Consider the following 63,334-nt stretch of genomic DNA (forward strand, 5'->3'; position numbering starts at 1 on the left):
TCAGTTTAGCCAAGAGGGAAAGCATTTCTGCTGCAAAGTGAAACCATTACCTGCAAGCTGTACTTTGCCTGCTTCAACACAGAGCCCTCCCGCTCTGCCAAAGTCACGCTGTCAAGAGCACACCAGAACCAGACCGCCCAGCCACTCACTACCTGACTTGTTTATGCCAATCAGTTTGAGGGTTTTTAACATTGGAGTTAAGTTTAGCTGTGCTGGTTTTTGAGGGCTAATTATAACAGGCGAAGCGGGGTGAGATTGCAGCTATGAAAGTCGCAGCGTAAATAAAAGGCCCTGACGGGCTGGCTGCTATGTTGGCAGAGGACAAACACGTATGTCACGTGGAATCCGAGTGCAGCTGTTGCAGCCCATGCTACAATAAATAGCTATGGGGAAGCCGCACGGCCACGTGGGATTTTCTATTACCACCTACTGTGCTACTTGGCTGACTGTATGCACTTGCAAAAAATGGGCCTACCTGCAGTTTAAGCATATGACAGGATACCGCTGTAGCGTTTTGAAGGCTTGAGTGAGAGCACGGCACAGCTGTCTGCCTCTCCCAGCCATCCTGCTTCCACAGAGCCCTACCTAGATTACCTACACGTTACTCCCTGCTCAGCAAAATCATCAGAACACTTGTTCTCGTGTCTGTGAGCAGCTCGGCACTGAGAGCACGCTATGTGCGAAAACCAGACCACGCCTCCTCCCTCTGCAGCAATGTCAAGCAGAATACACGCAGCACCGCGTCTCGCAGCACTCACGGATGGAGAGGGCCTCAGGTAAGGCTGAGCTCTGGAGAGGATCTCTATTTACAACCTGGCCCCTGGGTGCTAATTTGACAAAGCGTTGGTTTTTAGAGTAACCGAAATGCCTCAACACAAAGTGGAATATGAAACCACTGATGGTGTGTAAATGGTCATTCATGCCATTTGCTGGTAAGAGAAGAAGCGATCCGTACTCAGGATTTGCAGTGCATTGAAAACCAGCTAAACTTATTTGGGTCCATGAAATACTAATCATAAAGCATCTGCATCCTTTCTAAGATTAGGTTTTTACCCTTTCTAGAAAAAAAAAAATGTCCTGCCATGGGGCATATGCAGCTTTAAATTAGCAACTGGCAATGAACTGAGCTTTTGACAAGGCTGTGGAAAATGCCTGGCATCCATAACTCCAGCAAGATGCCTTCTGGGTGTCTATTACACAGATGTGAGCAGCGAATTAACCCTTGTTTCCCCTGCAAGCAAAAGGCATTACAATTACAATCATTATCCTTAGAAAGTAAGGGCCCAGATTCTCGGTATCCTGCTTATTCAAAAGCCCTAACATACAAAATTATACAACATTCAAATGCTACCGATTTAGCACAATTTCATTTGAGCTCCTTCTACTCAGCTCTCAGCGTTTCACATCAAGTGCATCCCTGTGTCCGTTTGTAGCTGCACAAAAGGACAGGGCTATCAAGTTTGATAGCATAGGCACACATTTTTTATGTTATCTGAACCCAGACTTTAAAGCTGTAACACACTCCTGCTTAGAGAGAACAACACTGCTTTCACATGGAAAGCTTTAAAGAGACTTCAGCCATTTCTGAGGAGACCTGAAAAACGTATGGAAGGATTCGAGCACACATACATGTGCACCGAGCAGTGGACTGAGAAAGTTCCTAGAAGGCTTTCCTTGTAGAATTGAAACTGGGAACATGCAATCTTCACATAATTATCTACGTTATCAAATCTGTGGAAACCAAACCACGTGCAACAACACAGCTGTTCCAGCCAGCGGCATTTAATCTCCCACTATCATCTCAAAATATACACGCTCCTGCTCTTGGTATTGACAGAGCAAGCAAAGACTAGGACAAAAAAAAAAAAAAAGCAAGCGTCAGGGGAAACTTCCTTCAGTGATCTCCGTGTCCCTGTTTAAGTTCACGGATCGGAAAATTATCCTTCCTTACTTTCCTCTAAAAGGGTAGCTGAATTTCCTACAACAGACCAAACAGGAGAAAGTGTAGCAAGGTTAGAAATGCTCCCTGCAGGTGATCCCAGATGTCACGTCTTCAAGAGGCCGGCGAATGTGAGGTTGCTTGGTTTTGTTTTTAATTAAGGGCAGAGCCAAGAGACTTAAAAATCTGAATTACTAACAGAACATCTCTGGGATTGCCTACATGAGCGTATTTGCAGATGGAATGGCAACCCACCTTGCCCAACCCACCTTGGAGGGAACTCTGCAGAGATGTGGGAGGACATGGCTGTTGGCACCATTTGCTGTACCTGGGTGGATGTGGTTCTCACTCTATTCTGGAGAATGAGCCCTGATCCTGACAAAGCTACAGTGATCTCTGAATTCTTCTCAATCTCATTTTTCCTAAGAACCTTAGCAACTTCTCATCCTTTTTCTCCCCTCTATTCTGCCTTTCCTGTCTGAACATATCACAGACAATGTCGGGTTAGTTGGCATCATCTGTGAATGTGTTGAAATTGGGAATGTATTAAATAAATATAACTCAGGCATCTCGAACTCTGTGAAGGAAACTCATTACTACGTTGATACTTAGTACATCAAGTGTCTTCTAGCAAAGCAAACAGTACGACTTGTTTTCAATAAGCATTCCAAATCAAGAACAACCAGGTTAATTGCAGAAGGTATTGGTGTGCATACTGTGTGTGAACACACTGGAAGGATTTCCACATAGTTCCTGTAATGGATTTTCCTTTGGCATTTTTTTGGGCAGTTCAAAGCTGTCTGCTCAGATTATTACTAGGCGAGGTGAAAGAGTAGATGGAAAATAATTAGAATTTTCTTTTTTTTTTCCTGCCAAGTTCTGTAAAGTATCTGGAGTTATTTAATTGCACTTCTGCGGCACTCATACCTCTTAATCGACTTTATTATTTGCACAGCTCTCTTAGCCAAATACTTTTTTATTACATTAATATGTTTCGGAGCCCAAGCACAGAATTACACTTATCTGAATAGATGATGATGGTTTACTAACCTAAATTCTGAATAAATTGATATTATTTAGGCAGTTGCTCTGCAAAAACTTGAAAACCTGGAAGAACCACTGAAATGCCAGGATCTGATGGCCTGCAGGACCCAGGTGATTCAATCTCACCCAGAGATCCAACAATTTCTGCCCAAACACAGGCACGTCTTTCCAAAACGCACTGTCCTAACAGTAAGCACCTGGCAGTCTGTCAGACCTGGCAGCTGCAATGGGAAGTGTCAGTGGAGTTTGAAGTCTGCCTGTAATGATGGAATTCTGTAATAGTCTAGAGAGACACAGAAGACAAGGATTTAATACATAGATAGCAATTTCATTATTGGCTATCATTATAGGCTGTCATTATTGCTGGCCATAGTTTTCTTTCTGTTTAATTACAACCTGAAATTAAAATGATAGTTTTTTGTTTTCCCTCTTTCACCTATAAGAATACAGCTGGTTCCAGAAGACTTCAAGGCATTGTTTTTTAATTACATCACACTTTATGTTTTATGATCACTGAAAGGTACGAACAGACTAAAAATAAAACTCTATACTACTTTTCAGACACTTTGTTCTGCTGTTCCTTTCTGGGCTGCACAGCAAGTATTGGAGCACTGCTGCTACCTACAGGTCTGCTCTGCACAATGCTCAAAGCCAACACAAATTCAGTGCATGAAGATTTCGTGCTTGGGAAGCGACCTACACTCTGACACTAGAGCCTGTTGGCTTCTGTGAAACGTGAGCTGGCAATCTGTAGCCTTTCTGCCTTGTGGCTAAAGAATGTAAGGAAAACCAAATCTACATGCATCTGATTAAACAGAAGGCATATCCACGCTGCACGACAGTTTTGTTTCTACTTTCATGTCTTTCTGTAAGCGAAGAGGAAATGTTTCTTTCCCAGATGTAGTGTAAGAGGAAGCATCTGCTCTGAGAGGGGAACCCTCTCCCACCACAGCCACCAATGCACAGAATGTGCAGGAGGACTGGAAAATACATTCTGGTCTGCACTGCTGAAATTTTAAGATAATTTGTGATATAATTAGAACTTGCTAAAATTTAGTTGTGACTCGTCACTGTTGGGAATTTATATAATTTCTTTTTTTGTCTTTTTAATTTTCTTCCTCTCTTAGTAACACAGGCAAACAAGATAACTCGAAGTGGACTCAGCAGAAGCATTGCTGAAAACAAAGCGAGCAGCTTTCAGAACAAGAGAACAAAAACAAATATAAGCAAACCATGGAGATGTCAAAATCTCCTATTTAACTGAAAGTCATAGATTTCAGGATCAAATTACCAGAGAGAATATCAGATCACAGACTTCAATAAGAGATGGAGGAAGGGACAAATGCAGGCAGAGCTAGTAAGGAAAGAAAAAGTTCATTTATGAAGTTGTCTGTAGCTGAATGCTTCACTGACGATATGAACAGTCAAGTAAAGGAGAAGGGCATCCTACAGCCAGGGAAAGCGTGATTAGAAACTCCAACAGCAGGACAGGCTGATCTTAGGTATAGAAAAAACATGGAGCTTCTCCCATTCAGGAGGCTAGAAAAGCTCTTGTAAAACCAATTCACTGAGAGCATCAGGAGCAGGAGGCTTTTATCGAGCCCATTCCCAACTAATTTTAGTTCAAATGACTATTTATGAGAAAATAAGTCACTGTTCTGTCCTCTTTGAATATCAGTTTTACTAGAAACAACTTATAAGCAACTTATTTTCAGTGCTGGATATGCAGTGAAAACTTTAGTGTGTGTGACTGGAAAATAAATAGCACTGGACCTCCCCCTAAACCCCCGAGACCATCTTTTTTTTTTCTTTTTGTCAAAGAAGTTTAATGAAAATAAGAATTTGACAGAGCTACAATAATTACTGCCACGAAGTATTAGGGAACACAGATAACCTCTGGCACGCAGTACATCTTCTTTTAACCCTTCGGAAAGACAGGCAGTAGCTATCACCAAGGCACTTCTCATCCACAGAGCTCAGCCATCATCTAACAATGTTTCATTCCCTGTTAGACGTTATCTTTTTGGCACACTTCCACACAACCTTCCTATTGCTGTTTCTAAGAGATAGTGAGCAGGATCGCTCTAAAATTTATATGGAAAAGAATGACGATCGCGGTAGAAATCAGTTATCACGCAATTACGACTGCGAAAGAGCTCAGGAAACCGAGAGTGAACCATTCCCACCACTGGAGAGCAGCCCGCGCAGAGCCGCCCCACCCCGCGCAGGCTCTCCCTCAGACGGCCGCTGAGGGGCCGGCACCCGCTCGGAGGCACCGCCCGCGCACTTACCAGCGCCCCGCAGAGGGGGCTGCGGGCAGCCGGTGTCCCGTGGCGGGACGATGACCCAGCGGCGGGAGCCGGGCGCCCATCTCGAGGAAGAGCTGCAGGCGCTGGGGTAAGCGGTGGCGGCGCGGGGGTCCGCACGCGAAATGGCGGCTCTCTTCTCCCCGACACGCGCCCGGGGGGCGGCGGAGGGGCGCGGGGGTACCCGCGCAAAATGGCGGTCGCGGGGTGCGGCGCGGGTCAGCTGTAGGTCTGGCTTCATTCGTAACGCCCGGCGGTAAACGGACAGCAGCGTGTTCTAACGAGCGCCCCTCAGGGCAGAGCCAGCGCCCGGTCCTACGTCGGGACGGAGAGGCCGAGGATGCTGGCGCACAGCAGGTGAGCGTGAAGAATAAACAATAATTAGAAAAATCAAGAGCGCAGGCAGGTGCTTCAAACATAACCAGGGGGCTGTAGCTCCTTCAAGATGTGACAGATTCCCCTCCTTCAGGGAGACTGTGTGTTTTGTGATGTTCTCCCCATGTGGGACGAGGGAAGAGAATTTTTGGAGGCATTGGCCATGTATCATCCAGGATCCAAGGAAGCACCAGAGCCAGACCCCTTCTCAGGGTGCCCTCGGCCCTGGCAGACAGCCTGGCTGGGCGCTGGTCACCCAGCACCACACCCCGGGAGGCACTGGGCTGCTCTGGGGCACCCATGCTTCAGCTGCAGGCAGTGTTGGCCCCTTGAAAGATGCCACCCTCACCCCAAAACAAAGTCCAGCAGCAAAAAGGCCACACGTTGCAGCAGATCCTGCTCCCTCCCCACCACTGGCGTGGTGACATGGCACTTGGCAGCTCCAGCTACTTTTGCTTTCCACACCAGGAAGGCTAGCGGGAGTTTTTCCACAGACAGCATTGCCACAGATGGGGAGAAGTGGAGAGTGGGGAGCAGCACTGAAAAAAAAAAAAAATACTGAAGTTGCAGCTGCTATGGAAAACATGATTGCAAATTGCTAAACTTCTGTTCATTTAGACTAGATGGCTTGAGTTGATCTAAACCAGTGACCTATGCATATAGATCGCTTTGCTTCTTTGAAAGTTCATCCTAATAGATGGACCCGTAGAACTGCAGCCCAGTGTGGTACAAGGAAGAAAAGACAACTGAGTGAGAAAGCTACCAAGATGCATTTTTAAAGCTGAAGCTTATTTATTTTATTTCTGCTTTAGGAGAAAATATAAACTTTTCACCCTACTATAAAGTACCAACCATCCGCTTAACACAGTGCATTGAATTAAATGAACTAAAACTGAATAAGCGATGCCAGGCAAGGACTCCCTTCAGATGGTTAAATAATAATTTTTTTTCTAGTATGAAGCTGACTTTTATTTTCTTTTTTTCTTTTCCTTCTTTTTTTTTTTTTCTAAAGAGGAAAAGAAAAATCTCACAAACCAAACATGATCTAAAATATATAAATGTAAGTACTTTTTCACTCCCCAGACATAAACATTCAATTTTTTTTCCCTTAAAATTGGTACCTGATGCTATGACAGTGATGGGCTCCCTTACACCCAACATAATATCTAGCACAACTGAGACCTGGTTCTAGTGAGGAATATTTGTCATTGTCATACAAAGACCAACAGAGAAAGGACTCAATTCAAATGAGGAGCTTTGACGTTCGTATGTTTTTTGGGGCAAACTGGAGTGGGTTATTTTAGACCTTCTTTGCTGTGCAAAATTCAAAGAAGTGGGAGGAGATTTGAATAAGTGTGATATGGGAAGCACTTTAATGGGAAAGAGGTGGGTGACAGAATAACCTCAGTTTACCAGATAAGCTGGTTATCAAAATGGAAAGTTGACAGCCATGCAGATGAGTATACAGTACAAAACCTATCTGACACTCTGCTAGGCTTGGAGGATCTGGTGGACCTGGTGGACCTGGTGGACGAGAAGCTGGACATGAGCCAGCAGTGTGCGCTGGCAGCCCGGAAGACCAACTATGTTCTGGGCTGCATTAAAAGAGGAGTGGTCAGCAGGGAGAGGGAGGTGGTGGTCCCCCTCTACTCGGCTCTTGTGAGGCCCCATCTGGAGTACTGTGTCCAGGCCTGGGGCCCCCAGCACAAGAAGGATGTGGAGCTCTTGGAAAGAGTTCAGAGGAGGGCGACCAAGATGATCAGAGGGCTGGAGCACCTCTCCTATGAGGAAAGGTTGAGGGAACTGGGCTTGTTTAGTTTGGAGAAGAGAAGGCTCCGGGGAGACCTCATTGTGGCCTTCCAATACTTGAAGGGAGCGTATAAACAGGAGGGGGATTGATTGATTGTGAGGGTAGATAGTGATAGGACAAGGGGGAATGGTTTTAAGCTGAGACAGGGGAGATTTAGGTTAGATGTTAGGAAGAAGTTTTTCACACAGAGGGTGGTGACGCACTGGAACAGGTTGCCCAGGGAGGTTGTGGATGCCCCGTCCCTGGAGGCATTCAAGGCCAGACTGGACGTGGCTCTGGGCAGCCTGGTCTAGTGCTTGGCGACCCTGCACTTGGCAGGGGGGTTGAGACTCGATGATCTTCGGGGTCCTTTTCAACCCAGGCCATTCTGTGATTCTATGATTCTATGATCTGGTATTTGCTGGGCTTGTCTAGATTAAAGCTGCTGTAATTACACTGTAATTACTACATTGTTGAGAGCAAGGCAGGAGGGAGAAGATAAAGTCAATATACTCAAACCCCCATCTTAATCTCCCCTGCTAGGGGTGTACCATCTGTCACAAAAAAAACTAATCAATGAATAAATTTAACAATCCAAGTTATCTGCAGAGATAATCATAATCACTGAGAAATCTAGGCATATCTGCAGCTGTTTATCAAGTTATATCACTGTTCTCAAGAGCCTCAGTATTTATGAAGATGAACTTTTTTGGGCCGTTTCATCACAGCAAAAGAGAGTGAGTGTGATGGAGTTGGCTTTTTTTTTCTTCTCTGTTTTAAACTGTTTCAGTCAGTCAGTCAGTCTGAGGGAAGATGGTGGCTTGTTTATTTAGAGCCCTCTATGCTATTTGAGAGGTTTAGTGGACAGATAATCAAGCTCAAAGTGGAAATCCAGAATACTGTTAGCACCACTGTCAAGGTGTTTATAGGTGGAACCAACAACTAAAGGAAGATCAAAATTGGAATGTATGTTATTTAAAAACACGTTACCTCATTAACTTGTTCCCTAAGCATACAAACATTATTTAAAAGGGAGTTTTGAAGTTTGTCAAGAGACGTGTATATTGGTTATAAGAAAAAGGAAACTGACATTGTGATTCTCCTTATGAAGTCTCCATGGATATGTCTGGAAGTCAGCCCTTTTTCCAGTTGCATTTATTGCTAAAATATTTTATATTGCAGCATGAACCTCATGTAGCTGGTCACATATAACATGAGTTTGGGGAGTTCCACATTGTGTTTCTTGTATTTGTGCAAGAGATGAGAATGTGGACTGTCTGGTCATCTAAATAATTACAGGCTGGTTTGGTAACATACCTTCAGTCTCTTCATGGCTTTGGCAATGCTAGTGTATTTTCTGTCTTTCAGGAGTGAAAAGAATGGGGGAGGAGGAAAAGTTTTTGTAGCATTCTTCTCTTTGTAATTTCAGTGTTCTTTCTCATCTCTTGTAGCACAGCTTTTATGCTCCAGGTTTGACAATACTGCAACAGATGGTATTTGTATGACTGAACAATACTCTTCATACTTGGCTTTAGTGAGAAAAGAAATTATATCACAGGCCTAAATCAGATTATGATAAAATTTAGTTCTGGGTGGAGGAACTGATATGAGCAGGACAGGGCAAGTGGTCAGAAGGTTTTTTTCTTCATCTGTATCTCTAATATAAACAAGAGCAAAATTAAAACAGTTAGAAAGTTGGCAAAAGAAGTGGGTGAAAATCAGAACAAAGTCAGTTGGGAGAGCGGAGTGAGAAAATAGAAGTGAAAAGCAGAAGCTGAACTAGAAAAAGCCTGCAGATAGAAGACATGAACGTTAAGGTTGGATGCACTGAAGTCACTTCCTCATATTTCTATTTTTTAATTATCGTTCCTATGACATGGCACCCTTTTATTCCGCCAAAGTACTTCACATGGGCGTGTGATTAGGTGTAACACGTTGAAACATTTAAGTTTCAGTGTGACACATGGAAAGGATCTCTAATAAACACCATTTTTGGTTGCCTGCCACCTATAACTCCTCTTGGCATTCTCACCCTTTTGTAGGTGATTTTAAGATGATAGCTAATATTTCTAGGGTTTATGACTAGGGGGGAAAAAAAGAACAAACTTGACACATTCGATCTGGAAGTTACTGAGATTCAGTGTGCAGAGACTAGAGAAGCCAGTGAGGCCATTTTATGGAGTCACTTTCAGAGAAAAGGCACGTGAAGAGCATAATGTACAGCCAAAGAGATAAATCAAGCAGTACAGTGTACTACTCCTTAAACTAAGAATGGGAATACTTCTTTGAGACTGGTATATAATTTTGAAATGTAAGAAAATTCAACTTGCTATGGTAGAGGATACTTTTTATACCTTAAAATGTGCGAAACCTGCCAATATCTATCACCATCAAAAAAAAAAAAAAAAGGTTAAATAGCTGTTCTGAATAATATAGGAATTAAGTCCTATTGAGAGCACTTGAAGATCACCTCCACTTGCTGAAGAGCTTAATGATCTTTGTTCCCTTTTAGAGGTAAATGAGAAGTGACATAGTTTGTTGCGTTTCTGCTTGGCACCTGCAGCCTAGACAACCACAATGCTATCCGCAGGATAACCCAGCTGAACACTGAGAGTCTCCTTCCCGTTTCCAAGAAGGAACTTTGAAATTGCCTGACTTTTACAAGAGTGAGCCAAACATACGGAGTGTCTAACTTCATCCAGGCTATAACTACTTAAGAGCATTATCAGATAAAGATGCAAGAAATAAGTCAAACATCTGCCTACTGTTCTTATCTGACAGCGAAGCATGCGTCAGAGTTAAGCACCACTTCAGACATGAAAAACAAATGGCAGCCAAAACTTCTTGCTGTGCTTACTACTGCTGTTAGATATCTTTAATTCTTACGATGAGGACGAGTGAGAACTTCTACTCAGTTCAGCAGTTTGCATACAGAAATGACAGAGAAGAGGGTTAGCCAAGTCCCTCAACACTTACCCTTAGGTCAACCACAGATGAGTGTGTTTCTTGTGTACTCCAGTATTGTTAAAAAGTTAATCCTCATGATGGTGGCTGTAGCTTCATTCACCAGCCCCTATTTACAAGGGCTGAAAAGAGGTGTTTTAGAAGAAATATTGATACAATTCATAGAATCACCAAGGTTGGAAAAGACCTCCAAAATCATCCGGTCCAACCGTCCACCTATCACCAGTATTTCCCACTAAACCATGTCCCTCAGTACAGCATCTAAACATTTCTTGAACACCTCCAGGGACAGTGACTCCACCACCTCCCTGGGCAGTTGCTTTGCCAACAGCATTACTGGAAAAGGCAGATACCATGCATGAAAACTGATCTGTAGGGGACATAGGAATGAAGTTTTGGTAACATTTTTCTTCAATATATTTTGAGTTATTGAAGAATAAATAAACATTTTGAAGAGGGTGTTCTTATCTGAAGAGGAAGTTCCCCACCCGAAAGACTGCTGCAATGTGCTTCTGATTACCACCATGACGTAGAGAGCTCTAGTCACTGCATTAGCTACACAGATCTTAACAAAAAGAGGTTGTCATGTCAGCACACCCTTTTCTGGGGTTGCAATGAGTGGCATAGCTGCAGTGATACAGACACAGCTTGTGCTGTGGCCACCAGTTTCTCCCTAGTGGGAGTCACACTGGTTCCTAGGTAGGCAAATACTTAGGACCAGGCTGTGCACTGGGATGTTTTTTGATTTGCTGGGGCACTGTTTCTGTTCTTATCCCCCCTCATCTTGACAGTGACAGTGAAGCCCTTCCTACGCTGTCATTGATATGATCTAATCTAAAAAGTAGTCTAATTTCTGGAAATATGATATTTTCCAAAGAGAAGCAAAGATAATCTCAGTAGTGTGGCAAGCCTGCTTTAAGACATGCTGTCCGTAGGTCTGGAAGATGCTTCCACTCTGAAGACCAGTAAGAATAGCACCATTCTTCAGGATCACCCAGTGATCCAAAAAAAAAAAAAAAAAAAAAAAAGCTTTTGAGCATGGGGTAGTGAGCTTAACATAATTTAGGACAAAGTTAAAGGAACAAGAACTGACGCGTGACTCTGGCAGCAGTTGTATACCCAAACTGAAATCACTTGTCAAATTGATGACAAGGAAGCCAAAACGAAGAGTGGAGCGTGGAGGATTTTTGATTAGATAAATGAAGTAATTGGAGAAAAACCTTCCAGATGTACCAGTTTGAGACAGGACATGCAAAGCCAGGGACACCCAGCAGAAGTAGCGTGGAAAAAGATCTCCCTCTTTCCCCTTGTATTTCTTCATAGTGAGGCTTCTGTGTCAGCATCCCCAAACAATTTCTTCACTCCTGGTGATTTTCAGTCTGACAAGTATCAGGGTATGGAACATATTCCTGGAATTTTTGTAGTAGATACTTTTGTAGTAGGTACAAGTTCTGTAAGTTGAATCAAATAGAAATGACTTTTTGAAGGACATTTGGAGAGAGCCTAATGTACCATACATGGACTGTGATTCAAAAAGGAAGAGCTGACAAGACAATTCAGCTTTTGGAAGTGGAGCTTCCTGCTGGTCTCAAACAGCTGGATATTTGCAATACTTTTAAAATTCAACAAATTTCTTGTTTGAAGTAGACAGAGAAGTAGAGTTATAGTGTATTTTCTATCTGGTTTCCTCCACCAAGTATCATTCAGAACAAAACTCAAGCAAGGGTAACTGCACTTTATAATGAGCCATGTCTCCCTGCCTTGATACCTACAAAGACTGAGCTTCAGTCAGCTGCCTTAGAAGTTCTCTTGGTATCGGATGGCTAATCTACCAGGTTAGCATGACTTTTTTTAATAAGAAAAATTGATGGATTTCTCCCCCCGCCCCAGTCTCCCAACAAATACTTAAATTCAGCTGAACCACATCTAGTAGTATCTAACTGCAGGGCTTTAGGGTTAATTTTTAGTGTTACTTACTTTTATTTTTGTCATCCGACAGGCTTGATTAGGAGAACAGAAGGATCTTCTTGTGTTTACTTCCCTGCTAGTTTGTGTGCAAATGATTAATTTTCAATGTGATTTTTAAATTGTACCTGTTCTCGTACGATTGGAACAATTTTTGAATGTCCATTTTCTTAGCAGAATAAAGTAACTTGACAGTTGTTACTGATCAAGCCATCTGTGACAATAGACAAGGAAAAACAATAGCTATGAGGAAGACAGCCACTTTGACACTGGGAGCCATGTTATTGCTTCACGTTCACTTTTTAAAGCTGAAAAAGAGAACCATGCTAATATCTGAGGGATTTTTGTCTGCAATAGCATATTTGTGTAAGAAGAGCGATGCAACTTTTTTCAGCAGATTTAAATATCTACTTTATGCTAAATGTTATTTTCCTAAGTGGGTGGTATGGCTTTCTCCTCCCTTCAGTGGTTGAATGTCATTAAGTCACTCTTGCATGCAAAGAGAGCACGTGTAAACAGTACATTTTATAAACCTGACTTCTAGTTTAAATTCTTCATGGAAGACTTCTTGGAAATAATAGCACACTTACAAATGACCTTCTTTATGAAAATGACCACTCACAGATTTTCTGAATGTTACTTCGTCACAGAAGAGAGAGAAAACACATTATGAGGTTGCACTCAAAACACAATATCATCTTCTCAGCTGTAGATCCTGCCTACCCTGGGTGCCAATATGATCCTCATCGCATCAGAACAGATCTGACCTTTGACTGTTACTTACTTGGGCAGTTAATCCTAAAGCGGATTTTGGCTAACAGGTGTTTCAGAGGATGACAGTTTGATCTTTAAATACTTATTATTTTATGCTGCTGTGTAGATGGTCCACAGAGCACGTTCTAGAGCCAAAGCAGCAATACTCTGCCTGTATTGAGTTTCATGTGGATCTTGTCTTCCACAGGGTGGAAGCAGTCTGAAATCTCTCATAAAGCCATTTATCAACCAGCTGGCCTTTCAGATAGGCAGCCATCTAAATTCAGAGGTAAACATCTGTGGGAGATGCCAAGATTAGTGGCAACTTCTGATGAACAGAAAAGGAGAAAGAGCGTATAGTTACACATCATTTCGATTTGAAGACTGTTGCGATATGAACATCAGAAAGTGCTGTGATCCAACTTCTGCCATCAGCCGATCTATATTTCAAGAGCTGAAATAGTAATGACTTTGCCCCCACAATTACAGGCGCACAGTTTTAAAGGAAGGGGATGGGGAAGCAGCACCAGTCCCATAAGGATGAGGGGAAGGGTATTAAAGGTGCTGCATTCTCTCCTCTACCAGAAGCTCTGGTGTATGTACATGTAGTCATTGTTACTGTTTGCCTACAGCCTCTCTTAGAGGGTTGGGGCTTTAGCTTTCTATAGCCACATCCCTTTTTCTGTGACCAGTCTCAGGAATGGTTCTAATGAGATCTTTTTCTATTGAAAGAAATAAGACATTTCTGTTCTGAGTCGGTCTGGACAGAAACAAGGCTGTAAGAAGCATTTTGTGGTCTTCATCACATTTTTTTTTTCCCCAGAACATTCCATGTGGATTCCTCATTGAATTTTTCATACCTAAAAATGTATGAAGTGAATTTTCATTGAGGTTAAATGAAGTAAGTGTTCAGTGCTTTGTTGCATTGCTCAGATCACACACAGCTGAGTGACAGTGATGGCAATGTTCCTAAATTCTCACTTCAGATTCTGTTGGTTAACCTCCTTCCCCCCTCCATTCCTTCCTCCAGAAAGGTTATGCATCAAATGAAAGTGTCAAGTTTAGGCAAATCTGCTTAATTGCAGATATTAGCAGTGCAGTTGAACTGAGTTGTGGGAAATAGAGCTTGGGAGGAGTTTTTTTTCTGTTTTTATTTCCAAGTGTTCCCTGTTTGCCCCACAAGAGGAAGTGTGCTAAAGTGTGTAGATATATCAGGAAGTAGAGATTCTGAAATTAGACAAAGGGTCCTGCATACCCCCAGAACTGTTTTCACCTTATTAGAGCACATCTGAGTAATTTCTTGGTACTTTCACAGTCAGCTCTTTGTAAAATGCGGAAGAACCTAATTTCATAGTTACAACAAAGATCATTTTGTAAGCTTGTCAAAAGAAGCCTGCTGAAAGGGGCACAGTTCTTTGCAACCTGTGTTTGCCTGTTAGAAGAATAACTCAGTTGTAACAGAGTTAGTTCCAGCGCTGCTTCTTTCTCTGACTCAGCTCCAAAACTCAGCAGAAACTGTCAGCTAAGAACAGAGTGAATGATGCTTTACACCCCTTGTGTCTTCCCAGGTGGTATCATTATAACCTTACTCGACATGCAGCAGAAGCCCTGCTTCTTTCTAATGGGAAGGATGGAAGCTATCTCTTAAGGAAGAGTAACGAAAGGGAAGATTTGTATTCCCTCTCTGTAAGGTAGGGTATGGACAGAGGCATCTATCTTATGGTACCTGACTTTAGATTCTTCTCTTACTCCCGTGTGTGTTTGCATCTCACGTACTGATATGATCTTTGGATTTCTTTCTAGGGCCCAAACTATTTGAATATATGTTCCTAATGATGTAGTCCTGTTGAATGACATTAGAATAAAAAACTCCGAACGTGCACTAGATTTGGAAAGGGCTCTCATTTTTTTTCCAAAATATGAACTGATCTTACTGGGAAAAGTATGTCGTGAATTGGTTTAGATATTCTGTCTGCATGATAAAAATCTGCATGACAGTAATGAGAGCTTAAAAAGACACCTGATAGATGTCAGAAACTTTTACAGTGAAGAAAGAGTCATAAATAGAGAGTAAACTTAACAGTTTATTGATTACAACTTTACAGTTTCTGGATCACTGAAACTGTCATCCAGGTAATCCGGTGATTTACTGGATGGTTTTACTCCTCCAGTCTGGGCTAAGACTTGATTTTTACCAGTAGTGTACAACTGATTCAGGTAGTATTAGTATTTCCCCAGTTACAGAAATAAGGCTGTTGAATTGGTCAGAATTTCAGCAGTTTACGTCAGTTCAGGACACAACCAGTACAAAGCACACTTAGCCTATCGTGAGTAATTCACTACTGAGTCATATTGAAGGAATCCTTAAAAAGCCAAGAAGCAGAGAAGCCACAATGTATTAGGCAGGCAACATGAGAGACAGGTGCATTAGACACAAAGTAGTTGCTGCCTGTCAGCTGCATCGAGGTAACCAGACTTAAATCCTTCATAACCTTTGCCAACTGTATGATATATTAAGTCTCTAGTGAATGTTTAAGCTATTGCATTCATGCTCATTTCTGCCTCATATTGAGCCTCTGAACTACAGCTCTGGGGAATCACAGTAACGTTTTAAACTAAGATCATTTGGATATGTACAGTGATGCTGGTTATTCACAACCCTTGTAGCTGGGAACACAGTAGAAGTTGTTTTAGTAGGAGATGAAAGCTGAAGCGTTAGTAAAAATATACTTGCCATTTTAACAAATTGTAGGCTTATGATACCTAGAGAAGTCTACTGTAGGCCAATTCCAATCTGCTGTTCAGCTCTTGTAGTGAGGATCAAGAGCTGCTCACTGCATCGCTGTATGCAGAGTGTTCCAGACCTGAGTCTGGAGGTTGGTCTTTTACTCTGTTACACTACTTTCGTGGTGGTACAGCTCCATAGAAATACTTATTTCTTTATTTTCTGCTGCATCATTGTTTTTTTAAATTTTTAATATTAAAACTTCATTTTGGAATAAGCAATTCAGTTTCATTTTGATGTCGTGCAGGAAGAGCCATTTTAGAAATTACAGCTTTCATTTTCTTATCTCCTAAAATTCCTTTACTTCCCTTTCTGCCTCTCAAGAAACTTCACCAGTCATCATTGTCATTTGTAAGAGACATCCCTTGGGGTTTTAACTGACAGCTGTAAGAAGAGGACAAGGAGAGAGATCACATAGTGCCTGAAACCCTATCTCCCAGCTAAATTAGCCAACTTTAGAAAGGAACTAGAGTAGAATGAAATAGAGTAGAAATTGCTCTAATTGCAACACTGCTTTTCCTGTGAAATTAGATGAAGGTGAAGACCCTGTAATTGCAACAAACCATTGCAGCAGTTATCTGTTAGCTAGAGCATCAGCACTTTTCTTGCAGGCATTGTGTCTGAGCTGATGGTAAGACAAAGCACAGAAGAGATTATTAGGCATATTCTACAGTGACACGTTCTAACTATTGTTTAAGTATAAATACCAGTTTGAAATTACAATCTCCTGTAGAAGTGTCAGTAAACATTAGAAAAGACATTATAAGCCCCCTTTCTCCACAAAATTCATCAGTATATTTGCTACATGCATTTTCCTGAGCCAGACTTCTCTCTGGACTGCTTTGGATGCTAGTAATGTTAACAGAAGTCACTTTTTCTCACAGAAAAGATGCTTGCTTTAAGCGCTTCACTGACTTGTAGAGTTAAAATAAGTACCCTTCCAGGAAGTGAAGCCTTGCACACTTCTCTAAATATCACCAGCTTGCATAAACAATGTTACTTCTCTGACAGTAAAAGAACCCTGATTCACGTTTGACAGTGCCCGGCACAGTGCAACCCTGAGGACAGAGACAGAGCAGCCAAATTGTAAAGCCTTCGTTGTTCAACCAAAGCAGAGAGTGAGATTGGAATGACACCTGAAAAATAAAGCAAGTACTTAATAGTAGAGGCAAACCATCAGGACTGTGATTTTGTGCTAGATTTCTGTAGTAGAAGCTACTGTTGAAGGCTTTTACATGCCAAGCGTCCTTTACAAGTCCTGTACAAGTTTTCCTTTTCTGTTGTAGGGGAAAAGATTCTGTGAAACATTTTCATGTTGAATATACAGGAACCTCACTCAAATTTGGATTTAATGAATTTTCCAGCTTGAAGGAATTAGTCATGCATTTTGCAAATCAACCTTTAATTGGAAGTGAAACAGGTAAGCAGAGCTCTGCGTTTTCACAAACATGCTTGTAGTCATGCTTCACACAGATCTGAGTAAAAGGAGTTTTTGATGTGTTATAAGGTAGAACTGTTGCTGAATTGTTCCTCTTCAGAAATTCAAATCTCTGTTAACCTGAGGTATCTAAGATATCCCTCTTCAAAAACTCTTTCAAGTATGCTGAAAATGAACTACATGCAACCATACAGGGTTTTTGCTGGCTAGAGACACACTGCTTTCTCTCTGAGAAACCAACAAAGCTCATGAAAACATACACGTAATAGGTGGAGCAGAACCTTCTTATAAAGGACAAGACCAAAGAAGAATGTTTAGCTAGTGAGAAAATAGCTGTTCGCATATAAAGTTAAAATCTTCCAAAAAGAATAGGTAGAAAAAGGACCTGAAATTGTTTTGCTCCACTGTTCTTCAATCAAGCGATATGCTCCACTTTCCACTTTCAAACAGACGCATGTTAGCACAAAAGTGCCAGTTTTACATTGAGCTTCAAAGGTGAGAGCTGACAGTAAGTCAGTACAAGTTAGTGCCAAAAATTTTAGTATGCCGTGGAAACAGAGTATGCAAGTAATTCATACATAATTAGTACTCCTCTGAAAGTGACCAGCTAAATGCTAGCTGTCACATGCAATAGGTGGAATACATCACAAAGTAAATAAGCTCCAGTGCTCATCTAACACAAGTGGATCACAAGCACTAAATTTGAAGGTTGCTTTATGAAATATTTTACAAACATAATGCAGTGCTACATTCAGTATTGCACTTGTGTCTTTCAGAGCATTCTCTTGTTTCTAAGTGTGCTTAGAACAGTTTGTATTTTTACTTTTTGTACCAATAAGAAATGCTTCCTGCAAAATCAGGCATACACCTGTAGGCCTAACTCTGTAGAGATTCCAGATGACATGGCTTGTACCTCCCCATTCCGTCACTGCGTGTATTACAGGCACTAGTAAGTGAGGCTTGGGTGTTACGTGATCTCTGTGGTCAGAATCAACACTTCCGAATGATGGGCTCACTTGCCACCATAAAGCTCCTAACCAGGTTCTTCTAGCTCTGTGAAACCTCTAATGTATTTAAAGTTGGACATACTACGGAGCAGGAAAAGGGCGTTTGAAGATCGCATCAAGAAATCCTCTACCTTCACTTAGTATGGATAACAGTAGAGAGGAAGAGAATGCCAGCACTCTGTGTGGTGATAACTGATGTGTACTAAGAAGAGGGCAGGGGCTCATCAGAGCCCATTCTCAGCCAAGTGTCATCATGGCAGACTGACCAGTACAAGAGGGGCATACAGCAGGCTTGCCAAAGAGCCAGAAGTTCTGAGGACACACCTCCTTTCAGTGAAAGGAAGGTTTCACTGTGCAAGTCAGGCATGAGCAGAAGGTAGTTAGACCAGTTTTTCTTACCCATTGTTATTCTTACAAGCATTTTTATAGAGAAAGATTGAGGTCAGGAATGAGAGCAAAGCAAGATAGCGTGAGTACTTCTCATCTCCACCTTTCTTATGGGCGGGGTTTGATAAGACAGCAACAGTGAGGTAAAATATGTAAGGATTTCCACTATCTTCCATCCACCTTTTGTTTCACTGCAGCTAGTTCTGTATGTGAAGAGATACACCATGCCAGTACTTAAACTTTAAACTCTTCCATGGAGCACAGTGGTTCTTTTGTTCTTTTCTGCATGCACTTCTTCCTGAAGGGCAGATACTTACAAGGAAATTGAGACTACTGTATTCTGTTTCTGGGACTGACAAGCTGAAGCTATTCACTAACAATGTGAAAACAATTTGGTGTCGTATTTCTGTGTTTCAGTCTTTATTCAAAGTGAAAGGTCAGAATGCTGTTGTTACCTGTTTGCTTTGTTTATCCATTTTCCTTAAGTTATTTTGAAAACATACAAAAGCTTTGAATTGCTACCCAGACAAAAAAAAAGTCTTGCAAACCTAACATGTGGTTAATTTTTATTCCTTCTTAGATACCATGCACAAACAGCAAGTAGAATCTGTTACTACTGTTATATGGGCACCAAATGACTCTGTACAAGTATCTTTTGCGGAGAGAAGGCATGGGGAACTTAATAGAAAGCAGATACAATATCAGATGTTAAACTAGTCCGGCCAGTTCAGCAGCAGGGATCTCTGTCTACAATGTACATACAATAACACTGAGTCTATGCAACAGCTGAGGAGTAATTTTCATAGACTGGTGAGGGGGTGTGTCTGTTTCCGTACTGATGGTAAAGCATTTTTTCCCCCTGCAAGACCAGAGAGAATTAAACCAGTTCTGACTTTTGACCTATTGCAAGCTGAACATAGCTGCATATACCCATGTGCCTGCAAACAGGTATCAGTTTGTTACTTGGAAAAAAAAAAAAAAAATCATGCTTCCATTTCCCTTTGTAGCCCTTCATATTACAAAATATAATTTAAACCTTATTTCATATTTAAGTTACTCAAATCACCTGCAAGTTTCAAGTCCAAGTCTTTACCACCTCTAGCACTCTTCCTGCTTAACAGCTAACAGTACCAACATAAAATGCTAATGTAGCAGCATTTAGTATGCTGTGATGTTTTTAAAAATGAGATGAGAAGGTATAGCTGTTCCCGTTTCAGGGAGGTTCTTCACTAGGAGGAGCGGTGTAATAGGTTCACTGTTGTGAATGCAGCCTTTGTACAGGCAGTATTACCAAGATCTTAGGGAAGTTATCAGCTCTTACAACTTTCCAGTTTTTAGGAAAGTAAGCCATTCTACAAGCAGGCAGCTACTTCCAATTACTTTCTAAGACTGTCTTGCCATTTTCCTCACTCCTGCTCTTTTTCTCCCCAGGAACCTTAATTGTATTGAAGCATCCCTATCCACACAAAGTGGAGGAGCCGTCTATTTACGAGTCTGTCCGAGTTCACACAGCAATGCAGACAGGAAGGACAGAAAATGATCTTGTTCCAAATGCTCCCTCAGTAAGTTGCTTTCTGGCATGAAAGGGGTTTGGTGGCCTGAGTTTAGTGTGATTGCTGGAGTGAACTGCAGAGTAACACTGATAATTCATCACCGTATGTGTTCTGAAATACAAGAAGTCTTCGCCAAAGAAGGCAAAGCAGACTTGCTAAAAACAAATAAAGCCTTTCATAGCTGTTCTCTCTGAAACTGTCTGTGCTGTCTGCAGCAGGCCAAGGTGAGTCTGACGTTTAAACAAAGCATATATAAAGGGTTTTATATCTCCTGTGTTATCTTCCCTTTAAAATGCATTCTTACCAGCAACATTATCAAGAATTGAAAAACAAATTCAAAAGACAGAATTGAGAAGTATTATGCTTTTCTGACAGCACTGGTCAGGCTGTATGCAACAATACTGTGTCAGGGTGCGCAGCAAACCCTTGTTTTGGCAAGCCTTCAGCAGTGTCCAGGCTGGAATGAAGGAGATAGCACCTCTGATTCCTTATATCAGTTAAAAAGCAAGCTTTTGAAAATACGTAGATATATACATAGAAATATATATATATATTCAAAAATATTCAGAAACAGGTAGGGACACATTTGGAAAGGGAAACCCCAAACTGAGTGTGGTACAACTGAGTAAATGTATCTGTATTCTGGTAGGTACATTATTTGATTTGTTTGTTTTTAGCATTTTTCTTATTTGGACTTTTTATTACTTTATAATCATCTCATCTTAAAGCAGAAAGATGGCTTGCTATATTCTAACACAGACTTGCACCCAAAATAGAGAGCGAAGAGCCTCTCAGCCCTAGAAAAAAGCTGTGTCATGTTGGAAGTTATGGCTTCCTGGTGTGAGAAACAAGAGAACATCTTCATATCCATTAGAGCCATCTGTTCTGATATCCGTGACTCACTTGGACAGTAATTAGAGACTTTAAATCCCTAACTCCTATCTAAGTGGGACAGGTGGTTTGTCCAGAACAGTGTGGCTCAGAACACAGAGGAGAGTATTCTAATAACTTGCTAACTTTTTGAAGTTAAAGAGGAAGAGTTACATTAATACAGGCTAACAAAGTCCATATAAAGAACCTTGACACTTCCCTATACAACCAATAAAAGGCTTTCCCTCCCTCCCCCCTGTAGCAAATAGTAATAAATTTGACAATTATCTAGTTTCCAGAGGTGATCAGTCTCACAGTGAGTTCTCTGCAGAAAGTTAGAGTGAGTATCTGGGAAATCACAGGCTGCCAGAGTCACTCATGATAGCAGTAAAACAGTTCAAAAAGTATTTTTCCAGCAAGCACACTGACTGTAACAGGTCTTCCCTTTAGAAGATGTGGCTGCTTGAAGGAAGAGATAGTCTAAGAGAGCACTCTCTTTCACCCATCTCTTGCATTTCACGAGAGATTTCTACAGGTAATTTGCTGTTGTAAACCCCACATACTTCTGGCTATAACATGCAGAGGCAGACAACTAACTTCACTAAGAATCAACCATAATTGCATATATTTTGCTTCATTTAGTGGACAAGATGCAGGCCAGAAGCTTGAACAGAGAGGCATTGTGGAAAAGTTTGTCTCTGGAGTCAGCAAAAGTCGGTGTTTATCCAAGTGTTGAGGAGCAGGGCAAGAGGAGCAGCAACAAGGACAAGAGCAAGTGGTTACAGGAAGCTTCCTGAGAACAGGCTGCTCTTCCATCTACGTGTATAGGCAGAGGGAGACGTGGAAAATGGAAGCAGAGCTCAGTCTCTAACCCCAGTCCTTTTCCTTGTTACTTCACAGCTTGGAACAAAAGAAGGCTATTTGGTAAAACAAGGCAGAATTGTCAAGGTAAGAAACCCTCTTATTCCTTACTTCTATTCTGTAGCTGCCCACAGAAGCTAGGGATAATGCAGGGCTTGGCCTGAATTTTGCTATGGGGAGGAACAGCAAAGCACAACTGTAATGCTGAGCAAGTCAACAGGTTTAAAAGTTTTTCTTTCCTAAGAAGTGCTCCGTTCAATTCTCACAAGACAATTACCATCCGTTCTTGATCTTTCAGAACTGGAAGACAAGGTGGTTTACACTGCATAGGAATGAACTTAAATATTTCAAAGACCAGACAGTAAGTAGTAAGCACCAGTTCTACTCTCTAAACCTGTACAGGGTCAGCTGCAAGATCTTTCTACCTCTGGCTTCTTGCATATATATATCACAGCTTACCAAGTTACAGCTTCCCTTACTGTTAGAAGGGTCAGACCTTTCCAAGTCAGAGTTTTGCTGATGACCTTAATGAGCAAGTTAATAAGCATTGCAGCTAAGAAATCGTCTCCTGTGCTCTATCAGTCTTACCTACAAGTGAGAATTGCTCTTGACAGTGCATTTTTTTTGTTTCTTTGCTCAGTGGATTTCAGGGTATCGGCACAGCTCTCATTGGTAGTTTTAACAGACAGAGAAGGGCACTATTGAAGTATTTCTGCAAATACTAGAAGTGTGTTTTGCCTTCCTTGATTTCATCCTTCTAGTTCAAGCAGCTGTGCAGTTTACGTAAACAACTGCAATTAAATAATAAAATAATTCTTAGCAATCTGCCTAGCACAAAGATTGACCTATTGCATCTGGGAAAAAAGTTTGTCCTTGCAGTTGTGTTCCATTTTTAACTTAAACTGAGAAAGAATAAGAAATACCTTTAGAGACCTTCCACACCCTTACAGTACCTCCAGGGCAAGATCCTGTATAAGTGCAGCCAAACTGTTGGCCACTGCCCAGCCCTCTTTCAAGCATCTTACAGATTTTAACACAACAGTATACACCTGCCCTCTCACTCCAAACGTTACCATCTGTAAACAGCTATATAATACTTATAAGATTTGCCATTAGTGCTCATTTCAATTCAAGCCACCTGGAATTAAACTTCCAGTGGAACATTTCTAAGGGCAGCACTCAAGTTCTTGAATTGCCTTTGTGACTTACCAAGCAAGAACGCATCTTGGTCAGAAATGCAGGCTCCTCCCAGCAAATCCTGCAGCTGTCGATGCTTCTGTTGCTGCTGTACAGTTCACTGCTAGCCCTGGGCTGGCACTTATTAGCTCATCTCAGCACACACAGCTTTTTCATAACATAGTGCATAACTACCAGCTATTGAACCAGAGAAAGATGTAAGGAAAGGTGAGAAAACACTCCACGTGCCTGATGAAGGACCACAGGAGCTGGTGAGGGAGCAAGCAGCTCTTTCATTTCAGCCACCTCTTATAAGGTGCTCAACACGGTGAGATTAAGAAAAACATATCGAAATGACTCTCACACCTAGAGAGAATGAAACTCTTAAGTGCATGCATCCCTGCTCCCAAACATTTCTAGGCCTCTCCCTAGAAAGCCACATGCACACACCACTTCAGCTCTCCTTTTGCCTTCCTCTTCACTCAGCTTCAGCCTTATAAAGCTCTTAGGAATTAATTACATCTCCAACAGCTGGTTAGAACTGATAAGATGCGTAACTATCTCCTCGTCTCTGTGAGCTTTAGCTGGATACCAGATTTGTTACTGCACCAGTTATGTTATAATGAATGACCTGAACCGTTAGCAGTCTGTATCTAGCTCTGACTTCCTGCAGTAGTGGTGTCCTCTACCCCTTGTCTAGATGTGAACCTACTGTACTGTTTCTTACATTTAGCTCAATTCCTCCCGCTTTAGCACTGATGTTGGTTAGCTGATTTGGGTGCTTGTACCTTTTATGCCTGTATTCAGAGAAACCCAGAGCACCTATAAAGGTCCATGTGCACTGGAGATGAACAGAACTAGCCTTATATTCCATTTTCATGGGTTCTCATTATAAAATTATTTTATTTTAAAGGCCACAGAACCAATTCGGGCACTCGACTTAACTGAATGCTCAGCAGTGCAGTTTGACTATTCCCAAGAAAGAGTCAACTGTTTCTGGTAAGTAAGTTGCATTCTGCACTGTACTGGGGAGGTCAGAGTAGCCAGGAGTTTCAAATGGAACCACTGGGTGCTTTTGAAAACTTCCTTGATCCTGAAGCCCTGATCTTACGAAATCCGACGGCAGCCTCTGTCAGTTCTGCATGCCAGACTACTGCTGGCAAAAGGTTTTTTTCATGATGGGGAGGAAGAGGGCAGGCCCATATTTGTGGGCACTTCTTTTTCCAATCCTGGAAATGCACATAATCATCACCGAGGCGTATGGAACTTAGTGAGGTGAGGTCCAGCTGGCAGTTGGATCCCCATGGGGTCCCTAGGAGCATGTCCCCAAGCTGTGGGCAGTGAATGCTGCCAGTCAACCTTTCGTTTACAGGAGAAAAGCCTTGCTGCCCTGCTCTGTCTCAGCCAGTGGTGGTGCAGGCCAGCTGGGTTCAGTGTCAGGAGGGACTACTGCTTGCTCTAGCAATTTAAGAAACGGTTCTAATTGTTTATTTACAGCTTAGTGTTCCCACTGAGAACGTACTACCTGTGTGCAAAAACTGGAATAGAAGCAGATGAGTGGATTAAAATACTGCGATGGAAACTGGTAAGATGGCGTGTCTTGTTAAATGGCAGTGTGGCTTGTGCAGCAGTGCTGTGCTACTGCCGTGATAAACTCTCAGTGCTAGAGCACAGTGCACACACCAGTGCTACAGGTCTCAGTATCTGCATGGAGAGAGTGCTGCTCTGGCTTCCAGGCCAACTAGACTGGAATAGGGAGTTTTCATGAAGTGTATGAGCCTGCCAACCTGCGTTAACATTTTTGGGATGCCTTTTTGATACTTATGCTTGTTATGAAGAAGCAATGACTTAACATCTTTAAAGTTGTCACTGTGTAGATAGTGTACAGTATTGAACAGCACAGATCGCACGTGTTGGGTCCTGAAGGAAACAAGAAGACTTAAAAATGTTACTTCCTTAAAGAAGTCAGTATTTAGCTCGGTTTTACTCACCCACATCCACGTGCAGGTAGACAAACAGTAATGGGTTGTTTCTCTGTTCTAGTCACAAATACGGAAGCAAGTGGAGCAGCACAATGCCCGCAGTTCCCAGTTGCACCCCTAATGCTTCCACTCCATGGGTGGGAATTGCCTCTCAACCACAGGGAAGGCATCTGACCCCAGGAAGACAGTTCCACGTCTCCATTACTTGCCGAGGGCACATGCACGTGTGTCCAGTCGCATGCAGACGTTTGCATGCAGCTGTGCACACAGAGGATCCGTACAGCTGACCGACTGCTTTCAGGCTGCTGAGTCGTGTATGGAGGCCACTGCAAAATCACAGCGTCAGTTTGATGTGTGCGGTTTACGTCTGCAACGCGCAATCGTTCAGACGCCCATTAACTAATCACAGAAGTAGTCACTTCAAAACTGCTGTGGTTATCCAGGGCCATCTTGAGAACTTACTGCACGCTCCACCACAACTAACCGTTAGCAGCACAGACTGGAACACTCAGCCTGTTATTTAAAATTAGACCTTTCTGGAAACATTAAATATTACTTTTGTATGGCCTGTCGGGGTCTCAGCCAAAAGAAGGATGCCAGAGCCAATTACATTTTTGTAAATACTACCTATATTACCACCCACAGAATTAAACCTGGGATTTCAAGGCTCTTTTCAAGGTGATGGATGAGTAACACTTCCTTCTGGTCAACTATATTTTTGTACAGTTTAGATTTCTATCACAGTTATGGCTTTGAATGAACATTTGTTTTAAATGGCATGTACAGGAAATGGTAAGCAGTGTCACAAACACGTGCTTGTTTACAAACCCGGACTGTGAAAAACAGGCAGCTAGTTCCCAGCACGTGTGCTGCTACAGGACCCTGAGGGTGGATGACAGCTCAGCAGAAAGCTTTGCTGGTGGCGGCCACCAACATTTTAGCAGCATTGAGTTGGGCCCCCTATGCTCCCTTTTGAAAACAAGCTGGATTTTGTACTTTTTTCCCCCCAGGCAGATAACTTGGTTTGTAAAACAAGAGGTTTTATCCACAACTGCATTCTAGAATTAAGCACTGCTTGTTTTAAATTGAACAAGATGAGCAGCGGTAATGGGAAAACACGATATACACTAAAAAACGTATATATGTGCTTGTGTGTTTAAAAGAATGCATCTTCTACATAAGCAATGAAAATTTCCATACCCGTTTTGGAAGACTCAAGCACACGTAAGCATTGTGGCTCACCAGAATTCAGAAGCAAAAGCCTTATACTTTGGAGCTATAGTGAAAAGAGACATTACATTTTGGCAGCAAGTTTTGACACACTGGAGGGTCTCAAGGCCAGCCTGGTCTGGCCTCCCTTCTGACCTGCTCCTCTGGGAGAGGGGGGAGAGCAGGGAGACCCCCTCTCTCTGTAACGGGCACGTTTCTGATGAAACACTGCTTGCAAACCTCTCCCCTGGACAATGCACAGCAGCAGCTCAGTGTTCAGAAGATGCCTTTACTGTGAGAAAGCTGAAGAGGAAGAGGGGAAAAACATACTGGAAGAACATACCAGAAGGAAAATCCAGCTTTGGTCAGGAATAGCATTTTATTTCAACTTATAAATTCAAAATATTTGTAAATATTTTTATACACTGTTTTCTGAATAAAATGTCATTATAAAACTACCAAAAGCCTTCTGTAATTCTGTACTATATTGTTGAATCTTTGCAAAATACATTAGTCCTTCTTTCTGCCTTAAATGTCAATCAACAACTGGCATCTCCAATTTGGTTAAAGAGCATTGGTGACTTGGCATGCAGTAAAGGCAGTGTCAGCAGGAGAAAGATCTGATGTTCTCCCATACCATTGCTCTCCTGTGCAAACAGCTTGGGAACAAAGCCCCAAGTGCAATCACAGAAGCAACCTTCCTCTTCACACGTGCTGCAAAACATCAGAAACAAGCTCACTACATGATGCCACAGATGGAAGCCGGCAAGTGCCAGCACTCAGTTGGATTAGGAAGCATTCAGGGCAAGGGCACCAGACAAGTTGAGAAGGAAGCAACAGCAAGAGATTGCCCCTGGATGAAACAGGAATGATTTCTGCCACAAGCACCCACACAGATGCCTTGGGGCTCAGTTACCCAGAGGTGTCTCTGTGACGACTGGCAACAGAAAGCTCAAGCTAGGAGCTCAATTTAAATGGGAGAGGGTTGACTGATGATTTTTGCTCAGAAGCTTTCATGGATTAAAGAACTCCCAGCCCTCACTCCTGGCACAGAGGTGGGCAAGGTGTGTGTCTTCTTAGCCAGAGACCTGCTAAGAAAGCTTCCTTACACTAGCAGTTTTAGATTTGAATGTATGCACCAGAGTCACAAGGAGACTAAGAGAGAAAAGGGGGGAGGTGGAGGGCATGGGCTGGAGCCCCTGTGATTCTATAAATAGGAAGCCAGTCAGCTACTAACTTCTCCATCTACGTATGGACACAAGATGTCATATCCACCCAACCCCACTGAGATGCACACTGTCTAGCTCCCAGCCTGTAAGCTCCTGGCTTTTGTAAGCTTATGAGTCATTAAGAGACCCACTGTCTGCACAGAAATGGTGCTACATTGTGGTGCAACAGAAGAGTGGACCAGGCTCTGTCATTTAAAAATACATTTTATTTATATTTATTTACTTAGGAAAACCAAGGGGTAAATGAGCTGAGTGTCACCCATGATGAATCCACACAAAGACTACAAGACGTGAGAACTTCACAACTGTGTTACACAAAAACCCCATGAAGTGAAACATGGTTCATGTGCTTTCCTGTGGGCATTAGGAAACCCCCTAAAGCAACAGCTTTCGTAGAAAAAGCATTCTTCATGAAAGCAGGATGCAGCTAAGACCCAGATTAGTCAAGATTCTTTGACCAAAGCACCACCACCAAGATGGGATACTGATTGATTGTACTGATACATCACTGCTAGCAAACAGGCTCTCGCAATGCCCTTTCAGCCACATCTTTGTTAACACCAGTCTACCTGTTTTCCAGTAAGCTGCGGCAGCCTGGGGATAAACTCCACTGTATGCCTGGTGCCCAGTAAAGCAGAAGGTCTGTGGGTTGCTCATCTGAGCCAACAGCACTGTGCTAACGTGGCTAAGTTGGCTGAGTTAAACTCCATGGGAGCTATCTGGTGGTCTCCAATACTGCACAATACAAGAAGCGTGGTCTGAAGTAACATCCGCCTACAACACACTAGTAGATCATTTCAGATTCAGTACTATGTACAATTTACTTTTACTTAGTGTACTAAGGAGCTGCAATATATCTTGAGACGTGTTACTGGTCTGAGGATTATTGAATCTTTCTGTCCATTGGGCTGCAGATGGACGCCGCACTCTGACTGTACCATCGGGTTAAGAAACTTCAACAACTTGCCTTAGTTCTTCAAACAAGGGCGTGAGCTCCTTCTCTAAACTTACGATCAGTCCTAGGAAGAGACAAGAGATGGAACACCCATCAAACAACATACCAGAGAAGCACTTTTCCAAAACCTGCAGCTTCCAAGTCACGGCAATGGTTTTTCATAGCACAAAATGTTTCCCTTCACTCGCTCGTTCTCACCAGGCAGCACTCCAAGGCACAGAGCATACAGACGCGGGTCCCAGCAGGTACACCCTCTGCAGCACAACTCTCTTCGTGCACAGCCAAGTGGCTGCATGAGAACTAAATCCCTTTGGTTCACAGCGTCCTCCCCCAGAACCCCCATACACCAGCCCAGGTGCCTTGCTGAAGGACTGCCCTGTCCAGCAGAACTGAGGAGATGACACCACATATATTACTGCAGAACGTAACTTGGAGCTGATGGAAAGACTAGGCAGCTCGTTTGTGCTGTGCAGTCATTGCCTGCGCAGTAAATACTCTTCACATAGCAAAGCAAAGATAAGGTTAAATACAAGAGAAATGAGGCGTTTCTAACGGAATCATAACCTCAGCAGGTCACCTAGAATCTACGGGTCTTCCCCCACGCATCTCCCTCCTTCTCTTCACAGTATTCTGACACAGTTCAAAGCAGGAGAAAAGTTACTATACTTTGAAGAAAACTCTGGTAATTTACTTTCAAATATTTAAAGCACCTAGGGCTTAAAATACTGCAAATACTTGAAGCCATTTGAAGTCATACCAGTATTGGCATTGCTGCTAGCAATGAAGCTTACTACCAAAGGTAAACGATTGAACTGCACCACCTGCAAGAGAGAGAACACTGTTTAGCCGGCAGCTGACACACATTGGATGTCACAGATAAACATGCTAACAAAGGTGGTAGCACAGTGCAGAAAGCTGTGATTGGAAAGCCTGGCATCTTCCCTCTTGTGTTCTGTAGCGTTATCCACCTGACATCTAACTCAACTTCAAGAGCTGCAGAGTACTCTGTGGAAGGAAGCTCCTTTCTACAGATAACAAGAGAGCAGGCAGGCTTATTATTTTAAAGCAGTATTTCTTCTTCCTCTAACAGGAAACTTCAGCTTTAAGCACAGTAAACCAGTAATATCAAGAGACTCAAAGCAACCTGCTCCTGTATGCAAACTAATTAATTCACCCATCTATTTTCCAAACAAAACAAGGTACTGCAGGCTAAGCAGCCAAAATGAAAAGCTCTTAAAACCCCTAAAGCTTGAGAAGGAGCAGAGGCTTGGTAGATAACAAAAGATTTCAAAACACAAATACCCAGTTTGTAAGAATTGTGAGTAGTTATTTCAGCGTTTTCTTACCTTGATGTCATTCTTACAGCAAGATTAACTTTGAAGTGAGCTGCATGCGCCTGTTTAAGTGTGTCAGTAATAAACAAATATCCTTTGTAAAAGAACATAAACCCTTCAGAGCAATTCTGAAGACCACATCAACAGCACCACCTGCTGGTGCTTGGTTGCCAGCTGCTCAGAAAACTACCAGCTTCAACCAGTCAATCTTCTCAGTTTTGAGAAACATTTAAGAGAAGTTCAACAAATAGCACAATACTGTAACTTAGCCAGCTTTAATTGAGAAAAAAAGCACAAAGAAGAGCCAAGGGGAAGTCTAGCAGAGTTTACACCATGTTCTCTCTCCCATTATGCTCAGGCTAATGCATGAGGAGCTCTGGCCCCAGGCTGTGGTCACTCACCTGATATGTGTTGTAGTAACAGATTATGCTTTTGTTTTTGGAAAGTCCCAGCTTACTGCCCTGATCCGTTGCAAGGGCAAATGTGGACAGAAAGCCAGGTCGCAGGGCATGTTCTGGAGCATTATCATTGGCAACTGGAAAAGAACAAGAAAGTTTTTGCTTTAACATGGTATCTATGACTGCATCGCAAACCCTTATCTCACTCAGTGCCATGCAAAAAGCAGATGTGGTGTCAGGAACAGGTAAGACATCACCTACACTTTCACAACAAGTACAATCTTCAAAGGCAGCACATTGTTTAATGTCTTGCAAGTGACCTGTGACCATGGCACAGCACGCTCCCAGTTCCCTAATGGCTGGTGCTGGCAGCACTTCAGTTCGTGTCCCACACGTTGCATTGTGGAACCCACTCTTGCAACTGACTGCCGGCAAACAGCCACCCGAAGGAAGGCAGATGGGGATGTGCAAGTTCTGCTAGCTGCTTAAGTACTCTGGGACACTAACAAACCCCAATGAATAGCAACACTGAATCTATGTAATCTTAAACCACTTCACCTGCACTGCAGAAGTATCCTAAATGAGGACTGCCAAGATAGGGTAAAAATTACAGTACTCAAACCCAGAAAGAATTAGATAGTACGTGCGGAAGTTGGATGCAGTCAGTTCTGAGCACAGCCTGGCCAGGGTCTCAGTGTAGGGAGCTGATGCCCTGTGGCAACTGAGGGCACAGGACCCCATGCTCTTCCTACCCCGCTCAGTGATGGTGCGAAAGAGGAAAGCTCCTGCAGCCTGTGGTTGCTGGGGACGCTGCTGAGATCAAGCTTAGCGAGAAACTACCGAAGTGAGAGTCTCCTTTAATCCCTCGGTTGTGGCACTGAGCACAACAGGCCGCTGCACACTCCCCAGTTGCTGCTGGGTCAGGGCTGCGGTGTGGCTGCCATTACCTTTGATGACAGGCACTCCATCTCTATCCGACACCACAATAGCGTGGAGACCTTCGACACTGCAGAAGATAAAGGAACAATATTTACAAACAGAACAGTTGCTAGTAAATATAAATATATATATATATCCTTCTTCCCCTCCAGAAGGAACGCGCAAGGGACAGGCACAGAAGAGGAAGCGGTGAGGCGGCGGTGTTACTGGGGGGGGGGCGGCCTCGGGGCGAGGCGGGAGCACCGCACACAACGCGGAGGGGGAGGCGCGGGGGGAGCTCCTCGTTACCTCGGCAGCTTCTTGTAGAGGAACCTCTTCAGGTCCTGCGGGGACAGACAACGTCGTGACGCGACTCGCGACCCGCCCGCCGGAGCGCCTCACGGCCCCCGCAGCCCCCGCTCCCGCCCAGCTGCCCCACCCCGCCCGGCGGAGCCGCGCTTACGTCGGCCATGGCTGGCGGCCTCGCGGCGCTGCTGCCCCTCGGCGGCCCTGCGGGACAAGAGGGCGCCCGGTCAGCGGCGGCGCCCCGAATAAGGGCAGGGGAGCGGAGGGAGCGCTCCCGCGCTGCGGCCCGGCCGTCTCCGCCCGCCCCGCCGCGGGAAGGGAGCGGGGCCGGGGCGAGACCACCTCCGCGCCTCGAGGGGCGCGCGCCGCAGCCGCAGCCCGTCCTCCCCTACCTGTCCTCGCCCCGCGCTGCGTTCCCGTCCGCGCGGCCCGCACTTCCCCTTTAAGCCTCTGTCAGCTGACAGGAGTCGGAAGCGCCTCCTCACCCGCTGAGCGGCAGATTGGTCCCGGCGGCGGCTGCTGAGCATGCGCGGCTGCAGGGCGTCGGCGGCGGGGCCGGAAGGGCGGCGGGCTGATGCGCAGAACGGCACCGCCCGGGGCCGGAAGAGAGCGCCTCCGGCGGGCGGGAGGTCAGCTGCTTCCCGTAGCACAGCCGCGCTCTGGAGGCTGGCTCGCTGAGGCACGAGGGGAAGGCGCCGCGCGCAGTTACAGCACGCTGCCGGCACAAGGGATGCGGCAGCAGGGCTGTGCCCGCCGGCCGCCGGCAACCGCTGCGCCGAGCGTCCCCGGGCAGCAGTGACTGCACCGGCTGACCGCGCCCGGCTGAGACGGGAGCTATTTCAGTTCCAGTTTGTACACCGGAATGTTTGGCTTTACCATTGCGTTTCCTCGCTGCACTCTTTGACAGAAGAAGGGATAAAAACTGTTTAGGGGGTGACACCAAACGTACAAAGATAACTACCATTTAAAAACATATTCTTGCCCACCTTTTACGGCACTCGCTACAAAATTACATTGAAAACATATATCATTAAAACTGCTGCCTTTAAAATACATCTGTGGCACATTAGTGAAGATAATTTACTACCTTTTCTTGGAAGCTTTTACAAGAATTAAGACTGCTTAAAACAATCAGCACTCCCGATGTAGTTGTTTCAGCCCAACCAGAGAACTTGCAGGGCACCGTCCCTCGGATGGGCACACAGAACTTGCTCGTGCCTCGGGGGCTCCAGAAAGAGAACAGATCCCGATGCTGGATTTCAGCAGCTGCAAATCACCTCCCGTTTACACTGCGGAACATCGAAGTGTCACACCAAAACACTTCTGCTTTTTGTGGGACTTTCCTGCTTGCTCTTTCAAAGGAGAAATCAAGAACTCATGCTTGTGCTGTCTTTAATTCAGGATGAAACACGGGTCAGAACTAAATAAAAAAAAGCAAGGAGTTAACCCTAAGCAGCTGCAGAAGTTGAGGGATTTGTAGTCAGGACACTCAGAACCACAGTTTTATTTTCCCCTTTTCTTTCCAATATCTTATTTTAATGAGAGCTTTACCTTCTGAGAAAAGGTCATCTGAAAGATTCCAGGACTCCACACTCTTGAATTAGCATCCTGCTCTTAGGAAAATGTGTTCTCAACTTTCCAGCAGATTTCATTTAACAAAACCAGGGAAGATAATGACATTTCTGAGGAAAAGAACCTTCAGACTTGAGAAAAAAGGAACAATCAAGAGGAGAGATACACCCACTTGAAATATTAAAGGAATGTCTGCAGACCGTATTTAGAGCAGATTCATCTTTATGCTACTGAAAGTAATAGCATCATTCTGCATATTTCAAAGTGTGCAACTATTTAACCTGTTAAATGCTAAGCAGCGCTTTCCACAAGTATAAACATATTAAGTTTCTTTCTTTTTCCCAAAAAATGGTAATTACAACAGATAATCCGATGAAAGGTAGCGACTTAGGTCTCACTTTTAAAACTAGTGGGACATTGACACTGCCACAGGACACAGACACTGCATTATTCCAGTTTGCTGAGATACCGATAGCAATCTAACCAATGTAACATGCAGCCCAGCCACCATGCATTTCCCTGCTTCTCAGCTGCAGCAGAAGTCGCTGCAGGGCAGATCTATCAGAATATTATAAACAGTTCCGCTAGGAACATCTATTAACTCTGACTTCACTGTTCTAACATTTAACAAATGCACTACACATCCTTTTTCCTCAGTGAACTAAAAGATTGCCTGCGTGCTCAGACTTCTCTTAATCAGAAGGTCCAAGTACTTACTAAAATCCTTGCAACTATTTTCTTCTGTTAAGAAGACACAGGAGTACCAGTGTGTACTTTGATAGGCTTGGTTGTTTTTTTCATTAGTAGAATTACAATACATTCTGAGCAGCTGCAAAATCAGGGAATTTATGTTTTCTCCATAAATTTTTACTACAAACTTCAAAGATTTTGGTGTCCTTCCTTTTCTTCTTCTCCTTTTTCCTGTCATCTTGGTAAGGACATCCAGTACAGTGTTTATTTCTGCTTGGTATCTCAAGCTTTGGTGTCTCCCTTGATTGATGGTTTAACTGCTTAGTTACACGTCTGCAACTAATATGCTGTCTGTTTCACCCAACTAATTCAATAGGAGGCATTTCCATTGGGACAGTTTAGAAAAGGTACACATGCAAACTGACTTTAGGATCGTGAAGAGCAAACGCATGTAGTGTATTTCTGAAGTCAAATACTGCTCTCAAATGACAAGCCTATATCTTAAGGAATTCCAGCAAAGTCAGTCAAGTATTTCAGCTTTCAATTTAGGAGGTGAGTTTGGCTCCACATAAAACAAGCACATTGTTCAAAGATGGCAGTTTTCTTAAGCAAAAAATAATGCCCTTATAGTGAGCCATCCAGCATTCTCAAACACAGGAAAACATTCTCTTGCATAGCACTGTTAAAATGTAAAACAAAAACCACACCAACATTTTCAACCCACTTTTGACAGGCTTTAAGTAGACTGTACATAGCTGCTTCAAAAGACCTCTGTTTGTATTATCAGGTCTGGCTACACACAGCTTCCATGCAGTGGGCACTGAGTTATGTGACAGTGGATGTAGAAGCCGGACAGTACGTTTGCTCATTTCTAGGAAGTTAATCCAGCAACATTCAGGTCCAGAGAAATGCATACCCTACCTCCTCCTCTACTTCCCGGCCTGAACAAGTGATATGGCTCTGACCACAGGAGCATACCACAAGCCAGTAAGCATTTAAACAATTGGCCAAAGAGTTGAAAGGCACAAAGCTTGTCCTTAGCAGTATTTCTCTGCTCCACTTGTGGTGCCCATTGACGAATCACTGTTAGCTTGACCTAGCTTGAAATAAAAAAATAGTAAGAAAATTGAAGTTTCCCAGGAAAAAAAAAAATTAGGTTGCTTTTTTTTTTTTCCTTCATTTTCTACCTTTCCAGTGAAAATTAAGGAAGCTATATGCATGTTAACCATATGTATGGATTTACTAGCACTGGAATACCAAATGATAGAGCTGCTGTAAACTGCTGCAAGTACTAAAAGCAATGCTTACAATGGTCAGTACAGAATTTGCAAATCATAGAATATTTACTCGGAAAAGAAGTCAGTGTAGTTCTTAGTTTTCTCAGCATTGCTTAGAAACACTAGAAAAACTATAACAACTAACTGCTACTCTACACTAGATCAATGCACCCCAACAGATAATTAGGAATATATGTCATTATATTTAAAAATACCAAGTTCCTCTAAGCTGGCAAGCCTAGAAGATTTTACATAGACTTAGAGATAAAATATTAAAAATTCTTCTTTCAACTCCACACACTTGACATCTGAATAGGAGTGATGTAATCATACTATTTATTCCATCAGTGAGACAAAATGTTGTATGGAACTAAATTTCTGAGATTTTAAATAGAAAGTCATTTAACTCGTATATACACAAAATGTTCTTTCCACAGATATTTACATGGCAAATATGTTAGAGGAGAACCACTATGACTAAGTTTCTACAAGTATAGCATCCTTTCTAAGCTATTCTCTCTGCTGAAAGAATTCACAGAAGCTTCGAAGTAAAATCTAGACAATTAAAGTTACCTATATTTCACAGTAGGTAAAGAAGCCATTACATGATATTCAGCTTAAGGTTTCTGGAAACAGCTACACAGTAGAGTTTTACATCCACCCCTCTTTTCCAGCATTCATGTTGAAGCTAAATCTCTTCTTAATTTACAAGAGAGATAATGGCATACGAAAGATGTATATGTATAGTTGTAGTTCATCCTCCTCGATAGAGGCTGGTCAAACGTTCTAGTTCTTTGCAGTTTTCCATGGACATGGAGTCTGCTTTCTTTCGGAGACGATCATCTCGATAAACTTTTGATGCATGAAGTAACTCTGTTTCTTTATGGAAAAAAAAAGAGAAAACATTTTTCACATTTAAAACTGAATGCTTTGCACATGCTTTGCATTCCTTCTCAGAGCAGCCCAAAACAACTCAGGTTTAATCCTCACCCTTTTCTCTTTCTCTCTTTTCTAACTACCCACAGATACCATCCAAACAGCAGCACTACAGGCTTCCTTTCACTGCATCTTCACAAGCATTTCATCTTTTCTAGCGGTCAAGGTAGTAAAAACCTTCCAGCACCCTCATATTTCATACAGCAGTATGTGATTACGAAACAAAAAGCTACCACTTGCATCATTTTGCATGTTATTATTGAAAGCTCTAGCATCTTGTCTGTGCCTCAAAATTCATTCTGAATGTTAAGCCTATTACTTCAATAGATGCTGCTTCAGATTGCCAGCATTCATTGGTATTACTAAGAGCTCTCTGTATTATACTGATGTTCAACAGCCTGACATTGCTGAGCATTTTAATTCATTCTGGAATGTCAATCAACATTGGAAAGAAGATTTTAACTGTCAAAAAAAATCCAAAATACAGTAAGTATTTTAAATCTGTAAAATATGTGTCAGTTGTTTCTATAAATAGAGAAGATCTACTGGGGTTGCTTTCTTATACATCAGTTTGGGTAATTATCACAATCCGATAAATTGCAAATAGCAAACGACATGACAGTCACCGCTTTCAGGTAGTTGTTCTTCTTTACACTAGAGTCAGATGCTTCTCCAGTCATCAAATCTTTTCCATTATGTATTTACATATGGAAAGGCAAGGCTCTTTCCATTGTCAAAGACTTTGCTCATACTCGAAGTAAACAACTCAAGAGCAAATGATGAAAAAGAGGAAAGGTATTTTTCCTCCTCAGGGGTAATGGCATATCAACTAAACATTTAGCTTTTCAAAGATATTTGGACAGTAAATATAGGAGACATAAGACAGGAAACACAGATACCATATAACAGTAAAGTCTTTGTATAATGTCTAGGTCACTAAAAGTAAAATTCTCTTCTTGGTCCACACTTTGCTGACAAAATACACAAAGAATATGTCCTCTTTTTATCGTGCTGGTTTATGTCTGGAGTTTAACTTTTTTGTTAGTAAACACCTCTCATTTTTGAAAAATCTTTCATTATATATGACTACCAACCATTCATCTAGCAACCACTTGTGGATGAAAAATCAGGCGTTCATTTCTTGAAGAGTGAGAATATTCAAACATTTCAAGATGAACAAACGACAATCTAGTTGGAAAAATACAATAATTTTTGATATTTGCTAATTAATTATACTCAAATATAATCTCATTTCCTGTATTTGAAAAATCACAGAAAAATTACTCTGATCAAACCTAGTAGTCAGGGCAATCACACAAAATTCCCTCAAATGACAGGTATCCCTCTTGCACACAGGTGACTGCATGGCATAGTTTCCTGCCCACAGTTCTTTCCTTTGGGTAACTCATAATCTTGTTGAGATTTACTTATGCATAAGCAGTATGTACTCATGAGTAAGAGTGTAATGTGGGCAAAGTTCATGTTTGTATCTATACAGGTCAATTGTAATGAATGCATGGAGCTCTGTCCAGGCACATGACTAGCTGTAGCGTCTGTCTTTTACAACAGGGAGAAGCTAAGGAGCTGCTTGAGCTGACAGGCTAGGCATTTCTGGTTGCAAAACTTAAAGCTACGCAGTAACACACAATTTCACTCAGAGAATGAGTGAAATTTGCTGTCAGTCAGTGACCGACTGTTCATGTATGTCTTTTGCCCCCAGTAAGGTAATACTGAAATAATACATAATAGTTCAAACTATTTGGTCACAGATAATAGAATAACAGGTTAAAATTGCTGATAATTTGGAGATGGCAGATGCTATTCAGTATTCTTATGCTTTAAAACCAAATTCCAGGCTGCCTCTCCTGCAAGAAAATAGCTCCTCGTATAATATTAAACTAGAATGGCACCACAGCCGATAAGCTAAAAGGACTGTTTTCAAAGATTATATAGCTAAGGACCCACTCAGCACTGGCAAAAGATTAAGCACTGATTTTTAGGTTACAATGTTTTACATGACATATTGGGTGTCCTTTGTTGCTTGGAAAAGTGTTTATTTGTACCATTGTCCAAGGCAGATTATCTTCTCCCTCTCTGGAAATATCTATGTGAGCTTTTGTTTTATTTACATTAAAGCACCCAGGGATGATACACAATACTAAAGGTACCACCATGATAAAACAATGCAAAAGAATTCTAACCTTTCATCCTTAACTTAAAACAATTTATTCTCATTATCAATTCACTGCAGTTGTTAGTTTTCTAAGAAATCATCGCAGATAACAGGTTAAAATAACCGATGATTTGTAGATGGGTGTGAGGTCACTGAATAAATGACAGCAAAATTAAGTGACACCTCGAGAGGTGGGAAACAGCAGGGAACCTTACCCTTGTTTTCTTGTCCAGATATATGAATAATACAAGTTCTCCATTCTTGCCTGAGACAATCTTTTTTTTTTTTTTTTTAAGTAATTCATTATTTCATGAATTACCAAACTTACTTTGCTGCCTCTCCTTCCAACAGTTATTACGAATGTTGGACACATAATCCTCTTCCACACTCTTTTCCACTTTCTGTAATGATGCTCCTTTATATTCATTTCGAAAGTCCTTGTTGACATAATAAACAACACCCAAATTTTCTGTCTGCATTTTAATCGTCTGCCTTGTACTTCTGCCAAAAAAAGGAGGTAGGGAGAGAGAGACTAGATATTTGATTTTTTTATACCACAAATTCGCTTTTAAAACATACTGACATTACAGAAGAACACCAGCACATCACTGAATTTGCCATTTCAAGACAAATACTGAAATGAATGGCTGTATAATCTTCCAAATCCTCTAAACTTTTGGTGTTTTCATCCTTGATCTGGAAAAAAACAATTTAGTAATACACTTGTTTCACACCTCTTTAGCCATATTTAAGCTTTGACAATAGAAAATTTCATTCAAACTCAAAAGAAAAAGAAGCCAACAAAAAACAGGTGACAACCCAATATAGGCATCTCCATTCCAGTGTGTATTCTGCAACCCCTGACAAATCCATCTTCCTGCTGGCATTCTGTGGATTAAAAATCAAGGACTGCCCGCAAACATTTTGGCAGACAAGTGTTAATACACTTCACAATAGCTTAGATGCAGAAGAGAGAACATCATATTCTGGAAATAAAGAACTATGAGAAATAACAAAGGAGAAAAGAAGCCTTTTGTTGTGGGGATGAGAGCTCTAGAAGGAAATGAGGACCATTAAAACAGCTGTGAGTGGACTGAGTCTGCTAGCTAGCTGCATACTTGATATTTTAACAAGTCACTTCCTTTAAGAAAAAAACATATGTATTCTTCTGTGCAAAACAGTTAAATTTCACCATCAGAATCCTTTGAGAGAAAACAGAGATATACTATTTTATCATCATCTAGAACAGACAATTTCTCTAGCCCTTAATCTAGTTCAAAACTGGAACAAGAATGAGAAAGTTTTCTTCAAGCACTGTTCTTGCTATAAGCATAGATGACCCCTAAAAGAATAATGAGCCACAGCGGTTTTCAGGATTTGATTAAATACACAGGAAATGCAAACACCTCTGCCTCATACTAAAAGATGTCCTAAACTCAGGCATTGCTGACCTTTTTTCTCTGCTACATTTGCACAGCATGTTCTTAGTACTAACCTTAAAAGTTTTGTTTTGCTTCACTTCAGCTTCATCTACACTTTCCCTCTGTTCCGTTGCCATGGGAAACAGAGGACCAACTAATGGAAGGCTCCCTAAAATGCTTCTAACTGGCAGAGGGTGATTACAACGTCGTTCCCTGTTTAAAATGAAGGTAACTGAACATTACTTACGATCTTGGGTATAAGGCGTAAGGAGGGTTAGATACCATCAGCTGGCTCAACAAGGAGACAAGGATCAGCACAATAACAGGCATCAGCTGAATGAACATAGAGAAACCTCCCTAAGGAAAAAGAACAGATTCAGGTATCTCATAAAACAGTATTAAGTAAACAGGTACATTTGGTAAAATGTAATTCTAAGCATGACTTTCTGCTTTCAGTATCAAAGGCTGTTATAAGACATTAACTACAAAGCTGCAAACAGTTAAGTGCTGTCTTAATTTCCAGTGCATACACAATATTCATGGGGTGCGATGCTGCCAGAGTTCATCGATTAACATGTAGCCACAAGCAAGTGCTAAATTAATATCTGAATTCAGTCACAAGTACTTGATGTTTTGGTCTCATTGACACAGTCGTATATAACTACATAAGTCTATATATAATTCAAAAGCACCATTCTTACTTCAGCCCAAATCAACTTTTAAATGCAGGCAAGGATTAGCGACCGGTCACTAGTATGATAGTGGTATATAACAGATTTAAAAAATATGCTACTATCTTCTCAAATCTGTGTCTATTTGCCGCATCAGTACGACTGCCACTTGCCAACATTTTCAAATATGTAACTGGCACATATAAATTTTCCTCTACAGTACAGAGCTGCTACACAATCACACTACTGAAAGTGAATACAAGCAAATATCACAATCCACAGTTTAGAGTCAATGGTGCTTAAACATACATCACCCCTTTCTTCCTCCCTCTCATGTCCACTCTGGCGGTGCTGATTAGGATGGCTGTAGCCAGCACGACCATTAGAAAATGAATGCACACTACCTACGGAAAGAAATATCCATATTTGAAATGTAAAAGAAACCATTTAAGAGGTCAATATAGGAGCAACAACATAGAGAATTTAACATCACTGCATGATGGTACATAAAATAAACCAGCTTTAAGATATCTTACGATTCCAAAGTAGTTAGTTAAGTATTTTAGACTCTAAAATAAGTGGTTTACTATTTCACTACAGAAATTCTACAGAACTCAACTCACATTTTCGGGATATATCAAGATTTCAGGGAAATGCAAACTGATGAACAACAAACTTAAGAGTTGGACATAGGAGGGGGTTTGGAGTAATTTTACCGCTTTGGAATGTCTGAAACTCTAATGCCACTGAGCAATACCACTGTATCCCCATTACTACGTTGATGAATACCTGTTGGAAATGCCCCTCCAAAAAACATGTTGAACAAATCTTCTGGAGTAATATCAGCCTCACAGCCTCTGTGGAAGTTGAATCTACCATTGCTAGGGTGATTGCATGTTTGCTCTTCATTGCCTGTAAGGTCATACTGCTTTCGTTTTTCTGGATTACTCAGCACAGCATACGCATTTCCTATTTCTGAAGCAAGGAAGAAATACAATTTCAAAGTCAAGAACAGGCAGAGCCTTACGTCCTTTACTGTATGTTACTAATCATCAACAATACAGAAAGATTCAGAGACATCTCTTGCTTTTTGTAGCATAGCTTCTACTAGGTTTCCCACCAACACTATTCAAAACACCTTCTATCCTGTTGAACTAGGCCGAAGGTAGGGCAGTTTTGTTCGTTTTTCTAGAGGAACACCTACTTCTGTGGAAATTTTCTCTCTCGCTGCAATTGAGAAAAAAAAAATCAAGCATTATAAGGAAAGTTTTGAAATTAGGTAATTGCAAAGTTCGAAGCATCATAGACTCAGCAGGTTTCTTTGGTTTCATTTGGTAAGCAGTAATTTGTCAATTTCACATTCATACACTACTAAAGATATTTTATGGAGTACATTAATAACAGAAAATTTTGCATGATGGAATATGAAGAGTACAATATGTATGCATTACAAGAACCTGTATGCTCCTCAGACTGGCCTGAATGTTTGTCTCCAATCATGCTACATTATCACAAATGAACAACTGTCATTTTGGAAGCAGAAAGGGATGAACTCAGGTGGGTACAGGAAGAATCAGCGTGAAAAGACCACAAGGACTGTTGGCCTTCCAAGCTTCGACCCCAGCTGCTGTGCGCAGACATAAAGGTCTTGCAGATTTAAGTCTTTTGTTGACAGTCAATGAATAATCTTCACTCAGATGTGTGTTCACTAAGACCTTTCTGCTTTCCTCGAGGTCTCTCCAAAAAAAGGCTTATTTTGCACCCCATCAACACAAGGCACAGGGATTATGTTTTCCATGTTGAAAAGCCTTCCGTCATTAAAAGTTTGTGAAAGGTGCAGCATAAGAACCTCAACACAGACAAATAAGACTATGGCTTTGAATAATTGATGCTTTCAACATTATCCAATCCAAGACAACATTAATGAGTCTTATCTTTGGGCCTTTTTAGATGCCCTCAGAAATAATCATTAATAATTCCATGAAACGGAGAAGACGACCCGAAGAAATGAAACCTGAGAGCAAGTAAGATAATAATACCAAATACTGCTACAAGGTTATTCTGTTAATCAGTAAAGGATAAAACTGGTAATAAAAAAAACCAAGATTTTTTCAACAGTTAAAAATTTATGAAATATTAATTGGGTGAGAAAGCGAAGACACTGTACTCTCACAGTACAGTCAGCATGCTTTGCTATTTGCTTTTGATTATTTCACGCTAATTCAAAACAGATTTGATTTAAATATAGTTTTCTTTAAATAAAGGACTTAAAGACAAAAGAGATTCAAAGAGATTAAAAGTGATTATTTCCACACAAACTCCTCAATCTAAAATAAGACCTCAAGGAGGATTCCTTAATACAACAGAAGTACTGGAGGATAGCATCACACAAAGTACTTGCTTAGGTCTTAACAATAAATTCTGCTTTCTAATGTGATCTTTCCTTAAAATAAAGTATTTTTTCCTCAAATATTATTATGAAACCTTTTCTTAGGCTGGATGTTAGAAGCTCATCTGGCAGCTTTAAAAGCAAACTAAACGACACATTTACGCAGCCATACAATAAGATGACAATAATATCAATGCAAGAAAAGTAATCTTTAATCAGTGAAATTTTCTGCTCAGGCATTCATCCAGTTAAGAACCGAAAAGCAAAACTGAGGCCAAGAGAACAAATGTGACCAAAGTACTGATGTTAAATAAAAGATTAAATAGTAAGATACCAAATTCCAAGATTTCAAAAATTATTTTAAATGCTACTAATAAGGAAGAACTATTTAATTATTTAATTTCTAATGCAGGAGACAATTTTATAAGAATAATATATCTTTTATATTTACTGAGAAACTTCCCTGATATATCTGGATTTGTTAACGTGCTACTATAATTACTCCTTACATCTGTATCAGAAGTTTTGCTTGGGATTTTTATTTTCTTTCTTTTTTTTACCCTCATACCCCCTCCCTCCCAGTGTAGGAGTTTTACTCCAGAGTTTTTCAAATGTCTGTAAATAAACTTCACAAAGGAAAAAAATACAGAAGAACCACTGTCAGATTGTCCTTTATGCAAGATCTTTTCCTATAGATTCATATTTTTCTTCTTCTGTATCTGACTTGAAGCCTGTATTCTTCAAAAGGCTTTTCTTGCACAGTTCTCCTTGCATGGGGCAAAGCTTGGCAGCCTTACAGTCTGACGATCAGACTGTAAATCTTGACCAAAGAAACAGTTAAGGGGAACTATTCACGGGCATGTCTGAATAAGTGTTTCTGTATGGAAAAAGAAAAAGCTACTCACAAGGAATTCTACATACAAGGAATTCTAAGGAAAAGGTAAAAAAGGTAATTTAGCATGGTACACAATTCAGTAAAAACTGCCTTTTGCATGCAAACATTACCTCGGTGTTTTCCTTATGCTCAAATACCAATGTCATAGATTCAAATGTATACCTAGTAAAATTATTTTCATTTCAGCAATATTAAACTAAATATGTCCATGCCCATTTTGTATATTCAGTCAGGATATTTTGATGGGCCAACGTCAATGCTTACACTAGAAATCAGTTTCATAACACAATATCATGCACTACAAGCTCCATATCCAACTAAAGCAACACAGCAACCACTAAGTGTCAACTGCCCTTTTCAGTGTACTACTATTGCTCTTAAAAATAATAATGCACTTTCAAGGACTGACATTTACTCCAAATAACTACTATTCTTCACCCAAATAGCCATTCTTGATGCAAGTACTGCAGAAGCCAAAGTAATGGCAAATGCTATAATACCAAAAATAACCTGAATAATCATACCATACGTACTGATATTGCATTGAACCGACTTCAACTGACAGTAAGAATCAACAGACTACATTTAGTCCAAATGAATAACAGCAAAAAACTGCAACTGGATTTCACAAAGCAAGTTTTAGTATCCTTTCCCTGTACCTGAAAATTACAGTCAGTCCTCTGAAAACAAACTCAACTCCATTGCAACTTCTATGCATATGCTAAGACAATAAAGGTCAAACATTACCTTGGATAAAAAGGTCAGTTTAATATTAGCTACGGAACACTACACTGACAATTTTATATAGAAGGACAATCTACCAGTGCAGATGAATTCCTTTTAAATTGACAGAGTTCAATCATAAAATAAAGTTTAAGTAAAAATGGTGTTTTACTTTTAAAAGCCTCTGTTGCTCCAGGTGCATGGTTTTTGTCTGGGTGAAATTTCAAAGCAAGTTTTCGATAAGCCTTCTTTAGGTCTTCTTCACCTGCATCCTTTGATACCCCAAGGACTTCGTAATAATTTTTATATTTCTTTATACTGCAAAATAAAATAAAATAAAATAGAGTAACCAAAAATATGCAAAAGGAGTAGGTTAGAACACTTACAAATGAGGCAATACATTGCACTGATGCAATACAGTACAATTGTCACTTTCAATACAAAATACACAAAAAATTCCCGAGTAACAAAGAATGCCATTTTTCACAATAAGCACAATGTTGAACACCATTAAGTATTGTGCTCCAAATTACTTACCCCATACATTCAATTTATTCTACCTGTATTGTGCAGCTACAAAAGTCGTAAGAAAAGCTTTCTGTCTGCAAATACTATAGAAGTTCTTCATCTTCAATTACGTGAATATTGCTGTTAATAATGCATAAATTGAAGATTCCAAATTTATTTTGCAGAACTAACAGGTAGAAAGATGCGTTTTCAGTCTCAACAGTAAATGCATTTTGTTATGCATGATATAAACAAACAATATCTCCCCTTCTCCAAACAAATGTCAAGTGATAGCACCATTCAAGCAGTCACTTTTGAGGGAAATAAGGCACGTGAGAACACCTAGAAAGGCACCTGAATCTTAGCAAACTGTTTATAAATTAAAAGAACAACAACAACAAAACCCAAGACCAGTTCCTGCAATTAGATTTAATTCATCTCAAATACTCAATATAGCATTTTTTAAAACTCTTAAAAAACTAGATTTGGCATGCTTTACAATACCCAGGGGAGAGCAACTGCAGTTACAGCGGATAGAGAGAACTCTATGTACGTAGGAAGAAATGACCAAACAAATAAATACATCTTGAAATCAATCTTGTTAAGTTTTGATTAAAAAAAAACCAACAAAACAATTGATAAAAAGTTACCTAGGGAAGAGTTCATAAACTCAGAAAAAAAAGGCTGAACCACAGAACTGCACTGCAGAAATGAGACACACGCTAACATTCGGTGAAGAACAAAACAAAAGGGCTGGTCTGAGCAAGAAATTGCAATTACATCCAGAACTACTTAAAAAGCTGGCATCAGCCTCTTTACATGGCTGTAACTGTGTCCACATTCTTTTAAATGCACATATTTCAACATAAATATGGGTTTAGTGTTACAAAGACTATACAGAGTAGTCAAATGGAAAAAAGGGGGTAAGCAAGCATTTGGCAGCTTCATGAAAGAATGGGGACTCTGTAATTAAGGGAATGCATCAGAAGTACAACCACACCATCGTGTGTGGTCCTTCATAGTTCACGGACTGAGCAAATCAAGCTTCATTTGAGGGATCCCTTTTTCAGCATTCAAATAACATGAGCTTTTACAGCAGTCTCCACGTAATGCACACAAGAGCTCTGAAGTGAACGTATGCAGGCTGTGGCCAACATGAACATCCTGTGAAATAAATACAGCTCATTATATTGAAGTAACATTTAATAAGCTTCTGTTAGGATGCTGATAATGCTAATTAAAAAGAACGTGATGAATCCATCATCAAGAAGGAGTGGAAAGGAAAGCAAATATATTAAATTACACTCTGAGTACTGGAAACCTTTGTTTGTTAATTTGTACAGTAAGGAAAATTTTGGAACTATCCACAGATCCATTCATCTTTAGCTTCAAGACCTGGGTGACTTATGAAATGTATCAACATTGTAGAGCTTTATTTAAAAGTCTAACAGTATCAGATTAAGCTTTTATTTCACAAAATTGCTGCATCAGCACCTGATCTAAGTTCTTCTCTTCGGTAATTCAGAATCTGAACTATCAACAAGTTCTTCCCCCAAAAGCATATGGTCCTTTCTCACAGAAATAAAAAACATGGAAAAAAAAATAAAGTTTACTTCTGAGCAGACCTGATACGTGCTTCTTTCACAACTGTCTGAGATACAGACAGTAAAAAAAGCAGGAGGGGAAAAAAACTTGAACAACCCAAGAAATGTCAACCTATTCTTCTAATCCCCAAAACCTTCCTCCCATTCATGGCCAGCAGAAGTCCTACGGTGAACAATCCTCACGGGGAAAGCAGGAACGGTTAGCATTGACCAGAAGATGTGCAGGTCAGGATCCGCCCATGTTCTGCTTAGAGCCAGTGTGTCAAACCAGAGCTACATCTTCAGGAGAAAGTGCAGGCAGGAACCTGCCTTGGGGTCACACAGCACTCGCCCTCAGAAGAGAATGTAACTACACTCCACACAACAGCTAGCCTGAACCTGGTCCATGAATGAGCTGTTATTTGACAAGAAACAAACGTTCAGCAGAAGTACAACACATTTCTCTTTGCATGTTTTTGTTAATGTCCACTTTGTCAAGCAAAAAAATCTGCAAATACACAAACATCTCCATTCCAACATTCCCAATTCTGTATGAAGCTAGGATTTAATATTTCAAGCACATCTTTTATCCACTCACCCTCATAACCTAAACAACCAAACTTAAAGAAGCCTTTGTGGATTTGTGCTGACCTCTGACTTTTACTCTCCCTTGCACGTTCCCATCAGGATGGCCACACTTACAGCAACAGTGCCTGCAGCACTACCCTCCTTTCTACTGCAGAGGAGAGTTTTGTATGATTCCTTTGCTACTTCAAGGCTGTCATGGTTTTCTGTCAGTAGCAAAGGAATCATACAAAACTCTCCTCTGCAGGACAAAAAGCGCCTGGACCCCAAGTAGCTAGTACCTAGCCATTGCCAACTCTTATCAACACAGTTTCTTACAGGGAGAGAGTTAACGACTGCTGCCAGCACTTCTCTTACTGATCAGAACTCAAGGCAATCATTACAGGCTAATGGCTCAATTCTACCCCAGGCTTCTCCAGCAGGGCTGGAGCACTCAACCCAGCCCACTGGGGGCTGACACACTGCCTCCTTCCTTCATCTTGAAGCGATGGGGACCACGGGCGTGGCAAAAACTCTCTAAGGCTTCAGTCCTCTTCCCCCACACTGCCACCATCCCTTGAGATGAGAAACTTCTCTCTAGCTGCTCAGAGCTGGTGGAAACCATGCCCAACTTCTGAGCTTTGATCTTTACTAGACATATCCCTCACCACTATCTCTAAGCCAGCTGATACTGTAGACTGAGGTATGATTCTCCATTCTGCCAGAACCCCTTGCCTGGAACCTTGAGCTGTCCTGTGGAAATTTATCAGAGCAGGAGAGATGGATGGGAGCGATTCTTCCCCCACCCACTTGCCTCCTATTCCCAGCCACACATCACAGGCCAGCAGAGGCTGGGAAAACTTAGAGGAAAATCAGTAGATGTTTTGGAAAATGCTGATCGCTGATGTTACTTGTGTTTTTTATCTGCATCTAAAACCTCTCTCCTGCAGCACTCTCAGCATGAACAACTTGCTTTCCAAACGCTACATTTCAAACTTGTTTTTGTTTGGTTTCACTGCTCTTAAGGTGTTGTAGTCCACAGTGCTTATTTTCTTGCGTATGTAAACCCCACACAGTTGTTTCTTTTTAAAATTGCAATTTACACATTACTCGCTTAGGGACTGCCCCCTTTCGTATTGAACTGTTGTCACTGTTGTTTATTTCTGGCTTATTTCAAGGTTGTTGCTTTGTGTTGTTTTATTTTGGGGAACTGCGTTTCTTGTGTTTTTGATTCCTGGTTGGATTACTTCTGTTTCAAATCACTCTCAAATTACTTATGTTGTTTAGCTGATTTCCATTCTTGCTGAATTGCTACCCCCCCAGCAACGTCCTCCTGATTAGCAGTTTTGCTGGCTGTTTTAGGAGAGTGTTTGATGTTCCTGAAAAAACACCTGACTTTTTGAAAGTGGACTTCTCAAAATGTGTCACAGGAAGCGATGGCCTGCTTTCATCCATAGCCTGTTGACAGAGGAGTCTCAGCACGACTGGTAAACCTCCACTATTCCACTTTGCAGTTGACAAGCCACCTGTGGTCAGCCCATTTCAAAGTGCTGCAACAGCCATCTCTGTCTGCTCCTGCACTCCTCTCCAAGCTCCGATCACTGAACACAGAGAAAATCCCAAAATGTCTGCTTTCCCCTGCAGAAATACTGGGGCTACCAGCACTGGTTCTCCTGTGCCTACAAAATGATGTGATCCAATTGCTCTGCTTCTTGTTTCGCTTTTCAAATCTACAATTCAGATTAGGTCAGCATCAGCAGCTTTTATCAGGTTAACCAAACCTGCTTGCATTTCCATATCAAATATCCAGAGCGATCAGTAATTACAAAATTTTGACTACCAGAATTACAACATATTTCAAAGGGCCTTTCAAAACCTCTGTGCACGTGCACAGAGATATACCAAACAACAAATATTTTGATTACAATCTCCAAAAACTCCGGATTGGAGCCACAGTTATTTCTCCTGATGGTAATCTAAACTGAGCAGCACAGTGTGCAGCAGTGTGAATACTATCAATGAGGAAATGTGCAAAAGGAAGCTACACTGACTGACTTCTGATGCCACCGGTGAGCAGAAAAGTACGGTAAAACACAAAACAGTTTTTACATAGGCTCAAGTTTCCAGTGATGCCAGCAAGCCTGATGCAAATGGCGTCTTGCAGCTGAACTGGGAATATGCCAGTCATAGTTTGGATGCCAGAAATGTAGTCTGAAAACGATGCTTCTGGACTGCAAAGAGAGGAGTCATCAACAGCGTTGATGAGGAATTCAAGCTGGTATCAGCATACCCCTAGTATGCCCCAGAAGTTTAATATCTCCATTCTACTTACAGATTCAATAATACATGAGGCTAATAGACTTGGTACTTTCTCCTTGGAGGCACTCAGCCACACTGTTTCTCCTGTGTTTATTACACGAAATATCCAGCTCTGTGGTCACATCAGCACACTTTTCACTAAATTTAAAATCTTAACTGTAAAAAGTGTAGCTTAACTATTAAAGTGTAGATTGAGGCATTCTGTTTCTTCTGTGCTTTCTATGACAGACCTCATGACAGTGATTTCTATCTTGACTTTCTTAACCATTCAGCTGGATACTTCAACAATTCAAAGCAGTTCTAGCAGCCTAATTAAAAGTGTGCCCTTATTCCTTTGCTTTGCGGTGGTGTGGGTTTTTTTTAATTTCAAGATTAGTTGATCGAACCTATGATTTCATTTTAATTACTTTCTTGGCTTCATGTTAAAAAAGTAACAATATATCTCTTTTTGCTGAACTTGCAGAAGTCTGCAGAAGGTCTGCATTTTTTTCCTGTCAGTCACACAGCCAGCATTCCTTACAGTTTGATCCATGAAATGTGTAGAGAGATTTTTTTGTTTTGTTTACTCAAGGAATTCCTATCAAGCTGCTGATTATTCTTGACCATTACTGGATGAAATTTAACCCTGCCTTTCAAGGTTCCTACAGAACCCATTCCTATATTAGTTTGTTTTGGTTCTAGCTCAAAGATCCAAATACAAATCTTGTGCTCTTCCAAGGGTCAGGCACTAGCAGAGAGGGAAAAGCAATATTCCTACACAGCTTTCACAAGACAACAATCCAACTCTAGTGTATTACTAGTCATGGCAGTTATTTTTCATTCATCGAAAAAGTAATATGGAAGTATATGCTATAGTTCATCTACTAAAAAGAGGCAATGGACATCATATGATCTCTTTGAGATCATTTAAAGGGAACCGGTATAAAGTACACAACCTATCTATAGCTCCAAATCTTTTTTTTTTCCTCAAATCATGCAGATAACAGATAACACAAATTTGAAAGCATAAAAATACATGGTAAAGATTAATAAACAGCAGGCAATTGATTTTTTATTTTTTATTTCATGTTGGTCCACAAAGCCTTTCCAAAGTCTCTGCACCCTTGGCATGAAAAGGCAGATCCTATAAATAAGAACTCCTTAACAACTGTCATCCTAATCAGCACTTCTACAGTTAACCAGAAGAAAAAACTTTACATTTTCTTTCTTACACAGAGGTTTCATTTCTTTATCTCCACAAAAATGCCATCAACCTATATGAAACATTTTAGGAAGTGCTTTAAGTAAAAGACTACAGAAGCCAAAAGCAAGTTTTCCCTTTTTTGTCATCCATGTGATTCTCATGCGCTTAAGCTGACACTGCTCAGACAGGATCTGTTTAGAGACTTCTAGAGCACTTGCCCTAATAAGAATGTAAAAGTCTACTGCTGGCCCTAATATATTGCTGCATATCTCTGATCTGCAGGTCACCTAAAGTGTTAAGGCTAGCTGATCCAGCTTTTGGGGACAAAATGCATTTAAGAAAAAGATGCATGCATACAGATGGTATTTTCAAAGCATTTCATTTAAAAAAAAAAAAGCGCTTTTGAATACCTCAACCTTCAAACTGTCAGACTGAAATAGGGAGCTCATTTCTTGCAAAGCACTTATGCAATCAGTGGAAGGGTATTGCATCTTACGCTTTTCCCAGCCGAGTAACTTGTTTGCAAGCTCATGCAATGTTCTACAGAAGTGTTGTGGCAGCTTGCTAGTGATCAGTGTCCCCTGTGTATGTGGAAATAAAAACAGCACTCAGGTGCTTGTTTGTACTCACATTTATCTGCATTACTAGAGTAACCCTGAAAAGTAAGGCAGATTAATTAGTTACACCGCTCCAAGTGTGTCTTCACTATGCTTCTTAAGTCTCCTGTGACAAGCAAACAAAAGATTGCTGGCCAACACCAGGCATACCAAGTCAGAGAGCTCCCAATCTGTTTCCCTGTTCTAGAGCTCACTAACGCCTATAAGAAAGGGTTGTACATGGCATGTGCAGTTACATCTCTAGTGCTTTCGCTCAGTCTATACTCAATTACTAACACAAAACCAAAAATTCCTAGAGAAGAATACCTGAAGATAATGACCATCTTTCAAATCATAAGCATACAAAACAGTGTAGTTTGACAGAGTCAAATTAACGGAAAGACTAAGAATTAACAAATAATTTAAGACTTCTTAACTTGCTAACAGGCATGAAACACAACTTAAAACTACGTTTTTCACACTGCAGTTCTGTAACCAATTCAAAGGTCTGAAAACTGTTTGGCTATGACAGGGCAGAAGCATATGGTGGTCACAAGCTTGACACTGAAGAATATCCGCCCAAGAGGGACATGTTTCATTTAACTGGAAAAGTCTGAGGTCTGATGAAGCAAAAACATGTGCAGACTGTCACGTTTCCAACTAAAAAGCTCATTCTCACTGTGGTTTAAATATGAGCTTCCTCTTAGCTATCATTACTGAATGCGTTATATTTTTCCATTGAGTTTTAGCCCACTGTTTGTACTTAATCCTGTTCTCCTTGGCAAGGAACACACAATCTTTTTCTTCTTCAGCACCAATTTATTAAGTGGCATGTTGATGTCACTAACAGAAAACGTGACAAATTCTTCAAAACTTCCAACACGACTAGGGGCTTCCTTTGCTGGTTACTGCACTTCTACACCAGAAGTCTGTCTCTCTCCAAACATTTATGAACCGCTAAACTAAACAACCAGTATCTGGCTAAGGTCAAGATAATGTTTTAATAACTGATTTCATAAGTTGTATATAAAATACAAACAATCACAGGTTGCTCTGTGAACTATTGCAATTACTTATTTGCAAAAATCTGTGGAGGTTTTAAAAACCCAGATTTTATATTCACAAAATATACTGTTGAAATAACCACTAAGAATCAATGTTGCATGAACATCACCCTCAGTGTGTAACTTCCACAAGTATCTCTGGTTTTGATCTCCCTAAATTAGATTGATTTTATCTGGTATTTAGTAAGCCCCTTCCAGGAAGCAATATCATGGAAGCATACCATGGAGGAAAGCTGGCTCTGCAGCATCGTTTTAGGCAAGACACAGCAGGGAACATTACTTTCTGGTAAAATAAACAAACAAGCAAACAAAAACCAGAACTTGCAGGGAGCCTGATGTCAAAGCAGACTGCAGCTCAGAATGGCACGTCACGGGTGAGTGAATACTGGCAGTAACACAGCCATAATTGCTGCTTTCTGAAAACTTGCCTTCATGTCTTAATTTACACTAAGCCTCATTTTACAGAAGGAATTTTTACTGGATATTCCACTCCACATGCCCACATGCTCATCTGCGTGCACACAGATCACAGCCAACGCTCTTACTCAGATTTTACATAAATGTACCATGAAGGTCAACAACATCAATGATGCAGAGAGAAGACAGTAAATGAAAAGTTTTACTAAATAGCCACACAAATGACTATAATCATGCCAGACACTGTTCTCTTTCTGACTGAACGCACTGCTGCTTTATCAAAGAAAGGCATCTTCTTCCTTATTCACTGAACATCAGGAAAAGATCCCAAGATAGTAACAACAGCAACATACATGTCACATCAAAAAATTACCACACAAATGTCAGTTCTGCACAACAGGTCATCCAGTCTACACACACTATGAGACAGTGACCTTTGGATTTCCCTTCTTTGAACTCTCCTGAAAATATTTGGGCCATGTTTATCTGAAAGTAAAGGCAGGTTTTGAGGTGCGCAGTTTTAGAGAGGCTAGATCAACATTTCATTAGCAAAAACCAAAGCACACCCCAAACAATATTTTTCTCACTCCTATGGAGAAGTGTGGAATGATAACATGACTGAAGAGCTATTCGCCTCAAAAACACATTTCTACTGACCTTTGTTTCCTTTCTTGCATTCTCCTTTTCTGCTGTTGTCCCTTCTTAATATTGTAATGCTGCATGAAGTCCAGATAGTTTATAAATGCACCTTAGACTATGTGCTTCAGTGCTTCTCAGAAGAAGCACTGTACTTCCAGAACAAAACAGTTTTTAACACTGGTCTAAGACCAGCCTGAACAGCAAGATTAACTTTGCGAGTGAGCATGCCATGCAAAATTAGATAGCTGACTATAAAAACAATTAATAGTAACACTGTCCCACAAGTTTTACTATAGACTTTTCAACACAACTTCCATTTACCATGAAATCTAATTAATTATTTTAGGTATATTTTTAAAATCATCCACGTTACTTCACGTAGCTGAGTATCATCTTTCTTTTACTGTGTCCGAACACAGTAATAATTTCTTGTGGTTACAGTTCCGAACAAGTAACCACTCTCAGCTAAGCTTCTGTTTTCTGTTGCTTCTTCAGATGCTACACCTGAAAGCATAGGTACGTAACACACAGAATGAAAAGTAGTGATGTATTAAGCAAGGCCATACCTGTATACTCCTTCCATTTGGTCTTTGGTGTAGCCTTTTCCACTTTCACCTGCAGCAGATGCATTGCCCTCCTTCGTGCTATTGGGCTTACTTTGATCATTGCTACTGGCTGGTTTTCGGCAGTAAGCGCCTCCCCCAGCAGTACTTCCATTCTTCGTAATAGCTTCCAACAAAACTATAAAACAACAGTATATCATAGCATCATTATAGGCATTAGTGATTAAGTTGGGCCTCTCACGTATCTTAAATGTGAGCACCTCAATGTAAAACACTAGCTGCTGCAATCTCTGTTCTTGTTAACTATCACTTGTATCACAAACACATTTGAAGCCAGTCTGTAACTCCTTTGCATGGCAAAATTAAAAAGTTTCAAAATTCACAACTGGACTTCTCTCCATCTCTGACAAGGTAACTTAACAGTGGAGAGAGTACGTCCAGGTCCTTCATCTCCACATGCTCGCAGAGATACCAAACCCATGATCTGCAGTGAAAACATCAAAGTATCTGAGTAAACAGTTGTAAACTGAGCATTTGGTTAGAGGAGCTAACCTAACACTCTAAAGAACCTGAGAGATACTCCACACTGAGATCTAACCTAGCACTCTACAGAATCTGAGAATTACTCCACACAGAGACCAAACTTGTCCCCTGGTACACAAGCAAACACAACCTGGCAAAAAAATTTACTGATATTTAAGACACAGTAAGATTTGGTGAGATTTGTCTGGTTAACAGATTAGGAAAGCAAGAGTTACGAACTACCCAACAGAACTGATAATCCATTCTCAGTGTTTCTTTAAAAAAACAAAAACAAAAACCAAGCACTTCACCAATGAGTTTCTATGCCTCACTAATACTAAGTGAATAGATGAAAATGGAGAAATGTTTCTCCAACAGCAGGCTAAAACCCTGGTATCTCAGTGTTGTAACAAATGTTCTTTGGCCCATGACTTACTCCGGGTAACCTTAAAAAGGGTGACAGAAGAAAACAGCCTGCTCTTCTGCAGCTCATCACCCTCACAAGCCTTTGTAATGAATAGACAAGCAACATACACTGTTCCAGGGAAAAGGCTGCAGCGTCTAATGAAAACTCAGGGAATCTTTTGCACAAGTTATATGCTTCTATAGGCAGCTGCTACGAAGAACAGGACTATTCAGCTCTGTATCTTTCCCAACAAGCAGCCTTGGGGTTGCCTCAGTATCTATAGCTAAGGTCGTGAAAAAAAGACGACTTGATTAAATTCAAACATGAGAGAACATGTATATGCTTGTAGGAAATGGAACATAGATAACAATATTGAGGTATGACCCCGCCAGATGAGCAACAGTAGATATTATGGGAACATCAGCAACCCTGGATTCAAAAAAAAAAAAAAAAAAAAAAGCTGCTTTTTTATATGTTAAAATATTCCAAACAATGCAAAGACAGCATCCTATTTTCCAACCCACGAAGAACAGCCTAGATCATGGGCTCAGTCCCTGAGCTGCAGAATGAACCACTTGACTCATGTCACAACCTATCCCATGCTTATCTGGGAAACAGAGTGAGTACCACTACATCTCAGAAAAGCATCGATAACGTAGTCATGGCTGGAATGATGAGAATCAGAAAGATGAAGACACATGTTTGTCAGACTGGAAAACTGCAATGCATCCTACCAGAGGTTTCTTTAAAGCAGCATGTCAGCTGCTACATTATACAGATATTTGCAACTTGAGCCATTAGTGGCCATGAACTGATGCTCTATATCCTTTCCAGGCAGCACTAAGCTGAAATTCAAGCTATTGTTTGCCCCAGGAAATCCAGATCAGCCAACTATACCCAGCTTTTGACTGCTGAATTTTGAAAGCCAGCATACTTTGCTAGATCTTTAAATCTTCTTTCCTTCTGTGATCCAAGAGATCTCCGATATAGCATCTTTAATAAATCATCAGACAGAAAGTTCTCTTTTTACTTCTGGATATAAGCCTGCATTCTGGGGGCATCCATCTTACCAATACAACTCAACCAGTGCCATTCTAACCTAAGGGACTGCACAAAAAACATAATATAGGATAAAAGATTAATAAATAGTGTATCTTTATGGAAGAGAGAGCCTTTTGGAACAAGATGGCCAATGACAGCAAACTACATTGCACTTCATAACCAACTAAGAGTTACTACCCACATTAAAAGTGCCCTAATAAAAATTTTCAAAGAAAAGCATCCCACTCACAGTGAAAGCACGTCGTAGTTAAAGCATTTAAAATAAAAAGCATTTTCTTCTAGAAGCTAATGAGAAGAAGCCTGAAGGACTTTATTCTAAATCTAATTTAAAAAATTCTCCTCTGACTATTATAGTCTCTCTCAGAGCAGCAGCCAACTGGTATCCTACACATTCTAGCTTGCATCTCAGAGAAGCAAAAGATGAGGAAGCAGAGCTTTGTTGAAAAGAACCACTTTTCTAAGATGTACTTCTTAAAACCCTCCGCTGTTTGCTTTTATTTAATACCTTCCTTACTACTCACTGGTCACAGCAGCCAGAAGGACTACAGACAAATAGCTACACATGGCCTGAACAAGGAAGTCGGCTGATTGCAGTGTTGCTCTTGCGTTCATGCCTGCCTCAGCAAGATGCATCCATTGATCAGATCAGGCTTTTTACTGCCAAAATAAAGAAGAGGTGGGCATTTAGATGCTGGATTGTACACTGAGGGGATGTCTGCACTATAAAGAAAATAGGCTTCTTGAAAACAGGAGAGCCATAGTTACCTTCAGTTTAAACCGAAGCAAAGAGCCAAATATTTGCAAGTTTCTTCTGCTACCACACGAGGTCAATACAGTAATATCAAATCAAGATCAGAGATTGGAACAGACAGCGCCCTCAAAGTGAAGAATTTCAGTCCAGACTTGCTCCAGATAAGTGATAACTGAAAACAATATTCCTACACTACACTTTCAACACTACTACTTCCTAATGACCTTTCCAGACCTCCCATCCCCATAATGGAGCCGCGCTGCTTAGATGACAATTTAGGACACTCACAGAGTTAACTTCCTAAGCTAGCCAGACACAGCACATACAAACACGCTACTGCTCTGTGTTGAAAAAGAAAATCCTATAAGGGGTGTAGAGCTGCTGTTTTCAATTAAAAGATTCAGTTCATATACACAGAAACAATTCTGACTCTTCCACAGACTAGTGGTGGTAAAATCAGTTCTTAGAATGGCAGTACTAGCACTGTCTTAGAGAAAACATTCAGTGTGCACATCGGTATTTTAGAACAGGATAAACAAGGAATCAATGATTTATTTCTTAGCAGTAAGACGATGAAACTCACATCCAAGTGTACAGAGGCTCTCTTGTGTGTACTGCTACTCATTTCTGAATGAAAGATGCTTGCATCATTTGATTCCACAACTCCTACTTTCACTAACAAAAAGAATTCTATTGAATTCTAAACTCATACTAACGCAACACCCTAAAAAATGAAGCTCGCATACTCACGAAAGAAAAGTTTGCATTTAAAGGCATGTCAGAAGTAGTGCAAGCGATCTTGAGAAGTGCTGAAAAATCAAGCTGTCCTTAATGTCACCTGCAGCTCCAAATGGAACGGAGCATATCTTTGAAAAGGAGAACATCCTTTGTTATATTTAAATCCAATCTTACAAATTTTTTCCAGACAAGTAATTAGTTTCCATACAGTTGCAAGATGAATTGCTAACAGAAATCATAATTAAACTTTATATTTTGATTGTACATCTGAAGTTCAAATCCATTTTCTACCAAAGAATGACGTCAACATGACCACTGCTCCTGTGAAGTCATTAGCTAAGTATTACTGAACAAGTACTGACCCTACATTTCACACTAGTAAAGCCTTAAAACAGCATTGCTGCAGTCAGCGTATTTCAGGCTTTGTTTAGCAAGACTAAACTTCACTGATGACCGAACTAGCGTTGAATGCACTTTAAATGCAGATGTTGCCAAAACCAAACTGCATGTAGTGTCATTTTAGAGACAATGGTTAAAACCTGCTCCATGCCCTTCTGTAATCAACTATAATATGTGAAGGAGGAAGCTCCCATCAGCAAAAAAAACCCTCAGTACTACTATTCTCGTTGTTTTTTATCACGGATAGAACATCATTTGTGAAATGGTGGGCAACTGTTCCCAACGTTATATGAAAGGTATGCCCTACAGTGAACCTGTGACTCGAGTGAGAAACTGGAAAAAAGTCCCTTCTAGTACATATCCTAAAGAGAAAACGAGGGAGCACAGTGACAACTGGGGCTGCACCATATTGTCCTTTCCCCATGTAAAATCAACTTACTATGACTGTAGAGTAAGAAATTGCACTAGAATTAAGACTGCTCACTAAGTCTTCACTGTTTATCTCTCCCAGGTATGCTCTCTGACACAATTCTTAATTATCCAATGAAGCAATGTTGTTTTTTTTTTTCCCCTCAAGTGGACCCCTGTCTTTAATTTAAAAGATGACAATGAGATAATACAGTGGTCATTTCATTTATTCTTTGTCATCATAAAATTCCAATTCTAATTTAATGTGCAACTTCCAGTTCCTGACCAGAGAACAGAATACTCCGTGTCCTTGCAGTTTACAGCACTCTTAACAGGTCTATTTAAGTGCCTCATAAACTTAAATAAATTAAATGAGTTGGCGTTGTTTTGGAATGAACTGAAAAGAATTACCAATCTCCACAGCTAGAAAACTGAAGTACAGAGACACTGCAAGTTTACAGAGTTCCTGAACTCCAAACGCCTAGTTCAAAGGAGGCCTAAGGCCTGATTCTTGCAGCTGTATTAGGGCAGCTGCAATTCTCAGTAGCTTCAGATGGAGTTTAAAGTGCCACTAGCTCCAGAAAGCAGGCCCTTGTTTCAAGGAGAATACCTGAAAAACGAAGCACAATTAGCCATCACTAACGGAAACAAAGTGAAGTGACTTATTTAACCTCACAGAAAAATACTGTGAAGAATTTTACGTCAGTGCACAATTCCCCAGATTACAGTCCTCTACCACAACCACAAGAGCATCTTCTTTTCACCAGATCTGTACCTTATTTGTGACATACTTTGCTCATTTCCACAGTGAATAATGCAAGTGTCCTACAGACAATAGCCTAATTAGCCATCTATTTCCTGCACTGAATACTTTACAATGGTGGTTAGTAGTAGCAGTCCTACTTTAAATTAAAAAACACAAAACCCGAAGAAAACGCTAACAACAAACAACAAGAACTCAAAATTAATCACTTGGAGTCACTTTATTTTACTTCCCCAAGAATGACTGCAGTTCTTACAACAGAGGCAAAAGATGGCAAATAAGGTGTGTGAAACAGACAAAACTAGTTATCCCCTTCAGTGGAAGGAGCAGAACTGAAACCCTCAGCCTTCCAGCCTCCTGGTAAGCACAGCTTTCCAAAAAGCTGAACATGTTTTCATGTGTGTCATAATCTCAAACTACAGAAATGGAAGGGATACGGTAAGCTCCTGCTTGCTTCATTTTTCAGCGAAGTATGATGCCTAGTGGTTAGAAAACAAATGTGCCACATGCTTGATACAAGCAAAGTAGCAGTTACTTTCGTTCAGGAGATGTATCAGCAACACCCATTCTGTCTTTCAGGGAAAACAAAATAACCCTCTGTGCTACTTAGCTTATTGTCTACATTTGAAAAGGAGTCAGAAGACAAGAGAGGATGGAAAACATTCAGTGAATCTCTTCATCTGACAAGAAATGAAGAAACAGGCCTCAGCTCCGGAACACTGATTTGCTGGAAATTGCAACTGGAAGTTTTCTGAGTTGTATATTATCCTGTAGCAAAGCCCTACAGAGCACCAAAGCATTTCCTGTTCCTTTGGAGGCACAGACAACCACAGTGAGAATGAAAGGAAGGCAACAAGTCACCGTGCCCAGAGGTTCTGTCAGCATGTTAACACAGACACCAGGACAGGGGACCATTCTGCACACGACATGCACCGAAACCTTAGCACTGCTCCTTTTAAAGAACCATTTCTAGATACTAGAACAGCCAGAAAGATGGTTAACTTTTTCAAATCGTGGCGAAGAGGTGTCTGAAAAGCCCACTGTATTGCAGGGAAACGAGGTATCCTGTTTTCCCTAGGAAGGCTAAACCCGTGCCTACCTCCTACTCAGCTAGCGCACAGCCAAACCGGAAACGACAAGAAAACCACAAGCAATGTACGGAAGGAAAGCGCTGCCCGCCTGGAGCAGCGGCCCTCAGTGCAAGCTGTTCGCACAGGGCTCGCTGGCAGCGGCAGCTGTCAGCCCCGGCCTGGGGCCGAGGCGCGCCGCTGTTAACCGGGGCTGCGTGGATTCGAGTGCTGCTATAACGGCGCAGCAGGGGCTCGGGCTGACCCAGAACGCACGTCCACCCTGTTCCTCCCGCCTGCCGGGTGCCAGCTCCCACCGGCCCGAGGGGAGCGGGCGGAGCAGGCCGCACCGGACCCCCTCGCCTCAGCGCCGCCGCGCGCCGCCCAGCGGCTAATGGCCGACGGCTGCCCCGCGGCGCAGCCCCGCTCCCCCCGGCCCCCGGGACAGCCCCCGCCCCCCCCAGAGGGGGCTTCACCTCGGGCCGTCTCGGTGGGATAGAGCTTCTGGGCCTTGCCGAGGAAGCGGAGAGCGCGGTCGCGGTTGCCGGCCTCCAGCGCCTCCCGGGCGATCCCGATGCACTTCTCCGCCTCGTCCCGGTTCCCCTCCATAGGCTTCTCCTTCCGCCGCCTCCGCCCGCCGCAGCGTAGAGAGAAGGGGCCCGAAGCCAGAGCGGAGCCGGGCGGGGCGGAGCGAGGAGCGGAGCGGTGCGGGGAGGAGGGCGGCCCAGAGCTCCCGTCACTCCGCCAGACTCATCCCGCCGCCTCGCTCCGCTCCGCCGGTCCCGCAGCCCCAGCGCGGCTCGGCCCCGCAGCCAGCCCGGCCCACCGCCTCCTTCGGGGGCGCCGCCGCGCATGCGCCGCCCGCCGGCTCGGGGGCGGTCTGCAGCGGCTCCGACATCGGCCCGAGGGGCCCCGCCGCGCACAGCGCCGCCGCCCGGCCGGCCCCGGGGTCAGCCGCCGTGGAAAAGTACCGCTGCACTGCGGGCCGGGAGCGCCGCCTCAGCCTCCACGAGCCCTCTCCTACAGTGAAGCACACGTAAAGATCTAGGTCAACACCTTCCAATGGACCTGCTGCAGAAGATGCTAGGAGCAGAGCAGCCTGTTTCATACAGCAGTACTGAGGGAAGCAATTCACTGCTGGCGGAGGCATAGAGCTTACTTCCCTCGCCACTGGAACATAACCTCTGCAAAAAAGAGGAGCTTCCCTATGGCAGTGACATAAGCCTTCTCTTAGTAATGGTCTTGTAGAGGCCTGAGGAGATGCAGTAAGAAGCCCTTTAATCCACTTCTCTTGAGGATGCTACTACTGTACGAACTACAACCCCACTCCTCCTTAAACTCATTGTCGTGTAGTTCAGCACCTAAATACCGTAAGACCAGGCTAACAGAAAGCAAATGCTTTGCAACTTAGAATAAAAACAGTAGGCTGAAGTAGCCCATTTCCCAGCATCCAGTCAGCTTACCTTCTTCCTTGATAGATACCCTCCCCTCCATGAAGGCTGCCATCAAGCAGAGCTGTCCTTCAGTAGCAGAGGCCTTAGAGCCAAAGAACTGACACGATGAGCACCAGGCTTTACTTCACTAACTTTGTTTAACTAAAGCAATTCTTGCTAAAGGATGCACATTTGATGTTTACCAAGGACAGTGTATGTCTAGGAACAGGTTTCCAGATATTCCAAGTACAGCTTGCAGGATTGGAGTCCTAAGTTCCTGGAACTGCTCTTTAAGAGCTGCGTAACTGAGATCAACTATTTTTCAGTTAGCGGGCAAGACACAACCAGTATTCATATACCATTTATTGAATATTTCCACTCTAGTGGATGAAAAGTCTGTACAAAACCAAACATTTCATTTACTTAGTCAAATTCCATTTACTTACTTAGTCAAACCAATCTAAAAACAGTCATCTCAATCAAAAACCACTGCAAATACAATAGCTTCTTTGAAGCCATGGTAACACTTAAATACGGTTAAGACTTCAATGCAGAAATTTGGTTTCTTGAGAAAGCTCAAGTGAGCTTCAGCTTCTTAAAGTTACAAAAAGGCAAAACTGTGTTTCACAGATACAGTCCACTGGAATCACCAACACTGGACAATAAGTACTTAGAGTCCTGAGATAACAAGGGAACCTGGTATCCTTTAGACTGTTTTCTGTTGTCCTTTCTTTCCAATGAGAGATTTGTGGATATGTGGTATTACACCTAAGGAAAAACAATTAAGACAACATTATTTTCTCTTCAATTTCGCTAACTTCCACATTTCAAAAAAAGTCATAGATTAAACTACCTCTATATTTGCTGCCAGACTTCTTGCCACAAACAGTGGCAAGCAGTTTACGTACCACCACCAGCAATTGTTGCTTTAATGAGCGAGTCCAATTCTTCATCTCCTCTAATTGCAAGCTGCAAGTGACGGGGAGTGATACGCTTTACCTTCAAGTCTTTGGATGCATTTCCTGCCAGCTCAAGAACCTGAAGACAAAGATATTTTTGAATCAAGTTACACATATCAAATGAGACCACGGGCATAGCCTTAGCCATTCCCTACACAAACATGCTGGTGGTGACAAGACAGCACGCAATGCTTTTTAAAGGGTTCCTGCTTTGGAGCTTTGGATTTAGTTTTCTTCAAGAACAGTGTTCTACAGCAGATATGAAGTGCTGCAACTGCACATTAAATAATTCACACGTCCACATTTCTTCTAAGTTGCAGCTATTTTATCTGCATAAAATACAGAGAAAACATTCCACATGTATTTCATTATCTTCTGAGAAAGCACATACTTGAACCCGCTCAAAATGAGCAGAGCTCATAGTTCAGTCTCAGTCTGTGAATAGCGGACTCTGGTCATCGTGCCATGCACCCCTCCCAGGGGCTTTACCTCAGCTGTCAAGTACTCCAGAATGGCAGCACTGTACACAGCAGCTGTTGCTCCTACACGCCCATGGCTGGTAGTCCTGGACTTCAGGTGCCTGTGGATGCGGCCTACAGGGAACTGCAAAAATAATGTGAGTAGAGCAGGCTTGACCACAGACATGGAAAGAAACCCACTGCTCCAAAGCATATACCAGAAATACCCCACTACAGAACGTTACTTCAGCACTTCACATCTCATCCTTACAGCTGGATCGCAACTTCACCACTTGCAGCACCAAAAGCCTAGAGGCTATTCCCTTACCCCAGCCACACAGATATGCAAAAGGTCTAAATGAAGAGGATCAAGCTCGACAGTTCCTTACAGACCTTCAGATAACAGCAATACTGCAGGATTCACACAGCACATCCAGCAGATGCAAGGCCAACCCGACTTCCCTTTGCCCATGCCCCTCTCTGCTCACCTGCAAACCAGCCCGTTGAGAACGGGACACCGCTTTTGTCTTGGTCTTCCCGGAGTCCTTCCCAGCTTTGCCACCAGCCTGATGAGAACAGACGCATGAGGCCCGGCGCCATATCCGCCACTCCCCTTCTCCACCGGCGTAGAAAACGCACGCCG

At 41.7% G+C, this 63,334-nt stretch overlaps 4 protein-coding genes across 8 annotated transcripts in view; 1 reads left to right on the plus strand and 3 right to left on the minus strand.

Annotated features, from left to right (window-relative positions):
* Positions 5,249 to 26,861, plus strand: DAPP1 (dual adaptor of phosphotyrosine and 3-phosphoinositides 1). 2 transcript variants are annotated; one of them, XM_021393325.1, is made up of 9 exons: positions 5,249 to 5,380; positions 14,704 to 14,826; positions 17,207 to 17,340; positions 20,184 to 20,314; positions 22,076 to 22,123; positions 22,335 to 22,397; positions 24,126 to 24,211; positions 24,710 to 24,797; positions 25,256 to 26,861. In XM_021393325.1, exons 1-9 carry the CDS (start codon positions 5,325 to 5,327, stop codon positions 25,313 to 25,315), a joined length of 789 nt encoding a protein of 262 aa, XP_021249000.1. In that variant the 5' UTR covers positions 5,249 to 5,324; the 3' UTR covers positions 25,316 to 26,861. The 2 variants fall into 2 exon arrangements, with proteins under 2 accessions (XP_021249000.1, XP_021249001.1); XM_021393326.1 differs by lacking the exon at positions 5,249 to 5,380 and adding an exon at positions 5,405 to 5,646.
* On the minus strand, positions 27,819 to 32,085 carry LAMTOR3 (late endosomal/lysosomal adaptor, MAPK and MTOR activator 3). Of its 2 annotated transcripts, XM_021393328.1 has the most exons (7): positions 31,936 to 32,037; positions 31,701 to 31,747; positions 31,547 to 31,581; positions 31,267 to 31,325; positions 30,323 to 30,456; positions 29,345 to 29,408; positions 27,819 to 28,651 (listed from the first exon to the last, which is right to left on the minus strand). In XM_021393328.1, the coding sequence occupies exons 2-7, from the start codon at positions 31,707 to 31,709 to the stop codon at positions 28,578 to 28,580; spliced, it is 375 nt and encodes a 124-aa protein (XP_021249003.1). In that variant the 5' UTR covers positions 31,710 to 31,747; positions 31,936 to 32,037; the 3' UTR covers positions 27,819 to 28,577. The 2 variants fall into 2 exon arrangements, with proteins under 2 accessions (XP_021249003.1, XP_021249002.1); XM_021393327.1 differs by lacking the exon at positions 31,701 to 31,747 and having other exon boundaries at positions 31,936 to 32,085.
* On the minus strand, positions 33,320 to 60,705 carry DNAJB14 (DnaJ heat shock protein family (Hsp40) member B14). Of its 3 annotated transcripts, none has more exons than XM_021393308.1 (8): positions 60,318 to 60,700; positions 53,729 to 53,903; positions 44,463 to 44,608; positions 41,073 to 41,258; positions 40,593 to 40,687; positions 39,860 to 39,969; positions 38,516 to 38,692; positions 33,320 to 35,961 (listed from the first exon to the last, which is right to left on the minus strand). In XM_021393308.1, the coding sequence occupies exons 1-8, from the start codon at positions 60,448 to 60,450 to the stop codon at positions 35,922 to 35,924; spliced, it is 1,062 nt and encodes a 353-aa protein (XP_021248983.1). In that variant the 5' UTR covers positions 60,451 to 60,700; the 3' UTR covers positions 33,320 to 35,921. The 3 variants fall into 3 exon arrangements, with proteins under 3 accessions (XP_021248983.1, XP_021248982.1, XP_021248984.1); XM_021393307.1 differs by having other exon boundaries at positions 38,520 to 38,692; positions 60,318 to 60,697; XM_021393309.1 differs by lacking the exons at positions 33,320 to 35,961; positions 38,516 to 38,692; positions 39,860 to 39,969; positions 40,593 to 40,687; positions 41,073 to 41,258 and adding an exon at positions 42,863 to 43,549 and having other exon boundaries at positions 60,318 to 60,705.
* The window catches only part of LOC110398750 (histone H2A.Z), a 2,297-nt gene continuing 585 nt past the window's right edge, over positions 61,623 to 63,334 (minus strand). The window contains exons 2-5 of the mRNA XM_021396674.1: positions 63,180 to 63,257; positions 62,723 to 62,836; positions 62,183 to 62,312; positions 61,623 to 62,042 (exon numbers count right to left, since the gene is read on the minus strand). Of these exons, the coding sequence (XP_021252349.1) occupies positions 61,981 to 62,042; positions 62,183 to 62,312; positions 62,723 to 62,836; positions 63,180 to 63,257 (384 nt within the window). The 3' untranslated portion in view covers positions 61,623 to 61,980. The remainder of the gene's footprint in view (positions 62,043 to 62,182; positions 62,313 to 62,722; positions 62,837 to 63,179; positions 63,258 to 63,334) is intronic.

The sequence above is a fragment of the Numida meleagris genome, chromosome 4, assembly GCF_002078875.1.
Source record: "Numida meleagris isolate 19003 breed g44 Domestic line chromosome 4, NumMel1.0, whole genome shotgun sequence".
NCBI classification, from domain to species: domain Eukaryota; kingdom Metazoa; phylum Chordata; class Aves; order Galliformes; family Numididae; genus Numida; species Numida meleagris.

What these genes read in the sequence shown, in the direction of transcription:
- DAPP1 (XM_021393325.1), top strand. Translation starts at nt 5,325, where the DNA reads ATGACCCAGCGGCGGGAGCCGGGCGCCCATCTCGAGGAAGAGCTGCAG. An exon ending in TTGTATTCCCTCTCTGTAAG is followed by an intron (nt 14,827 to 17,206) that starts GTAGGGTATGGA and finishes TTTCTGTTGTAG; the next exon opens with GGGAAAAGATTCTGTGAAAC. An exon ending in AAATACTGCGATGGAAACTG is followed by an intron (nt 24,798 to 25,255) that starts GTAAGATGGCGT and finishes TCTCTGTTCTAG; the next exon opens with TCACAAATACGGAAGCAAGT.
- LAMTOR3 (XM_021393327.1), bottom strand. Translation starts at nt 32,070, where the DNA reads ATGCTCAGCAGCCGCCGCCGGGACCAATCTGCCGCTCAGCGGGTGAGG. An exon ending in CTCTACAAGAAGCTGCCGAG is followed by an intron (nt 31,326 to 31,546) that starts GTAACGAGGAGC and finishes TATCTTCTGCAG; the next exon opens with TGTCGAAGGTCTCCACGCTA. An exon ending in GTTACTACAACACATATCAG is followed by an intron (nt 29,409 to 30,322) that starts GTGAGTGACCAC and finishes TCTCTCTTGCAG; the next exon opens with GTGGTGCAGTTCAATCGTTT.
- DNAJB14 (XM_021393307.1), bottom strand. Translation starts at nt 60,450, where the DNA reads ATGGAGGGGAACCGGGACGAGGCGGAGAAGTGCATCGGGATCGCCCGG. An exon ending in CAAATGGAAGGAGTATACAG is followed by an intron (nt 44,609 to 53,728) that starts GTATGGCCTTGC and finishes TTTATTTTGCAG; the next exon opens with TATAAAGAAATATAAAAATT. An exon ending in TGGAGGGGCATTTCCAACAG is followed by an intron (nt 40,688 to 41,072) that starts GTATTCATCAAC and finishes TTCTTTCCGTAG; the next exon opens with GTAGTGTGCATTCATTTTCT.